The sequence below is a fragment of the Vigna angularis genome, chromosome 1, assembly GCF_016808095.1.
Source record: "Vigna angularis cultivar LongXiaoDou No.4 chromosome 1, ASM1680809v1, whole genome shotgun sequence".
Taxonomy (NCBI): domain Eukaryota; kingdom Viridiplantae; phylum Streptophyta; class Magnoliopsida; order Fabales; family Fabaceae; genus Vigna; species Vigna angularis.
In genome coordinates this window covers 35,414,201-35,486,289 of record NC_068970.1, presented here as the reverse complement: position 1 = coordinate 35,486,289, position 72,089 = coordinate 35,414,201, and the positions used below count along the sequence as shown (strand labels likewise).

General features: G+C 32.9%; 3 protein-coding genes, 1 long non-coding RNA gene and 6 other non-coding genes across 12 annotated transcripts in view; 1 reads left to right on the top strand and 9 right to left on the bottom strand.

The window, feature by feature from the left end:
- Window positions 1-3,161: 3,161 nt before the first annotated feature.
- Window positions 3,162-8,333, bottom strand: LOC108321426 (protein NRT1/ PTR FAMILY 4.6). Its single transcript, XM_017553171.2, has 5 exons — window positions 8,253-8,333; window positions 8,064-8,166; window positions 7,768-7,985; window positions 4,485-4,916; window positions 3,162-4,380 (listed from the first exon to the last, which is right to left on the bottom strand). Exons 1-5 carry the CDS (start codon window positions 8,253-8,255, stop codon window positions 3,442-3,444), a joined length of 1,695 nt encoding a protein of 564 aa, XP_017408660.1. The 5' UTR covers window positions 8,256-8,333; the 3' UTR covers window positions 3,162-3,441.
- Window positions 8,334-24,559: 16,226 nt separating this feature from the next.
- LOC128193460 (uncharacterized) lies at window positions 24,560-27,529 on the bottom strand. 3 transcript variants are annotated; one of them, XR_008244698.1, is made up of 6 exons: window positions 27,182-27,529; window positions 27,064-27,103; window positions 26,849-26,913; window positions 25,976-26,160; window positions 25,753-25,901; window positions 24,560-24,808 (listed from the first exon to the last, which is right to left on the bottom strand). It is a non-coding gene; the product is annotated as an uncharacterized LOC128193460 (long non-coding RNA). The 3 variants fall into 3 exon arrangements; XR_008244694.1 differs by having other exon boundaries at window positions 26,849-27,103; XR_008244693.1 differs by lacking the exon at window positions 27,064-27,103.
- A 13,031-nt stretch (window positions 27,530-40,560) lies between these two features.
- Window positions 40,561-41,043, top strand: LOC108321390 (uncharacterized). The gene has a single exon (XM_017553137.1). It carries the CDS (start codon window positions 40,561-40,563, stop codon window positions 41,041-41,043), a length of 483 nt encoding a protein of 160 aa, XP_017408626.1.
- Window positions 41,044-45,899: 4,856 nt separating this feature from the next.
- TRNAA-AGC (transfer RNA alanine (anticodon AGC)) lies at window positions 45,900-45,972 on the bottom strand. The gene has a single exon. It is a non-coding gene; the product is annotated as a tRNA-Ala (tRNA).
- A 1,284-nt stretch (window positions 45,973-47,256) lies between these two features.
- Window positions 47,257-47,329, bottom strand: TRNAA-AGC (transfer RNA alanine (anticodon AGC)). Its single transcript has one exon. It is a non-coding gene; the product is annotated as a tRNA-Ala (tRNA).
- A 1,285-nt stretch (window positions 47,330-48,614) lies between these two features.
- Window positions 48,615-48,687, bottom strand: TRNAA-AGC (transfer RNA alanine (anticodon AGC)). The gene has a single exon. It is a non-coding gene; the product is annotated as a tRNA-Ala (tRNA).
- A 1,285-nt stretch (window positions 48,688-49,972) lies between these two features.
- On the bottom strand, window positions 49,973-50,045 carry TRNAA-AGC (transfer RNA alanine (anticodon AGC)). Its single transcript has one exon. It is a non-coding gene; the product is annotated as a tRNA-Ala (tRNA).
- Window positions 50,046-51,330: 1,285 nt separating this feature from the next.
- On the bottom strand, window positions 51,331-51,403 carry TRNAA-AGC (transfer RNA alanine (anticodon AGC)). The gene has a single exon. It is a non-coding gene; the product is annotated as a tRNA-Ala (tRNA).
- Window positions 51,404-52,609: 1,206 nt separating this feature from the next.
- TRNAA-AGC (transfer RNA alanine (anticodon AGC)) lies at window positions 52,610-52,682 on the bottom strand. The gene has a single exon. It is a non-coding gene; the product is annotated as a tRNA-Ala (tRNA).
- Window positions 52,683-67,383: 14,701 nt separating this feature from the next.
- LOC108321476 (protein NRT1/ PTR FAMILY 4.6) overlaps window positions 67,384-72,089 on the bottom strand; it is a 4,890-nt gene continuing 184 nt past the window's right edge. Inside the window, exons 2-5 of the mRNA XM_017553245.1 lie at window positions 71,893-72,001; window positions 71,485-71,702; window positions 69,152-69,583; window positions 67,384-68,654 (exon numbers count right to left, since the gene is read on the bottom strand). Of these exons, the coding sequence (XP_017408734.1) occupies window positions 67,674-68,654; window positions 69,152-69,583; window positions 71,485-71,702; window positions 71,893-72,001 (1,740 nt within the window). The 3' untranslated portion in view covers window positions 67,384-67,673. The remainder of the gene's footprint in view (window positions 68,655-69,151; window positions 69,584-71,484; window positions 71,703-71,892; window positions 72,002-72,089) is intronic.

The following is a 72,089-nucleotide window of genomic DNA, read 5'->3' as shown; positions in this document are numbered from 1 at the left end:
TGCGCGCCATACAGGTAGTGTCTCCAAATCTTCAAAGCAAATACCACAACTGCCAACTCCAAGTCATGAGTGGGATAATTCTTCTCATGAACCTTGAGTTGTCTTGATGCATATGCCACTACCTTCTTCTCCTGCATCAGTACACACCCTAATCCCTGATGAGAGGCATCACAAAAAACCTCAAAAGGTTTACCTGTGTCAGGGATAACCAAAACTGGTGCACTAGTCAACCTATTCTTTAGCTCTTGGAAGCTAGTCTCACAACGATCTGTCCAAACAAAAGGTTGATCCTTCCTAGTCAGTTGTGTCAACGGCGCCACAATCCGGGAAAAGTTCTCAATAAAATGACGATAGTAGCCCGCTAGACCCACAAAGCTCTTGACTTCTGTAACGGTCTTAGGTCTCTCCCACTAAAGTACTGCTTGCACCTTAGCGGGATCAACAACAATTCCTCCAGCTGAAATCACATGTCCAAGGAAAGGAACCTCTTCCATCCAAAACTCACACTTGGACAGCTTGGCATACAATCTTCTTTCTCTCAGCACTTCAAGCACTGTCCTAAGGTGATCTTCATGTTCCTCCCGAGTTTTAGAATAGACAAGTATGTCATCTATAAACACCACCACAAACTTGTCCAAGAATGGTCTGAAAATTCGATTCATATAGTCCATGAATATGGCTGGAGCATTAGTCACACCAAAAGGCATAACCACATACTCATAGTGGCCAAACCTGGACCTGAATGCCGTCTTCTGCACATCATCGGCTTTCACTAAAATTTGATGGTAACCCGACCTCAAATCAATCTTGGAGAATACCGTAGCTCTGTGCAATTGATCCATCAGATCATCGATCCTCGGCAATGGATACTTGTTCTTGATCGTCAACTTATTCAGCTGTCGATAGTCAACGCACAACCTTAAGCTACCATCCTTCTTCTTTACTAGCAACACTGGCGCACCCCACGGCGAAGCACTCGGCCGGATAAACTGTTTCTCTAACAGTTCTTCAATCTGCTTCTTCAACTCAGCCAGCTCAGCTGGTGCCATCCGATAAGGGGCTATGGATACTGGTCCTGCTCCTGAAACCAGATCAATAGAGAACTCCACTTCTCGCGGAGGAGGTAAACCAGGAACTTCTTCAGGGAAAACATCCATGAATTCTTTCACAACCAGAAGGTCTACACTCCGGTCCCCAAGCGATAAAGAGTTTAAATTAGAAGTCTCGTCCATATGAAACATGATTAGGAAGAAACTGACACCCTCGAAGATGTCCTTCCTCAATACACCGAGCGATAATGATAAGTCTTCATCTTCTTTGGGAAATATTAACTTCTTACCACCGCAATCTAAAAGAATACGATTGGCTGCTAACCAATCCATTCCCAGAATTACCTCTAGCCCCTGCAGAGGTAAGCAAATAAGGTTCACTCTGAACCTGCGCCCTTCTACCTCAATAGGACATCTGGAGCACACATTAGATGTCTTGACTAACCCAGCTGCTGGTGTAGACACCACCAGATCACACGGAAGCTCTCTGACAACTAAACCAAGCCTCTCCACACAAGCCTTAGACACAAAAGAATGTGTCGCCCCCGAATCAAACAACGTCACACATGAAGCTCCAAATAACAAACAACTGCTGACAATTAAATTACCTGCACTGGTTGCCTCAGCCCTAGTCAATGCATAGACTATCCCGGTTGCCTGAGGTTTGTGTCCACCCCTCTGAATAGATCTGTCAGCCTGGCGTGGCTGTGGTCCTACCCTCCTAGTAGTAGGACAGTCTCTGGCATAGTGTCCCTCTTGCCTGCAGATATTACACCTCCTATACCCTTCTAACTGAGGGCAAGACATCTGGAGGTGTGGTCCACCACACTTGAAGCATCTAACGGAACTGGCAAAACTGGATTGCCCCGATGACTGAGAGGAAGAACCCCTGGACCCGAAGTAAGAGGGTCTAGAGAAAGAGGTATTTCTAGAACTGGAGCCTCCCCGGGATATCACAGGTCCGCCAACCCTAAGTGGCTGGTTTTGTTGTCTCTGAGGTCCCTCTGGTTCTCCCTTAGTCTTTTCCATATCACGGGCCATCTCTACCAAAACGGAGAATTCTCTAATGCATAATCCTTTTACTAGTAACTTTATATCCTTCCTCAAGCCATTCTCAAACTTGCGACACTGCCATTCTTCATCTATTGACATGGTGTTGAAGCGAAGCAGGTGTTTAAAACGATCTGCATACTCCGATACCGATCTGTTGCCCTGAGTCAACTCAAGAAACTGTACCTCCTTAGCAAACCTGACACTATTTGGAAAGTATTCAGTGTAGAATTTAATTCTGAACAACTCCCAAGTGATAGGAGTCTCGTTCCTCTCGAAGATCATCTTCACACTGTTCCACCAATGTCCAACTTCTCCTGTCAGCAAGTACTGGGTGTAGGCTAGCTTCTTCTCATCCGGACACCCTTTGGCTTCGTAAATTCGCTCCATATCTTGGAACCAATGATCGGCCTCATCCGGACTGCATTTGCCAGTAAACCTGTCGGGATGGTGTTGAAGAAAACTCTCCAAACTCCACTCCTTGACTGGAATGGTAATAGGGGCAGAAACATCAGGAATAGGTCTTCCATTAACCATCATTTCCCTTAGGAACTTCTGAGTGTCTTCAGCTGACACTCTTGCAGCTTCTAAGTTTTGAAGAGCGATGGTGTTTTGATGCACCAAAGCAGCATTCTGAAGTTGCATAGCCTCAAGTACAGCCTCCAGTCTTACGGTGTTCTCAGAAGGCTCAGGCTGAGAAGGAGGAGGTGGTGGTGGTCTAGGTGCCATTTTCTGCTTATACAGAGAAAACACCATTAGTCCAACCCAAGGAAACAAGGACAATCATCCAACACAAGGCTAAGAGTACACAGCACAAGCACGGCACACATATACCCTACAGGATCCTCTAAGAACAAAAACTGCTCTGATACCATTAATGTAACATCCCAATTATATACGTCATGCATATATAATAAAGACGTCATCATGCATAATATGGAAAAGTAGTCAAGAGTTAATCAAGGATTACAATCATCCTTAGAATAGTGCGAAATTTCCGACTAGAGTATTAGAATTTCTCCCTGGAATTTATGGGACAATTAAAAATTTAAACACTCAAAAGTTCTTCCAAATAATACGAGTCCTCGGAAAAAAACTAGCACATCTAAGCTGCAGCACTGCCGTCTTCATCAAATTTTACAATGAGAATATTAAAATTTAAAGATGAAAATCCATACAAGTTATCTAAATATCTTTATTAATACATAATAATGCATCTCTCCTTCCTATTCGATTTCTACTGGTTTGGATGCTAGTGCTAATTAATTAAAGCTACAGAACTGGTTTGAGAAGATTTTGATCCATGGCCTTGAACAATTTGAAACGATCCCCTTAGTTTTCTTCATTCTTTTGCGGTTCCTATCCCTCTATATTTGTATCTGAAGGCCCAAAACAGGTAATGTAAGAAGTTCAACACGCTTAGCACACACAGAAGCCAATAAAAGCTGTCTAGATGATAGTGGTTAAGGTTGGCACCAGATAACCATGGTCTGTGTGAGATGTTACCAGTGACACTGTTTACTATTGACACGATTGCTGAACTTAAGTAGTATCCCACAGCCAAAGAGGCAAAACTGAGTGATGTGGCCAAAGATCTCATCCTAATCGACGTCTCTGTGAAGAAAAATTCCAGCAACCCAGCAAAGGTGAAAAGATCAGCGGAACCAAGGAACAAGTATTGAAGAGCAACCCACATGAATGAGATGGGTAGTGGTTTGGTTGCATCATCCACAAGACCTGAGTTTATGGCCACCCTTTTCCTCTTTACTTCAACAACCGCTGCCACTGCCATGGAAAATATTGAGAGGACTAATCCAAATCCAATTCTTTGGAGGTGAGTGATTCCCATCTCAGTTTTGGTCAATTTTCTTGCAAACGGGGCGATTACTAGGTCGTAAATTGGTGCCAGGATCATGATGAAGACCACAGGGAAAACTGACAAGGAGGCTGGTGGCACCTTTAAGGAACCAAGTCTGGTGTTCATAGTTGCCGCTTGTTCAACAGAGAAAGTGTTTAGTTGAGCCAGACAACAGTTTAGCATAATGGTGCAAAAAAATATGGGTAGTGCTTTCAACACTATCTTCACGTCTTCCACTTGTTCCACAGTGCATTTGATTGATGAATACTTTGGGTTGCTTTCAACTGCTCTGTTGAGAAATTTTAGGCTATTTGTTAGGGCTTCGCTCTCCTTGTTTTCGTTACGTGGACTTGAAGTTGTACTCACTACTACACTGCCAGAGTTTCTGCTGGAGCAACCATTAAGTGTAGCAGCAACCAGTACCTGCTTCGTGAAAACCAGGAAGCATATCCATGATTATTAGGGGAAAAAAAGAAAAACATTCAGGTGTCTTAAACAGCTTCTCTTCAATAAGAACATTATAGTACCTTGAAAAAGGTGGCAAGTGGACTTCCAGAAGGGACCTTGTTCCTATAAGTAGAAGAGCCTGCCAAGAACACAGGGATAGATACAAAAATGCTTATGGTAGGGATTCCAAAACCCCATTCCCAACCTTTGTTGTCTGCAAGCCACACCACAAATGTACAAGCAAGAAGGCCACCAAAAGACAAGCAGAAGACAAAGTAGTTGAAGAAGGTTGATCGTTGCTTCCTTCCAGATGGGGTGCTCTCATCAAATTGCTCAGCACCATGTGGTGGCAGTGAACCCTTGATCCCTCCAATTCCAAGAGCCACCAAATAAAGCCCAGCAAACAGCATCGCTGCTTTTTCACCACTCACTTCACGGCATGGGGTGCCTGCCTCACATGCTGCTGGCCTCAGTGAAGCCACGTGAGCTTGCACAGTAAGCAGAATCAATCCCTGCACACACAAATTGCATCACTAAGAATGATATACATATATACATGTGAACTACTATAATCTAATAATGTATAACAAAACTTCAATCTTTATCCACCACATAACAACCTATTTTTCTATCTTTATCGACTTAATTGAAATTTTATACCAAGAGGAAAAATTTATTTACCTCTTCTCCTGAAATCTTGTTAAATTAAATAACTCTTCATTTTTGTTTTAAAAATACACAATAATATAAATTAGCACTATTTTTTCTCATTTTAGTTAAAAAATGTATTGATTACCACTTAATAAAATAAAATGCAATAAAAATTTCTAATAAAATTAAAGATTTTTATGGGAAAAATGAAATAATTAACTTGTTATATATTAACAATATTAAAACAAATTATGTTGTCATTCCAGGTTAAATTGTCTTATAAAATTATAAAAAATATCTTTTAAAGGAGCTATAATTATCATTCCGCAAAATTTATTAAAAAAATGTGTGTGAATTTTTTCTATAATATGAAATATAGGAAAGTGTAAATTAAAATTGACAATATTCATTCAAAAGAGTTTGTAGATAGACTTAAGGTAATTGAAAAACATTTTAGCTTTGGCACCAAGCAATTTTTAACTACACTAGATTTCACCAAATTTGTCTACCTTAGCTACTACTACTATATATATAGCTAGCAGTAGATCTCTTAGAAGCCTCCACGCTTGCCTTCATCAATTTAGGTATATCCATTGCAAAATTAATTTAAATGTTTTTATTTATCTTCTTAGGTTTCAGTCTCATTATTTTGAAGACCCTTTTAACACTTTTAGTTTAATAGCAGAGTATAACATTCATACTTATTAACATTCTATTTAGTTATTGAAGTTTTCAGAATATAAAAAGAATAAAGATTTAACTAAGTTTAAAGTTTCTAAATTTACGTATTTTTAATTAGTTCCTATTAAATTTGTTCTATATAAATTATACTCAGATTTTTTTCAATTGAATTATTTTCATTTAACCTTTTTCATTAATTAAGTGACGTGAGTATTTTCCTATATCATATTGTCGTCTTGTCTCTATATATTTAAAAATGTAAATTTTATGATCAATATAAAATAAAATTATAGTTGATATTTAATATTGTTTCATATTAACTTAAAAACCCTTACATTTCTTAATACATATAAATAAGAAAGTAAGATGTCATGCAAAAAAAAAAAAAACAACCTACGAATACCCAATTAAAAAATATAAAAAAGTTAATAAAGACATTAAAACTATAAAATTTTGTGAGAAATTGAAATTTAATTAAAGAGAGAATAAATTTTATTTTCATGACTTACAGTCTTATTTAAAATACAATTTTTTTAAAAATTTTGTCCCAATAAACTAGTGTAATGAAAATATCTTGTAAAATTCATGAGGAGATTTTACAAAACTTAGATGTTAAATTTTTAACCCTTGGCATAAATCTTCCTATGGAAATGCCCTAAGAGTCATCTCATTTTTTATAAGTTCAAATTAATGTATTAAAATTATTTAATGGATAAATATTTACAATAATTGAAAACATACCGAATTTATATTAGGCAAATTAAAAACACACGAGTATAACATTATTATCATTACTATCATTATTATTATTATTAAACAAGAAACAAGGCAATTAATGTGTAAATATGAAAATATTATAAGTATTTTTTTATATATTTACATAAAATTTTTATTTTTAATATCCTCAAAAGATACATTAAAAATACTAATAAATATTTATTAACTATTAAAAAAATTATCATAAAAAATTATTATAGTAATTTTTGTTATATTTATAACAAGTATACGACATTAGATAATAATAAAAAATTAATATTTGAACACTATCTATTACACTAAAACAAATATACGATATACTATTTCATGAACAAATATATTATTTATTTTCATTTGAACACTATTTATTACACTAAAATAAATATGCTATTTAGTATAGCAGAATAAAATTCATGAACATAATAAATGAATTAATATTTCATCTGTTTCTTTTATATATCGTTTAATTTATTTTTAAAAAATATAGAAATATCATCATTTTTATTTTATTTTTCATTTTTGTATCATTTTCGTTTTCACATCACACTAAATAAAGTAAAATATTATTTGAAACAGTAAAAATATAAATGATAAAAAGTTATTAATGACATTCCTCAAATATGTAAGGATGTAATAAATAAAAATGTGAATAAAATAACTTGTACAGTACTTGAATATATAAATAAAAATGAAGATAAACTTTTAATTTAGAAATGATTAATTATTAAATATTGCAATAATTAATAATATCACTAAAGTTATTATCATTCCTCAAATGTTTACTAACAATTAGTATATGAAAACAAAGCTCATAAATATAGTAAATGAATATATAATAATAATAATTAATGAAGGCATGAATTCAAATAATCATTAATAACACCATTAAAATCCATTGACATTCCTCAAATATGTAAGGATGTAATAAAAAGATAACGTGTACACTACGTGAATATATAAATAAAAATGAATGAAGATAAACGTTTAATTTAGAAATGACATAAACAAACTCACATGCTTTCCATCCTGCATGTTTTCATCCCAAATAAAACGAGTAAACAGAAAATCTTTTAAATATTTTATTAAGAAAATGTATTATATTTAGAAAATAACTCACAATAAATATTATATTTACTTGGTAAGACACAGAAGAAGGGAAAAGGATGTTGGTGGTGGGGATGCGAACATTCCAACAAAAAGAAAGCAAGTAAAAAGGGAAAGATGGTGAAATGGAATAGAAGGAAAAGTAGGTATAGGGTAGAACAGGGTGCATACCAGGAATTCAAAAACTGAACTAATGAGAAAGGTTTGATAAGTGGTGAGAAAAGCATCAGAGCAGAAACCACCAAGGAGGGCAAGGAGGAAGGCCGTTCCAATGAAATTTGTGACACTGTTTGCAGAATTTGTAGGAGACATGTGCATGTACTTAATCATGTACAACACCAAATTGCTTGCATTCGCCACAAACGCAAGACTCTCCAGTACCTCCACCACTGCACAAACACACACTTTCATATTAGGGTTCTGTGATATCATGAACTGTAATGATTAGAAAAGTCTCAGAGACATACCCAAAACGAAGGAGGCCGCAAGCATGCCACCGTGACGGCCTCTAAGAGCAGGTTTGTTCCTCCAGTTCACATACCCTTCCCATCTGGTTGCTTGTTCTACTTCCTGTTCATGAATTGGAAAGAAACTGTAAATTAAACTAATGGAGAAAAAAGAGAGAGACAGAAGAGTGAAAGAGAAAGCAGACCCACCATAATTCTCTTTCTTCCTTTCAGCTTTGTGAGAAGAAGTGATCGAATCAGAGGTCTGCAGTGGCACACACTTATAGCTCCAATGACAACACACTTATTGCTGCAATTGCAGCACACTTGTACTATATTCTAAAAATGGACAGATATACCAATTTATCTTTATTTTTAAAAAGTTAAACGCGCTAAATGAATTAAAGTTACATTAAATGAATTAAAGTTTACATTAACATTGTAGTACAAGTGGACTGAATCTAATGAAAAATGCTAAGATTAATTATTGCGAAAGTTATTTTTATTAAAATTTGGATATAGTCCAAAAACATAATTCTCATCCACTTGTTTCAGTAAATGTTGCACTAGTATTATTTTTTAAAATTTTCTCGAAAGAATGCTCACGAGGTGAATCCTAGGTTTGCAACAGGACAACGACAGGACGCACAACACAGACAAAAATAATAAATAGAGTAAACTTATGTAATTTAATTTATTCAATCACAACATATAACATTCATAACAAAACTAACAACGACCACATCATAATTAATACATCCATGCATATAAATAACGACCACATGACTCTGATTGTCCGGACTGTATGAATCCTGTGTAGCTACGTCGTTTGTGCACCCGGGTGATGTAATAACTGGATACCCTCAACAGCTGCCACCCGAGGTTGATCTGTTCCGTCCAAGTTAACCTTATGGACTAGGACCTCCTGCCATTCCCACACGTGACTTACTCCTCTCTACATGAGAACGAGTAATCATGGAATATCAGGATGAACGCCTGCTAAGCTTTGCCCACATTCATACTTTACCAATCAATAACCATTTTCTGAGATATTCCTCCTTGGAATACTCGTTCATAATCAACTATTTCATACACATCACATCTCAATTTTTCCTCATACTTAATCATCCATACATTCAAATGAAATAAGATCATACGCTCTTATCATAGCCCAAGTACGACTGGAATAACGCTTTTTAGAAACTAACCAGACTAAGCGCTACTTATCTACTTTAATAAAAAAACTCCTAAGAGTTCAAACCGGACGCCACGAAGCCTAGGCCGAGTACTAAGACTCTAGGTCGAACACCTTTTAAAGACCAACACTGACTTATACTAAATAATAATACTGATGAGAAACTATGAATTAACGAACACTATCTAGTTTGAATAAAGACTCTGATTCTAAGCACAATAATACTATATTACAGAAAATAAGACCCAGCGCTTGTTTTAAGACCGAACCCTGTAGAAACCAAACACTTTTGAACGAGCGTTGGTCCAAGACCAAGTGCTTATCAGGAACGAGCGCTACTGAAACTGAAAGATTGGTCCAAGACCGATCGCTAATAAACTCACAGAAAACGAATGAATATATATATATATATATACAATTGAGCCACCACTTATTTTGAATGAAAAGAACGATAACGTCTACGACCTTAGTAGTATATGACACGTTAACTAAACTGTTCAGGAAGTCTAAAGGAGAACTACACTTAGGCTGATTACTCATATTTACATTATAATATTATAACACACTCGTTATTACCGTAATTCCTTGTATAAGAGAACCTAATATAGACGGACGCTCGACCAGATTACCACCTTTACTCAGAATACTACAGTTGACAATCAATCCCTATCTCAACTCAATTCACCACATGCATCATTCATCCATCCACACGTCCAAACAAGCAGTACACACATATCTCATATTCATCAAATAATCAAACAACGTATCATGCAAACATGTCAACGTTCAAACAAGAATTTAAATCAAATTATATAAGCTTCTCTTACCTCTAAGTGTGATCGAACGTTCACAATTTGAACAAAATAGCTCACCACCAATCTCTTAGAAGACTACGATCATGATTTACGAAACTAACCAAATGAAAGACCAGAAAGGCGTTCAGAAATGTGTTAAGGAACTCATGTAACCAAAAACTGAGTTTGCATGTACAGAAAAACCACTCGGGTGAGAGAGATGAACTTACCAGTCCAGAATCCAAAACTGATCGGTTCAAACGAACGCCCTCGACGCTGGGAGTGTTCAGACGGTGCTTAAGAGGTGATCGGAAGAAGAAATGGTTAAGACCTCTTAGAGAGAAGGAGGAGATTTTAGAGAGAAGAAGGAGAAAATGGTTTCAGTAGGGTGGGGAAGAAGAAAGGCATGCAGAGAAGTGGCACGACATTTGAAATTTTGCCTTAAATATTGTCGTCGTTCAAAACGAACGACCACTCCCTTGCAACCACCTGTTTTCCCTTAACTGAGACGCTCACTCACTTCTTGGCGCATGAATCCCACTACTTCGGGTTTTGGGTGTGTTTTAATGGGGTCTAATAGTCTCAGTATAAATTTTTTATTTCAATTTTGTTTTTACTTTGATATACCAATTCATCTTTATTTTTAAAAAGTTAAACGCGCTAAATGAATTAAAGTTACATTAAATGAATTAAAGTTTACATTAACATTATAGTACAAGTGGACTGAATCTAATGAAAAATGCTTATATTAATTATTGCGAAAGTTATTTTTATTAAAATTTGGATATAGTCCAAAAACATAATTCTCATCCACTTGTTTAAGTAAATGTTGCACTAGTATTATTTTTTAAAATTTTCTCGTAAGAATGCTCTAGAGGTGAATCCTAGGTTTGTTTGGATTGCAGTGAGAATGAAAATGGTAAGAAAGGAGGAAGAAAAAGAGAATAAAAACTGAAATAGATTAAATTAACAAAAAGTAAATAAGTAGAAATTGTGTAGTAGATTTAATTAGTGTCTAAAACAATCATTTTTTATTTTATTTTATAAATATTATATTAATTTTTAATTTTTTATAATAAATTAAAAATTAAATGACAAAAACGGAAATAAATTTTTATATTACTAGTTTTCATTTATTATTTTAATATTATTTTTATTATTTTAACAAGTGAAAACACATGTATTGTTACTGTTCACTTTTTTTCATGATAAAAATAATAATAAAATTATTATTATTAAAATTATAAATGTAAATTTAATTTAAATAATTTTTACAATTTTATTGTAGGTAGTTTTTATTTTTTTAATAATTTTTACAATTTTATTATAACTATTTTTTTATTATATATAATTATTTTAATTTAAAAAATGATTAAGTTTTAAGAAATAATCAAATCAAAATGATTAAAATTTCTTAGTAAAAATAATTAAATATATAAATTAAAAAATAATAACTTAGTAAAAACTATAATTAAAAAACAAAGTATGCACGCGAAATTCTTTTATGGTATAAATTTATATTTAAATTATTATTATAATAATAATAAATATTTTTTAAAATTTTATTTATTTTTAATTTATATTTGTTTTATATTTTTATCTTAAAAAATGCTGATGGCTTTTTTGGCATTTTGTGAAGAAAGCATTTTTTTTAACATTAAAAATTTTATACTTATTTGTCAAATCCAAAATAAATGTTAGTGCCATTTCCATGTTCATTTATCTTTCTTCGCCTAATTACAAACATGGCATTAATATAGGTTTTAAATGTTTCTAAGGTGAAACACCAACATTACAGGTAATTAATTAAGTAATTGTATAATATGGTTGTTCAATTAATTTAGACAATTAAGTAATTGTATTGTATGATTGTCCAATCAATTCATATATGGTCAAAAGTTAGTTAGTCCAACTCTTTCATGAATCATTTTCATAACTGCACATCTTGAAAGCGGACCAAATAAACGATCAATTGATAAGAAGATTAATTTTAATGTTTATTAACTTAAGGTAAAGTGTGACTACACCAGTTGGGTCACAATTAGGTCATTGGTAATGAAATGTTCACTTTAAAATTTATAAATATAGATTTAAAGTAGAGAAGTAGGTGATTACATTTACTACATCATTAATATATGAACTTCAAATGTCATTAATATTCTGTAAGTGTCTTCCTAACAATATCATACAAATGGATACAAGATATTTGAAACAAAGAATATCATTTGAATCCTTTAAATTAATAATATTGGTAATGAAAGGTTCACAATTAGGTCACAATTAGGTCACAATTAGGTCATTGATAATGAAAGGTTCACTTTAAAATTTATAAATATAGATTTAAAGTAAAGAAGTAGGTGATTAGATTTACTACATCATTAATATATATGAACTTCAAATGTCATTAATATTCTGTAAGTGTCTTCCTAACAATATCATACAAATAGATACAAGATATTTGAAACAAAGAATATCATTTGAATCCTTTAAATTAATAATATTGGTAATGAAAGGTTCACAATTAGGTCACAATTAGGTCACAATTAGGTCACAATTAGGTCACAATTAGGTCATTGGTAATGAAAGGTTCACTTTAAAATTTATAAATATAGATTTAAAGTAGAGAAATAGGTGATTACATTTACTACATCATTAATATATGAACTTCAAATGTCATTAAGATTCTGTAAATGTCTTCCTAACAATATCATACAAATGGATACAAGATATTTGAAACAAAGAATATCATTTGAATCCTTTAAATTAATAATATTGATCATATTTTTGATATCTTAAAAAAATGGATGATATTCTTCTTTCAATCCATGTATTATTTTATTTCCATTTCTATCTAATTAGTAATTAAAGAATAAATAAGCATGACTTATTTAATAAGAAAATTATATTTTCTAATAAAGACTGAAAAATTAAAAATTAATTTTGTGTAAACAAAATTTTTCATGGAATTCTAGTGAACACATACTCTATTTTTTATGATTATAAAAAATAATAAAATTATTACTATTATTATTATTATTATTATGAATTTAAATATAAATAATTTTTATAATTTTATTATAAATATTTTTTATTTATTTTATGTATTTTATGATTAAAAAATGATTAAGTTTATAAAAATGGTTAAATTAAAAACGGTTAAATAAGAAATAATAAAATTAGTAATTTTTTAATTTAAAAAAATTGTTTAAAGGATAAATTTAGAAAAGAAATGTGAGCATCAAAAACGAAAATCCCCTTTTATATATAGAAAAGGATATATATATATATATATATATATATATATGAAATTAAATATAAATAATTTTTATAACTTTATTATAAATAGTTTTTATTTATTTTACAGGTAGTTTTATAATAAAAATTGGTTAAGTTTAAAAAACTGTAAAATTAAAAGAATTTAATAAAATAATTATTTCAATTTTTTTAAAAAATTAAAGAATAAATTTTGGAAACGAATATGAATCAAAAGAGAAACTCTCTCTCTCTCTTGATAAAGTATATCCATACCTTAGATAAAAAAGTTTTTTTTTCTGTCTACATTTTTTTTCAAAATTTACCATTTAAATAAAGTCTTTTTTTTAAAATTAAAATAATTATTTTATCAATTTTACCATTTCTTTAAATTTAAACGTTTTCTTTAACTGAATATTTTTAATTATGAAACTACCTCTAAAATAAATAAAAAACATTTACATTAAAGTTATAAAAAGTATTTATATTTAATTTCATAAATATTTATATCTATATATAAAAAATTCATCTTTTGGTATCAATATTTATTTTCCAGATGTAACATCCCATAATCTCACACTTGATAATTCATAATTGATATATTGTAGCATTACATTTAAGGTAACATCCCATAATCTCACACTTGATAATTCATAGTTGATATATATATATATATATATATATATATATATATATATATATATATATATATATATATATATATATATATATATGTTTCAAACTCAGATTTTAACTACAAACTCATAAATATAACTCGAATTCTTCTAATTTATTCTTCTATCTCTTTCTTTATTGCCACTGAATCAGACGACATTCCTTCATCTGCTTCCGTATAACAAATTATACGATCATCGCACAAACACAAACACAAACAAGTAGAGTGAGCTAACATGCAACAAATCATTTATAAAACATGCATAATTACTTTGATACACTCAACAAACATCATATAATAATTATGTCACACACACCATCATACAACAATCGCACCATAGATACTCATCCCATCATATCACAATCCCTAATAGACACTCATCCCACAATACCCAATAAACACTCATCCCACAATACTCAATAGACACTCATTCCACAATACCCAATAGACACTCATTCCATAATACCCAATAGACACTCATTCGAATGATACGTTGATGAGCGGTCACGGGAGGTTATACACTTGTGATGACTGATGAGTCAATATTTTCTTCACTTCACTTAGTTTATTGTACTAGAATTAATTAGGGAATTGTGCTTAATTGTCCAATATTTCTCCATTTTTACTAATTGTGCTTAATTTGATTAGAAATTCTTATTTTGATTAATTTGAATTATCTAAGCTAATTATTTGTATTAGTAATTACAGGGAATTTTTTTGGAGATACAATTTGGGACATTTGAAGGTTTAATGAAAAAAATGGCAATTGAATCGAGAGGTGGAGATTTATTTTGATGTACAACACATTTTATTTTGGGAATGGATTTTCCTTTACAAAGAAATTTGGCAGCAACCCAAAATTACACATGTGTTTGGACGTGAAAATGGTCTTAGATGTGAAAGGGTAGTCATTCATTTTAAAGCATAATTGTCGGTGCAACTACAAATTCCACACGGCAGACTAAATTCGGTAAATTCAATTTGGTTATCAGCATATGTTTTGGACAACGCAATGGGGCCACCAATGTAAAAGTTCACGTACACAATAGAGAAAGTGTTGAACTTTATTGGTTTAGTATTATTAGTGGAAAGGTGTCACGGCCCATTCAGAATTTATTTTGGCAAAGAACAAAATACACTTTGGCATAATGGGAAGCAGCCCACGGTTTTGCATGATCTGCGGTATGAGTGAATTTGGCTTAAAGAATGTAAGTGGACCTGCACGGGGACAAGAACTCGGCTGGAGAAGAAGAAGATAGCCAGAATAGGTGCTGGGACAGGACCACGATGGAGATCGTCCAGCTGATCCAGCAGCCACCAGCAGCTTCAGCACACGTCCAAGCCCTCGGTTCCCCATTGCAGCAGCGGGCCTCAAGAAGCACACTGCCATGGTTGGAATCCAGTTGAAGATAGAAGCAGCCACACATTTTGATGGAGAACAGCATGAGTTACGTTCCAGCTAGGAAGTGATGGCAGCAGAAGGCACGGTCCTGCAAGCTTGAAGCAAATTGCACCAGCAAGGAAAGCACACGGTGATTGATTGATGTTGGAGGATTGGCGCAGAGTTACGTTCCAACTGAGATGGAGCAAGTTAGGGAGGAGATCAGAGAAAACTCACACCCCATGGAGCAGAGAACACGGCCTACACCAACAGATTGCTGCATCCAAAATCTAGCAGCTTGGGAGATTCACGTCCAGCACTTCCAATATGGAGCATTCACGTTCAAAGGAGAAGAGTGTCACGGCTGGAGAAATGGCAGCAGAGAGTTACATTCTAGCTTGGAGAATGAAGAAGGAAGTGGTGGCACAGTGATGGCTGGATGAGTGAAAGGAAAACATTTGAATCCAGCAAAGAGAAGCAGTTGTGATGAAGGGGTAGAATGGTTTGGAATGTGACTGAAGAAGAAGACAAGGATTGAGGCTCCACCTGATTTTTGGTACGTAAGGAGACAAAACCTTATGGAGGAAAGAATGTTTTATTTATTGGAGAACGTTGGTATATGGGTACAAGAGAGAAGGGTCCCTTGCTTTGTTGGACACATCCATAACAGCACTAACACTTGGAGGATGTTGGCTATAAAGAGGAGAGCCGTGGGTGTAGAAGAGGGGAGCTGGGTAGTGTAGAGAGTTCAGAAGGGGAGACGGTTTAGGAGGCCTGGAAGAGGCTCTCGGTTCTTCTCTTCCAGGGGCTCTGGGATTTTCATTTTTCTGTACTAAAATGATGTAGAACTTTATTTCTGAAAGTGTGTAATCTGTTGGAGCATTTGATCAGTTTGAATTTTATCCAGTCATTTTATTTTAATGTTAAATCTTTGATAAATTCCATTTTCATTTAAGTGTTTTTATTTTATCTGTTGTATTTTACCGTTTAGTATTTTCTGCACCGTTAAATTCTGTCATTGTGTTTTACTGGTCATGTTATTTTCAAGAGTCGTTTTTACGGTTTATTTTTACTGGAGCTTTTGGTAAATTTTAATTACACTGTTGTTTTGTCTTCCGCATATTTATTGTTCTGTGTTTTAATTTCCAACATTGTGTAATTTTTCATTGTCTATTTTTCCCATCTTTTACCGTTCAGTTTTTACCGTCGTTAAAATTTATTTCAACATTTTTAACTTTGCTTTATTTAATTACCAGTTGCAATTTAATTTTCCACACCAAAATCAAAACATCCACAAACCCCCCCCCCCCCCCCTTCGTGTTTGAAATCTGAGACTGAACCAACAATATTGGTCCTTGAGAGACGACCTAGGAGTCAAATCCTAGCTATACTGCATTATTTAATTGCAATCAAATTTGTATGACCGCGACAGTCGTACCAAATTTTGGCGCCGTTGCCGGGGGATCAATAACGGTTTGGTTTCAGATTTTCGTTATGTAAATTTTTGTTCTGCTAATATGTGTGTTTTTGTGTATTTTGTCTTGTATATTTTTGTAGGCGACAACGACACCTTCAGCAAATTTTGGCGACGTTGTCACGTCAGTTCAGGTTTTTTGTTTTAGATTTTTGATGTGTTTTTCGATTATGTTGTGTTAATATATGTTTGGTCTTTTATATTTTTATTGTGCTGTGTTCTGTATTTAGTTGTTATAAAAAAAAATTGTTATGTCTTGTTTGTGCCTGTAGCATGTTTAATTGTGTTGCGTTTTATTTTTTGTTGTGATGTGATGTTCTATTTTCTGTATGCATGTCGTATGTATTTTGTCTGTTAATTAAAAAAAAAATTAATTAAAAAAAATTATTATTTTTATGTGTTGTTTTTGTTGTGTTCCTGTAGCATGTATAAATGTGTTGTGATTTATCTGTTTCGTAATTTTTAGTATTTACTTTTTATTTGTTTTTATTTTTATTTTTTGATGTCTACCTATTTTGATTATGTGAATAGTGCTTATTCTGTCAATGCCACTAATTATGAGTCTCCTTCTGCGTGGTACTCTGATTTTAATTCTGCTGAATTTTATGATGAAAATTATATGGATCATCCTCAATTTCCTGAGCGCGCTCCTTGTGAGCCGGTCCCACCTACAAAGGATGATATTCATTGTGTTCTTAGCACTGGACTGATATATCTGCTCCCTAAGTTTCATGGTTTTGTCGGAGAATGCCCACATAGACATTTGGAGGAGTTCCACAACATGTGCTCTTCAATGAAACCTCCACATGTCCCTCATGATCACATTTTCTTGAGGGCATTTCCGCATTCATTACAAGGAGCAGCTAAGGATTGGCTGTATTGTCTTCCTCCAGGACTCATTACCAGATGGGAAGATCTTGAGCAAAAATTTCTGAGCAAATTTTCCCCTGTGCAAGATGGATACAGCAACGGTCCTGAATGGAATGACCCTACCTTGGGATGGTACAATGCTCCACAGCATCAATATCAAGAACCACCATTCCAGAATCCTTTCATGCCTACACCAGTCCCGCAATACGAGAGTCAGCAATATAGTGCTCCTGCTCAAACAACTCCTCAGCCTTCAACTTCTGAACCTACATTGAAGGAGTTATTGGAACAGATGACCATGCAGAATCTCAAGTTCAAGCAAGAGAGCATGAAGATCCAGCAGGAAACTCAAGCTGCCATGCAGGATCTGAGTGATCAGATCGGGCAGATGGCCACTCTTGCACCTAAGGAGACTGCTGATGAACATTTTGAGGCCTAGGCAAGAATAAGTAGTAATTCTGACCCAGGTAGACCAATTTCATCTTCCACTACTTTTCGAATCTTCAAGGAAGTGGAGGTAAGCATACCTCAGTATGATTATGCTATTCATGATTATGTTGTTAATAATTATGCTGTTGATATGTATGCGGATGACTATATTGTTGCTGAGTCTGATTTTAATTTTTCCTCTGTGCATGATGAGAACTGCTTTCTACTATCACATTCGAATGTTTATTCTCCATGCACTAAACATGAATCTGAGTCTGTGGTTGATAATGCATGTAATTTTAAAATTGATTCATGTTCTGAGGATGTATCTGAGGTTCAGCTTATTACACTGGATTTGGGTGTTATACCCCTCCATGAAATTTTTGTAGTGCCACATTGCACTGACCATGTTGCAAGAGGTACGTATAAACTTGATGACCAACATGCACCCACAGTGGAAAACATAGGAGCTAACACTGACAGATCAAAGTTCGGAAGGCACCTGCTGGACCCGCTCATCAACAATTGCTGCTTAGATCCGGCAGTGGAGGATATTTCCCTGCTTGATCAGATTTGGAGGATGAAGCAGTTCTTCCTCAAAATTTCCATCTTGGATCCTGAAGAAGACATCTCCCTACAAATCCAAAATTGGCAACTGCCACCATGACCAGGGAAGTTTTCTTTTTCTTTCTTCCCCGTTTTCATATTTTTAGTGCACTTGTCCTTTATCTGTTTATTGTTTTAATTGATGATCTTATGCTTAGAAAACATTTAGGACAGTGTAGTTTAAGTGTGGTCTCGGGAAGATTCTGCATTTTGTTTTTCTTTTAAGTTTGTTTTTCCTTTTCTTCTTAGTTTTCGAATTGTTATCTTTAAAAAAAAAAATTTTAAAAAATGTGTGTTCTATTTCAGGTGTGTTATTTTGTTAATGTATGTTTTGTAAATATGTGTTTTGTCTGCTGTTTTTGACATTTGCGTTTTGTGTGCTTTGACATTTTATGTTCGGTATTAGGTCTTTTGTTAATTTGTGTTCTGTTTTTTTTATTTATTTAATTTTTGTGTAAAAAAAATAGTCATAAGAGTAGAATTAGCAAGTAATGCAGAGAGGTGTAGTTTGAGCTGATATAAATTTGAGTGCTTTTATTGAAAATAACCAAATACGCTGGAACATTCTGTCTTACACTGCTGATAATAAAAATAAAATACATAAAAACATAAATAAAGTTGTTCGGGGGTTCGATCATTTCTGATCGTTAATATTACATACCAAATAAATAAATAAAAAAAACACATAAAAAAATAAAATTAAAAACATAAAAAAATTAAGTGTCCATATTACAGTCCTTATTTAAAATTCTGGCCACACTCGGCCAACAAAAACATAAAAAAAAACATAAAATCATTAAAATTGAAAGTGGTTACTCGGTGGCGGTCTTAAGGTAAGCTCCGTCGAGGGAGCTCTGATACGGAATGCAGGGGGCGTAGGTGGCGGGATTTGTCGTTCATCGCTGTCGTCGTCGATGATGATTGGAATGGGGAACAGATCCAGCAGCCTCGGTGCCCTCATTACTACCCAGTCATATTCTTTCAACGGAAAAATTTGTATGTTAATAATAGAAGAGGAAAGGAAAAAAATTCAATAAAAATAGAGATATGATCAGAGTTCTTACCGTACATATATCGCGGCAGCAAAAAAAAGATGGTGCCAGTGGGGTCTATCTCCGCTTGCAGGCACCTGACCCGATTTCCGTGGTTGTTGAACCAGCAGTGCACGTTATATTCGCTGGCATCTCCGAAAGCCCTTAGTCGAGACGCAATCTCGACGACTTGAGCTCTGCTTAGATGTGTGACCCCATAGTTGTATATGTTGGTCATCATCTTGATCTGATCATCGGTAGGACGCCACCACTGACTCGTGTATCTCTCTATTTCCATCTCACTCATCCTTCCTCTCGAAATATTCTAAAACATAAAAAAAAAAAAAAGAACAAAAATGAAAAAAAAAATAAAAAAAAGCATAAAAAAATAAAAAATAAAAATATTAGATTCTTAGTTCAGTGTTTTCTTTATTTGTTTTTGTTTCCTTTTAGATTTATTTTGTCCTGTCAGTCTTTGATGTTTCTGTGTCTGGTCTCAGATCTGTTTCACGGTCCTTGCAAAAGGGTCCTAAACGGATCTATGTCCAGTTGTCCTTGTCCATGTTGTTCATGTAAATTATGTTTCTGTGTTTATTTAGTTTTAAGTGGGGTACGTGGCGTTGTTCTACCCGATTGTCTCTGCCATACCTTCAATCGAAGGGAGATTAACGTCTAGTTTCCAGCCGATATACCCCTTAAGTTTTAAGACAGTTGTGTTTTAAGTTTAAAAAAAAAATGAAAAAAAATTGAAAAGGGAGAGCAGGCAAGAGGAAAGCTGAGAAAGCGCAAGAAAATAAAGCAAAGAGACGGTAGGAAAAGTAAAGAAAGAAAGAAAGAAAGGGAGATCCAAAGTTCTGAGGACTTACCTGAAGAAGAAAGGCTTGTAGAGGCTCCTCGGAGATCTCAGACGCTTCGGAGGCACGCGGGGACTGAGCTTCCTCGCAGATCCAGACGCTCGGGAGAGAGTGGAGAGAATAGAGAGAGAGAGAGGGTTAGGGAGAGAGTGGGCAAGTCAGAAATGCCGCTCGGGCGCCGAAGAATGGCCTATTTATAGACAATTTTTTGGCACTGTAGCAACAGTTTCGGTCGTTGCCACCGAAATTGTTGTTACAGTGCCGGTCATCTCCTTTTTCAGAAAAAAAATAAAAAATAAAATAAAATAAAATATAAAAAAAAATAAAAAAAAATAAAAATAATAATTAGCATCTACTGATGGATGTCGTTGACAACATCTACTGATGGATGTTACTAAAAAAGTTCTTCCCGTTTTCCTACTTTTTATTGCACTTGTCTATATTATTTGACTGCTTTGAAATTGATAATCTGATGATTGTAACACACTGAGGACATTGTGTAATTTAAGTGTGGGGGAGAAATTCTGATTTTTCTATTAGTTTGTATTTTGTGTGTTAAATTTTTTTGTTTTTGAGTGTTAATAAATTTTACATTTTTCTCTTGATTTCTGGATGATGTCTAAGTTGTAGATTTTTCCTTCACTTCATTGATACTCAGTTTGAAATTCTTGCTTTTCTCTGCTTGGAAAGATGATTATGCGTTTAAGAGGTTGTTTTGATTATGACAAACACCCTGTGTGAGATTTGATCCACTTTATTTTCTTTCTTGTGTGATATGTATCTTGATTGCTTGCACATATGCCTTGGCTTGATTCTTTTTTATATACTTGATTTATATGCATTTTTGGAAGTGATAAAGGCAATTTTATTTTTGAGCCTCTTTAGCCAAATAAGCCTACCCTGTTATTATCCTTTGATAACCCCTTTGAGCCTATACTTTCCCCATTTGTTTGTTTTAAAGCTCATACATTGACCCTAAGTGAAAAACAATGATTACCTTAACCTTAGGAAAGTCTGGAGCTATAAAAGTGTTTTGTGAATAAGTGTGGTCTCCTTGGGGATTTTGATAAATTGGCTAGTTGGTTCATCATTTTGTTTTGAAAATATGAATTCTATCCTGTTGTGTGATAAAGAGAGGAAAGAAAAGAGACAGGATGAATGAAAAAAAAGGATGAATGAAAAAAAAAAACAATTTTGAGAACAATGGAGTCGAGAAGAGGATTGAATTAGAGGTTTGGGTGAGATTTGACTGTATTTACACTTATTCCCCATTGCTCCTCTATTTTCTTCTGGTTTACACCTACTTATCCATATTTTATCCTCCCCTGTCCTTGGCCCCATTACAACCCAGAAAAGACCTTTTGATCTGAACATGCATATGTTTTAAGTGTTGATATTAGAAGCTTGCCAAGTCTACTTGTGTTTGCTTTCTTGAGTGCATTGAGTGACATTGATTTACCTTAAACACTTGAGAGAAACACTGTAGTGCATCTGTGAGGTTTTGTTATTTTTGAATCACCTCTTGAGCTGATTGATTATTTTGCCATACTGTGAATTGCTTGGATGATTTTTGTAAGTATCTGCTTTATTTGATTTTGTGTTGGATATTGTCTACATCTTTTATCTGTCCAGATTTCTTGAGAACAATGTAAATTCTCTTTGTTTTCTTGTGAGTCTTTATTTTCTGCATGTTGAGTTTGTGTCACTCCTTTGATGTCTTATTCCCTGATTTGCGTCATGATTTTGCCCACGAGTGCAAAAGACTAAGTGTGGTCTATTTTGATGAGTCAATATTTTCTTCACTTCACTTAGTTTATTGTACTAGAATTAATTAGGGAATTGTGCTTAATTGTCCAATATTTCTCCATTTTTACTAATTTTGCTTAATTTGATTAGAAATTCTTATTTTGATTAATTTGAATTATCTAAGCTAATTATTTGTATTAGTAATTACAGGGAATTTTTTTGGAGATACAATTTGGGACATTTGAAGGTTTAATGAAAAAAATGGCAATTGAATCGAGAGGTGGAGATTTATTTTGATGTACAACACATTTTATTTTGGGAATGGATTTTCCTTTATAAAGAAATTTGGCAGCAACCCAAAATTACACATGTGTTTGGACGTGAAAATGGTCTTAGATGTGAAAGGGGTAGTCATTCATTTTAAAGCATAATTGTCGGTGCAACTACAAACTCCACACGACAGACTAAATTCGGTAAATTCAATTTGGCTATCAGCATATGTTTTGGACAACGCAATGGGGGCCACCAATGTAAAAGTTCACGTACACAATAGAGAAAGTGTTGAACTTTATTGGTTTAGTATTATTAATGGAAAGGTGTCACGGCCCATTCAGAATTTATTTTGGCAAAGAACAAAATACACTTTGGCATAATGGGAAGCAGCCCACGGTTTTGCATGATTTGCGGTATGAGTGAATTTGGCTTAAAGAATGTAAGTGGACCTGCACGGGGACAAGAACTCGGCTGGAGAAGAAGAAGATAGCCAGAATAGGTGCTGGGACAGGACCACGATGGAGATCGTCCAGCTGATCCAGCAGCCACCAGCAGCTTCAGCACACGTCCAAGCCCTCGGTTCCCCATTGCAGCAGCGGGCCTCAAGAAGCACACTGCCATGGTTGGAATCCAGTTGAAGATAGAAGCAGCCACACATTTTGATGGAGAACAGCATGAGTTACGTTCCAGCTAGGAAGTGATGGCAGCAGAAGGCACGGTCCTGCAAGCTTGAAGCAAACTGCACCAGCAAGGAAAGCACACGGTGATTGATTGATGTTGGAGGATTGGCGCAGAGTTACGTTCCAGCTGAGATGGAGCAAGTTAGGGAGGAGATCAGAGAAAACTCACACCCCATGGAGCAGAGAGCACGGCCTACACCAACAGATTGTTGCATCCAAAATCTAGCAGCTTGGGAGATTCACGTCCAGCACTTCCAATATGGAGCATTCACGTTCAAAGGAGAAGAGTGTCACGGCTGGAGAAATGGCAGCAGAGAGTTACATTCTAGCTTGGAGAATGAAGAAGGAAGTGGTGGCACGGTGATGGCTGGATGAGTGAAAGGAAAACATTTGAATCCAGCAAAGAGAAGCAGTTGTGATGAAGGGGTAGAATGGTTTGGAATGTGACTGAAGAAGAAGACAAGGATTGAGGCTCCACCTGATTTTTGGTACGTAAGGAGACAAAACCTTATGGAGGAAAGAATGTTTTATTTATTGGAGAACGTTGGTATATGGGTACAAGAGAGAAGGGTCCCTTGCTTTGTTGGACACATCCATAACAGCACTAAGACTTGATCGGTTTGAATTTTATCCAGTCATTTTATTTTAATGTTAAATCTTTGATAAATGCCATTTTCTGCACCGTTAAATTCTGTCATTGTGTTTTACTGGTCATGTTATTTTCAAGAGTCGTTTTTACGGTTTATTTTTACTGGAGCTTTTGGTAAATTTTAATTACAGTGTTGTTTTGTCTTCCGCATACACTACAAGAAAAATTGGAATTATATACTGCTAAAATCCGTATGTAACATTCAAAATCTGTATATAATGATTAATTATATACGAAATACATACGGATAAAAATCCGTATATAATATACTCGTAGGTAAGTTATATACAAATTTATCCGTAAGTAAATTACATACGGATAAATCCATATATAATATCCGTATATAAGTACATATATAATTACATATGTAATTACATACGGATAAATCCGTATGTAACATATGGATAGAAAAAAAAAATAATTCCTTTATTTGTAAAGATCAGGGAGCCTTAAAACAAAAAACTTATAAATACAATATAATATTATATAAGTATATTGTCATTAGTTTCAACTTTCAATAAAATGAGTGAATAGTTATGATTGACAATAGAACTACGAGCCTTAAAACAAACAAAGAAACTTATAAATACAATATAATATTATATAAGGTTATTGTCATTAGTTTCAACTTTCAATAAAATGAGTGAATAACTATGATTGACAATAGGAGGGGCAACGTCTTCTTGTAAAACCAGAATATTGAACCTATTACTATGAAGGCACAATTGCAAGTATCGTAGCAGTTTTTGTAGCCACATCTAAACTGGGTTGTTTCTGTCTACTTTAAAAACACTTCTTCGGAAGTCCATGTCCTTAAATCTCTCCTAACAAGCATGGTCCTTCTCAGCATTTCCACCTGCAAAAAAGCACCCCAATAACATTAATCTTTTTCTCTCCACATTAATTAAATAAAATATATAATTAAAAAAGTATATTATCTTCAAATTTAAAACCTAAAGAACAAACTTTTTTTGTCAAAATACTAGAAATAGTGATAAGGATAAAAAAGAAGATAGAAAAGAAGTTAAATTGAAAATAAGTTTATTGACTTTTCTTGAAATTAGTGAATGACTAAGCATTGAAGACGATGTGTATTTATCTCTTTAAGGGTTATTTATGATGATGGGTTCTTAGCAGAAGCTAGAACTTTATCTTTGTCTAGCAGCAAAATTATTTTAGATTCATAATACTAACTAACCAAAAGATGCCATAATTGTAACATAAGAAATCAATATAGCATGGCACAACATAAACTAAACATCATATTGATTTAGGTAAATCCCGAGACTCAAATCCCCAGGAGAAATCCCCATACTCAAATCAAGATTATGGCAAGTGCATGCTTAAATTTAAAGTCAACTTTCATGAATCAATGTTCTCCAAAATTGCTCTCCACTTTTTCTTCATCATACTTGACAGAAGACTTAGTATAAAATCGACACAGAAAATACAAAATGAAGAACCCTTTTGGATTAAACTCCTTATTAATCCACACCATTTCATTCATATAAGGACAATACATTCAGTATCCTAATAAATGACTATTGCAGACCTTTATGTTTGGATAACCTTGTCAGTTGGCACACAAATTCATGAAACCTTATCATGGTAGGATAAAAAATAAGTAATTGTAGCTCTACTTGATTTTTATATAAAAACTTTTAGATAATAGTGTTTGATAACTAGCACAGATTTCATATATAAAACCAGATTAACTAAGATGAGAAACTAAGAATATAATGAACTAAATTTAAAGTTTAAATTTGAATAAGGTATAATGCTTGAAATAGAAGTTCTCACGTCTTGCTAATAAATGGTCTTATACTTTGTTCTCCTTGACCACCTTTGTGAAGAGCTAAAGCACTTATGTGAGTTGCGTTTCTCCTCAATATTTCACTGATTTGTCGATGAAGAACAAGCACAAACTCTTCCTTTGTAAAAATTCTCATCTGCAACTCAATCAAATCATGAATTAAACTGACAGAAAAATCAAATAAAATTGATAGCCTACCATGTTCAATACCTGCTTCAAATCCTCCTCATAATCTCCCAAACTAAAGTTTATATCAGCATTTACTCCATGATAGCAGCCTTATCGTATGCTCTATGAATAGAACAATATCATCAATGCCTGAAGGTGGTGGGCCACATTCCCCCATGTAAGCTTTTCAACATTCATCAAGTCAAGAACCTTTTTAGGCATAGGTTCTGCAGAAAAAATTGTTAAAAATAAAATAGTTAAGGACCTCAACATTTCATTGCTATCACCTACCCAAATAATCATAAGAAGCTTGTTAAAATAAAATTCAAGGAAAGAACAATTGATAAGAAACAGAGTAAATTGTACAAACAACTATTGAGGTTGTTCAAACACAATGTTCTAGCTTTTTTATGATCACAATAATGGTCCTTATAATATTCACACAACACAATGAATAACAAGAAATGGTGGTGTAATTCATTTCAAAGACTGGGCTAAGCATGTTTGACTGATTAAATGACAAAGGCTTGATGCAGAAAGTCTAGAATATGTATACTCCTTGATAAGCAATTTGTAAACCACAAATTCCACCAAGGCTTGTGGTATGCCCCAACCTTTGATTTCAGTAGCCACTTCCATTAACTGTGCCAATGATTTACCAAAACAACAGCATCTAGCCAAACCTAGTTTCTCTGATTACATATATCAGAAGACTAAGATGAACCCAGAAGTCAATTTTGTTCAAAAGATCTAAAGATGAAAGCAATACATATTAGTGTTAAATATTTAACAAGTGAAATAATCTTATGAAAAAACAAAGAAAAAATCCAAATGTTCACTCAAAAAGAACGTATGCAAGTTTTTTTCCAACACAAACGACAAAAGTTTTTGAAAGTCAAGATTGAAGAACTATACCATGTTGACTATAGATGTGCTTTCCATTTAACCATTCCCATAGCCATTCCTAAACCCTGGAAAACCTAAAAAGCCAGAAATTTGAATCAATTACAACCATCAAAACACATTAAAGACATGACCACGAAAAAACCAAAAGCGAGTGAGCAAATTGAAAACCAAATATTATTGGAGCGCAAAACCAAAGAAAGAAAAAAGGGTTAGATAGATGAAACCCTAGATTTTGGGGGTGGAAGTGGGAAGAAAGATTTGCACCTTGCGAAAGAAAACCCTAGATTAGATAAATTTAGGATAAGAAGGTTAGGGCTTGAAGGAAGAAGATTAGGAACTTACTGAAGAGTCACCGCCGATAGTGAATGACGACGACAGTGAGTGATAGCCACACTAACGAAATGCCGGTGTGAGAGTTGAAGTGGAAGGGTTCTGAGTTATGGGAGGAAGAGGGAGAAACGCGATTTTGACAGTGGGAGAGTGCAAATGAGAGGTTGTGTGAGGAAGAGGAAAAAAAAATGCAAGTGATTTCAAGAGAGGGGAAAATGGAAGTGGAAGGGTTCTGTGAGTTGTTGTGGGAGGAAGAGGGAGAAACGCGATTTTGACGGTGGGAGACTGCAAGTGAGAGGTTCTGTGAGGAAGAGAACGCGAGCGATTTCCAGAAAGAGGGGAAAATGCGAGTGATTTCGAGAGTGTTAGGTTAAAGAAAAAATTAATTTTAATTTTTAATCATTAGATACAAATCTTATATACGGAAAATAAGAGGCAAAGATATTTTCTATTACATACGGATTTTTTTTATCTAACTCAATTTTTAATATCCGTATATAATATCTGTATATAATAAGTTTTTTATATACAAATTTAAATTCGTATATAATAATATGTAGATAAATAACTATTTTCTTGTAGTGATATTTACTGTTCTGTGTTTTAATTTCCAACACTGTGTAATTTTTCATTGTCTATTTTTCCCATCTTTTACCGTTCAGTTTTTACCGTCGTTAAAATTTATTTCAACGTTTTTAACTTTGCTTTATTTAATTACCAGTTGCAATTGAATTTTCCAAACCAAAATCAAAACATCCACAAACCCCCCCCCCCTTCGCGTTTGAAATCTGAGACTGAACCAACAATATTGGTCCTTGAGAGACGACCTAGGAGTCAAATCCTAGCTATACTGCATTATTTAATTGCAATCAAATTCCGCGACAGTCGTAGCAATGACTTCTACTTCTTCTTACAAATACACTTCCAAAATACTTCATACCACCCACGTAGACCAGCACATAGACCAAAACCGGCACATAGACCAGGACCTCCTGTCCCTCTCACCACATAATTCATCATTCTCTACTTGAGACTGAATGATTATTAGAGTATCAGGATAACCTCCAACAACAGGACCCTCAACATCAACATATACACTAATATCATATCATTATAGAATCTCTCCACGAGACTCATACCATGCTCATATTCCTCAAGTCATATTATACCATTACAAAATCTCTCGATAATACTCATATCATGTTCAGATGCATAAATTCAAATCCAATATAATAAAATACAATCATCACAGAAATCATACAAAATGAATATATCACAAAATAAATTAACAATACTAAAATATCACTATAAATGGTCACCGGAGAAGAATCAAATGTTTGACGAATCAACCGGTTAGACATCTTCTTATCCTTCTAAAAAGATGAATCCATTACTGATTCAAAACAACAACATATAATATTATGTTTTTCATTAACAATATTCAATACAGAAATTCCTATTTGGATTTTTTTTTTAGAATTTTATTCACCTAAAGTTATTTTGTCTTCTTCTTCAGATCGAAAGTCCCTTGTCCACTTTCCCATTCCCTTTATTTATTATTTATTTTATTTTATTTTATTAATTCATTTATTTATTTTACAAAAATGTATTTTTTTGGAGAAATGTATTTTACTAGGTTTGAACCCCATGTCTCAAGTGTTACAAAATGTTTATCATATGTGCTACTGTAAATTTTTGTTTAACTTATCATGTTTTATTTATATAAGCTTATTAATTATATTTTCCATTCACAAATAAATTTATTACTACTAGTAATAAAATTGTTACTATTAAGGTAAATATTTTTCATGGGTCTTACACCAGACTTACCCTTTAAATATTTTTTCTAAAATTAATATAATTATTTATCAATTTTACCATTTTTTTTAATTTAACGTTTTATTTACGTTGACCTTTTCTAAACCTAACCATTTTATAATTATAAACTATTTAGAAAATAAATAAAAATTGTTTACAATAAATTTATGAAAATGATTTAATTTTAGTTTCATTATTTATACTATTATATTAAAGAAATATTTCTTTATGTCCATATTTTCTTTTCTATTTTATCTTTTATATAAACCTTTTCTTAAATTAAATTAATTCTTTTACTATTTTATCTTAAAGTGATATTTTTTTAATGGTTTAAACCCTCATTTGGTCATCGTATTTGTGTGTCAATCTCAAGTGGGTTATCGCTTTTTTTTCGGTCTCAATCGGGTCCATAAACTTGTAAAAATGAGCCAATTAAGCCCTCTCCGTTAAGTTTTCATTGACGCCGTTTAATTGTGATGACGTGGTCCGCACATTATATGCTGATGTATAAATATTATATTAGGTGGAATTTGCTATTTAAATAAAAAGTGTTTAACATGGCACAAATGTAATTATTTCCTCCCTTCTCCTTTTTCTCTTCACGCTTGAGAGATAAGCTCTATAATTCCTCTGTCAACGGTCGTCACTAGCGCCATCGGTCGCTGCCAAGCTCGCCGCCGGTCACAACTGTATCGTTTTGGAAGAAGTTATACCAGGGACGCGGAGGAGACCGAAGGAAGAAAAGGAAGGGTTGGTGAGGCGCGCGTGGGGGAACGATGCATTCGGCGAGGGCGACAGGGACCTCGGCGCATAAGCCATCGAGCTCCTTCTTCTTAGTGCTGAGGAAAGCCCAAAAGCGGAAGGGTTGGCTATTGTTGAGTCAATGAAAGGTGTTGATCAAAGTAATTTGAAACGAAACGGTAGTGGTTTTGGTTCATCATCCAGAGCAAATCTCAGGCCCCCAAATCGATTGAATATTGTTGTGCCTGTTAGTCAATTGGGTGTTGCTGAGAATCAGAAACCCAATGGTATACCACCCTCAAACCCTAATACGAATATTTCACCTTCTTCAGCCTATCCTCAGTTTTTTGCCTCCCAATCCCATTCCAATTTAGTTTCTCAACGTTTGGGTTCTCCCAATTTGAGTTCTGTTTCATCCCATTCTAGGTCTCTGTCTCAGCCTTCTGAATTTGTTTAGTGTATACATGAATTTGGACAACATTGATACTCTGAATTTTTCTGGCCAGATTACACATTTGTCAACACCCAATTAATTCTTTTAATTTGTTAGTTTGAGCAGTGAATGGGCTTCATTTGTGGCTGATAGAATTTTTGAGATGGGTGTTGTAAGTTTTGGTATTAATGCGTTCTTTCTAATGCTTATGCTGCTGCTGGGAGATGGGAGGAGGCGGCGAGAGCGAGAAAAATGCTGAGGGATCAGGGAATAAAGAAAGAAACTGGTTTGAGTTGGGTGGAGGAGGGTAACAGGGTTCATACATTTGCTGGTGGGGATAGGTCTCATGGGAAGACCAAGGAAATTTATGAGAAGTTGGAGGAGCTGGGAGAGAAAATTGCGAAAGCTGGGTATGTTGCAGACACGTCTTTCGTGTTAAAAGAAGTGGACGGAGATGAAAAGAGTCAAACTATAAGGTATCATAGTGAAAGGTTGGCCATAGCGTTTGAACTTATTACTTTTCCTCAGGAGTGACCTATCAGAGTGATGAAGAACTTGCGTGTTTGTGGTGATTGCCACACTGCCATCAAGTTTGTGGTGACTGGCGGCGAGCTTGGCGGCGAGCTTGGCGGCGACAAGTTTGGTCCCTTTAAATATAGTACTCCACGTGGAATGGTTGATTATACAACAGAAAACTCATTCAATTTAATACACATTTCATTTTAATACACATTGCCACCTCAACTAAAAAAAAATATAGTTCAGCATCTGCAGACGGCGTCAATGAAAACTTAACGGAGAGAGCTTAATTGACTCATTTTTACAAGTTTATGGACCTGATTGAGACCGAAAAAAAAGCGATGACCAACTTGAGATTGACACACAAATACGAGGACCAAATGAGGGTTTAAACCTTTTTTAAAAATTTAATCATTTTTTACTTAGGTTTAAACCTTCGGATAGTCCTCGTATTTGTTGGGAATCTCAAATGGGTCCTCTTGAGAAAATTTTAAAAAAGGGACCCACTTGAGATTCTCCAACAAATACGACGATCCGAGAGTTTAAACCTTTTGTTTAATTATTTTTTTTAAAATTTAACTGTTTTAAAAAAATAATAAAATTATTATTTGTAAATATTTAGAAAACGATATTTTAGAAGTAGCTTAAAAATAGTGAGATGCGATTAGAAGTGATAGTAGTTTAAAAATAGTGTAGCAACTTAGATCACCAAAATCTAATGAGAAATGGGTAAAATTTGGTATGTGAGGTTTTAGAGTGTTGGTTTGATCTAGTGCACTTAATTCCTCACCAAAAGAGCAAAATGGTAATCAATTGGGGTTATAAACATGTTTTTGAATCAATTCTAATGTCAATAATACTAATTTGGTCATTTGGATGTGTTTTAGGTGCAACCCAATTCGAAAATCATGTTATTGTAAACAACTGACAGGAATAATCGATTATCAGACCTGATAATCGATTATTTCTGTCATAATTATATCTTTGTTGAAAAATTCTCTGGAATAATAATTATCAGACCTGATAATCGATTATTGTAGTATGTATTATGAGATAATCAATTACTTCAGTAGGTATTGTTATATTTGCTTAAAACTCTCTAAAATAATTGATTATCAGGCTTGATAATCGATTATCTCATAAGAAAATGGATATTTATGGTTTGTGAACATGTTTATGTGTATGTTTACGGTTGATGAATATGATGGTATCATATCGATGATTGATGAGATTTCATGGACCTCATGGTGAGACTTCATGTTTTAATAGTTGTCAGGTAGCTCCTAGGGTGGAGTTTAGTAGTGTGATGTATTGATGTAGGGGGTGGAGTTTAGTAGTGTGATGTATTGATGTAGGGACTCAGTCTTAGAAGTTATCCCGATGCTCCAATAATCATTCCATCTTCACTAGAGAAGGGGATTATGTAATAAGGAGTAGCAGAAGTTCTTTGGCCATAGGTAATAGATGAACTAATCTTGTGTGGTAGCTTGGGGAGACAAGTTGTTCCACCACTACAAGTGTACAACTTGTCATAGTCTAACATCAATACACATATCCAGATGGTCAAGTCTAATGTTATAATTTGTTTGATTTCTTGTTTGAATTGGGGATGTAGTTATTGTGTTTGTTTTAAACTAAATTGTATAAATGTTCTTTTGGTACGTTAGCTTACTCTTTCTTCTCTATGTTCATTTGTCTGTTTTATTTCTTCTCTTTTGCAATGATCACCTTAATGATGTGAACTTAGGGAGATATTTGTGATGAGGAGATGCTACGAGAATATGGAGTTGAGACATAAAATACAATGTTGTGTTTTAGTTTCATCTATTTTTGGAAGACCTATTACATTTTTGGTTCAGTGTAATGTCTTATAGTTTTGTATATCTTTTGCTATTATAAGCTATTTATGGATATGTAATGTCAGACCCATAAAAACCCTAACTTAGTGGAGTACATGTGTAAGCGAAAGGGGTGTCTGAAATTCAGAAAGTGGAAGACAGATGTGTGATGCAAATTGGACGATCGGTTTTGATGGTAGGAGTAAAACTTAAACTTTCAAATTTTCGTGCCACTTCTCTGTATGCACCCTTCATCTTCAACCTTCTGAATCTCCTCCTTCTCTCTACCATCTCCACCTTCTCTCTAAGAAATTCTCATCTTTTCTTCTTCCGATCACCCCTCAAGCACCGTTTGAACTCTACCGGCGTCAAGGGCTTTCGTTTAAACCGATCAAGTTGTGGTTTCAAGCCAGTGAGTTACTTTCTCCTTAGCACGTTCGTTTCATTTCACATGCAAACCTAGATTTCTGGTTGCATGAGTGGACCATCTTATTCTGAGTATTTCTGGTCTTCTGTTTGGTTTAGTTTCTTAAAGCGTGACTGTAGAACGCTAAGGTCTTTGGTAGTGGCGAGCTATAACTTGCATCATTGAGCGTTTGACTACATTAGAGGTAAGGGAAACTTATATAATTTGATTAAGATTCTTGTTCTGAATGGTTGTATGTTTGTATGATGCTTTGTTTGATTATTTGATGAATATGAAATATTCATGTTACTGCATGTTTGGATGTGTAGGTGGATGATTGATAAATGGTGTGAAGTGAGTGGGAATAGGGTTTGATCTTCAAACTGCGGTATTCTGAGTAAATTCTGTAATTGTGGTCGAGCGTCATTTGTGATCGTTCGATTCTTCATAGAAGTGTAGGGTCCTAACTGAATTCTCATGCTTTAGGGATATTGTCTTAGAGTCACTCTGTAATACTCTGCAAAATTATGTGAACTGTAACCGAGAGTCAGTATTGACCGTTCTGTTTTCCTTTGAGTGTTCGTCTAAAAATAAGTTCTTATTCTGTAGAGAATTTAACTAATGACGATCATTTTATATTATTAGATATATGTAAATGAGCGTTTGGTTTAAGTATAGTTCTTCTTTAAGTTTCCTAAACAGTTTAGTTAATGTATTCTATAATAGTTAAAGTCGTAGATGTTATTGTTATTTTTCATTAAAAATAAGTGTGGCATAATTGTATATATATATATATATATTCCTTCATTTTTATTTAAGTTAAGTAGTGCTTGGTCTTGGACCAAACGTTCGGTCTCAGTAGCGCTCGTTCTTGATAAGTGCTTGGTCTTGGACCAACGCTCGTTCAATAGTGTTCGGTTTCTACAATGCTCGGTCTTAAACCAAGCGCTAGGTCTCATCTCAGTAATCTATCATTATCGTTGTTAAAATAAGAGCGTTCGGCCAAACTCAATAGCTTTCGTTTTCTTCATAGTACTTCGGTTTGTTAATAGTATTCGGTGTCAAACAATATCAGTCTCTAAATGGTGTTCGGCCTAGAGTCTTAGTACTCAGCCTAGGCTTGGTGGCGTTCGGTTTGAACTCTTAAGGGTCAGTGCATTGAAGCATATCCATTTGTAAATAACGCTCTGTCATGTTAGTTTCTAAGGAGTGTTATTCCATTCGGACTTGTGCTATGATGAGGAAGTGTGATCTTATTTCAGTTGAATATATTGATGATGAAGTATAAGGGAATTTGAAATGTGATACGAATGAAATAGTTTGGTTATGAAAGAGTATTCCACGAAGGAATATCTCAGAAAGTGGTTATTGAATGGTAAAATATGAATGTGGGCAAAGCTTAGCGGGCGTTTATCCTGATATTCCGTGATTACTCATTCTCACGTAGAGAGGAGTAAGTCATGTGTGGGAATGACAGGTGGTCCTAGTCCATAAGGTTAACTTGGACGGAACAAATTAACCTCGGGTGGCAGCTGTGGAGGGCATCCCAGTTACTACATCATCCGGGTACACAAACGTCGTAGTTACATAGAATTCATACAGTCTAGATAGTGAGAGTCAAGTGGTCGGTCTTTGCATGCCATGATGTATGAATTATGATTTGGTTGTTGTTTGATTTAATCATGAAAATTGTATGTTTTATTGAATTAATTAAATTACATAAGCTTACCCTATTTTTTTTGTCTTGTCTGTGTTGTGCGTTCGGTTGTTTGTCCTGTTGCAATGATCATCCGTGTGGATGTGAATAGAAGGAGAAGAGTTGCTAGAAGAAGCACTGGAAGAGGTGGAAGTGAAGACTGAACCTTAGGACGTTCGGTCAGTTGTTGGCCTCTTCTTTTGTAGATAGCGTTCGGTATAAGTTTATTTTGTAAACCGTTCGTTCTAGTTGTAGCCATTGTACAATTTTAACTCCTTGCTAGTTTGTAAGGCTGTTCGGCCATAACTATACGTACTATATTTTGTAAGACTAATCTGTAATATTATTAATTTGTGATTATTCTCTTATATGGTTGTATATTGTATTTTTGGGATGTTACATGTAATAACTTATAAGTTTTCTTTGAGTTGACTATTTTGTAATATTAAAGGTATCACAAATTCTATGGTAATTGATGCTATAAAAATTGAAATCTTACATCATATATAATAAAAAATTCCAAAAATTAAATAAAATTCACTTACAATAATTAAATTAAATGTTTTACTTTTTTACCCTTTAATTAACACTTTCTTTTAAATTTAACCTTTTTTTTTATTTTACCACATTTTTTAATGTTAACTATTTTTACCTTAATATGACTATCTATAATAAAAAAATTCTATAAATTAAATAAAATCGACTTACAATAAAAATATAAATTTTTTTATATATTTTTTATAATAATAATAATAATAATAATAATTTTATTATTATTAAAAAAGTGAACATACATTCATAGTATATATTTGCACTAGTATATATATTTATATATCTATAGATATGTATAAAAATGATTTCTTTTATAGGTGTCCACATGTTTTTCGATTTTACAGTGGTATTGTTTTTCAAATTTTATCATTTTTTAAAAATTAATTAAATAAAAATTATCTTCAAAATAAATATAACTACTTATAACTAAATTATAAAAATGATTTATTTTTATTTTTATAATTATAATTTAATTATTTTCTATCAGAAACAAAGTGAACAAAACATATGTGTTTATTAACTTTTGTTATCATAAAAGATTGAATTGAACACATGCAATTAACGTACGTGTTTTCGTACATCATAAGAATCCTAGAATAGAGGACAAGAATCTTACTTGATCAAAATATTAATCATTTTTTACCTTTTGAATTATTCACTTTGAAGATTTGTTTCCATAAGGAAAAAAATTGTGACTCTTTTGTTTAAGACAAATATATGTTTGTTTGTGGTTATAAGAATATGTTTAGATCATTGATTTGAGTTTTTATGGTATAAGTAGAGAGAGTATCATGTGTGTTATAAAGTCTATGGAGCTTTTTAGTTTAGATAAAAACTCAAGTTCAGGTTAAAGAAGTTAACTATTTTGTTATTCTTTTATGAAATTAGCTAATTTAAGTTGTGTAAATGACTTTTGGGATTAGATATAATGCTCTTTGGAATTGAGATACGAGGATGTTTTTATTGGTTTGTTGATTTTTGTTAATGATTAATTAAACGATTATGTATGCTTATCATTTGTTGTTAAATTTTAATTTATGGGATGTTTGAGCTTTTGTGGGAATATAGATTTTTGAAATATATCAACTAAGTCAATTAATTTTATTTGAGGTAAATTTCGAACTAAATTAGCTGTTTTGACAATAAGGAATGGGAAAAAGTATCCAAAATAGACCAAAGCAATCATCTTATATATCTAGAAGGTTTTTGCAATTATATATAAAGAACTTTAGATTATCAGATAAGTGTATTTATTAGTTTGAAATTATTTTCTTAACATTACCTATTTTAGAACTAGATTGTACCTCCTATGACTTGTAAAAGAGAGAAAAAAAACTAGTTGAAGCCAATAATACCAAGTTGAACATTTATGAGTCTTGAAGTTATAAACGATACACCCATCACTAGGTGAGACACTACTCGTTGGCCAAGAGAAAATTTGAATTCTTGAGAGATCTCCAAAAGATACACTGAGCCTAGAAGATTTAGTCAAGCTTGTGGATTTGACTCCTAAGAATTTGGGTTATTGTCATTACCAAAAACATATTATAAAAGTCTAGAGAGCTTAGGATTGTTGGATCACTAGGTAATGTTTGAATTCATTGGACGAATTTTGTTGAATATTTTCTTTAGGACTTGGTTGCTCAACAAATTAGTTTCTTACTTAGCGAAAATAAATTTATTAATTTGAAAAATTAATTATATTTTTATTAATTGAATATTTATCATAATCTTACAAGATAATGCTTATAAGGAAGTATTCACTGTATACATAAATTAGAAATATTATATATATACTGTTATATAAAAAAATTATTCTTTTAAAATATATATATATATATATATATATATATATATATATATATATATATATATATATATATATATATATATTTAGAATTTTTCAAAATTCTATCATACCACACATGCTCAATCACAATATAAGAAATTCAACAAAACTAAAAATTAGTACAAATCCAAGAAAGCAATAATTCTAGGTTTATGATATCACAATAGTCAATAATTAACATAAAATATGAACATTGTAAAAGTTAAAATTTAGCTTTGCGCACCTTGATTGACATAAGATGTTCTATCTATACATAAAAACATCAAAAGACAATTAGATCATATTATTATAATCATCGATCACATGATTCTAAAGACACGTGCAATTAGAAAAAAACCCACATGCAAGAAGAAATCATATTGGACTTAGAAAAATAACAAAAGATCAACTTATTCAGACGAAGAAATTGATCGACTAGATTTGAAGAACTCGTTATAAGGATTAATCCTACGCTCTTAGATCTTCAAACAGATAAATAAGAAATGAGAACAAGAAGAGAGAAGACAGAACACTAGAAAAATAGTTTCGAAAAAAAATATTGTGTTTTTAACTAATGAAACTCGTTTATGAAATTTCTAGTTATATTTAAACATTTTAATATTATAATAATCGAATCTTATTATTTTAAATATATCATCCATTCTAAAATACTCTTTTTTTAAATCTTTCCCACTATCTATTAAATAAACATGTAAAGAGAAAAATAAGATAATTTAATATATGAAAGAGTTAGTAAAATAAAAATAATTTTTTATTTTCTTTCTTAATAAGCTTAAACCTTTATTATACCAAATATTTTCTAAAATATGTAAAATAAATTAACTTTTAATGTAAAAATATATGGTTCTTCGGTAGATTATTTGTTATCCACTTCCTTTTTCTCAACTAATTTTCAAATCTTATTAAATAGAACATCAATACGTTTAGAGCGATCATGAAATACTAAGTTTTACTATAAGGAATAAAAGTCACGTCAATATCATTTTTGTATTAACGAAAGACTTTATATTTTATAAATGTAAAAACAAACAACCAATGATGGACAACTTATTGAAAAAATTAAATGGCACTAACTCAATTAAAAAAATATAAATATCTTTGGTATTTAATAAACAAAAATATTTAAAAAACTTAATTAAAAATATCTAAATTTATCAGAATTGAAACTTAATTAAATCAATTATAAAAAAAACGTTTTCTAAATTGTTTTAAAAAAAATTATTCAATCTTACTAACTAATATGTTATTTTTTTTGACATACTAAAATGTTAAATATATTTCCATGAAATATTATTATTATGGTTATAAAATTGTTATTTTATTATTTTGATTTGTTTGTTTGTGTTGAATGCTTCTTTTGGTGAGCATAAGTTAGATGAGTAAGAGGAGATGGTAGAAGATAAAATGTAAACTTTCGTTTCTTTATTTTGTTGGATATTTTAATTATTTGTAATTAACAGTGGATTTTGATCAATAATTTTTGAAAATTAGAATGTGTAATAGCCACTGAAATTTATTCTTCATACACAATAAGGTAGTATGAACAATCTTCCTTTAATTATAAATCCGTACAACACATTGTTAAATTATATTAATATTTAAGAATGGTTCATGTAATTTAAAGTATAACTTTGATATACATATTCTAATGTGATAATTATTAGAATATAATGTATTAAAGTTATAGGGAGTATTTTAGAATTATTAAAATAAATCCCTCTCTTTTCACTTCAATAAAGGACATTTTGGTATTTTATTAAAATTGATTAACTATAATAAAAGATGGAAAAAGTTTGACTACGGTTGACAGATTAAGTTTATGAAAGGAAAGAAAAAAAGGTTACGTTCTCTGAAAAGAAAAGAAACTGTGACATCCCTCAGATTTTCTATATCATCAAGAAAACATTAAAGAGGAGTAAGAGAAGGGAGAACATTGACAGGAAGAAACTATACAATGGATCCAAGTAAGTTCTTTTCCACTGTGTATGAGAGAATAGTGAGTATCATGAAAATTCAAGATCCTGTGTGTGTTTTTCATTCAATTGAAAATTAAAGAATTACTTACAATTGGTATCAGAGCCAGGTTCTGAATTTTATGATTCTCCATGAATAGTAATTTTTTCAATTTTTAAAACCTTAATTTTTGAATTATGAAATTTAAGGATTTTATTTTTCAGATGTTTAATTATTTTTTATTGGCATGAAAGAAAATTAGATTCACTGTAACGTGAATCTCGAAGCTGCAAGTTTTTAATTTTTGATTGTCACATTAAAATAACCCTACTGTTGCATGATGACCGCAATATGCCAAATTAATTCTGCATGATAGAAAAGCCAATTCCCTTGCGTAAAGTGAATTTTGAATGATAGAAAATATTCACGTGAATTCCATTCACCCTAGAACCTGGAAGCCACAATTTTGTTTATTTTTTTATTCATTGTTGCATTAATTTCATAACTCTAGATGCGGGTTTTTATATTTTGGCATAACGCAACTTTACTGTTGCAGCACTTGTTCCCACAGTTATTATATTCTAAACATGGTTACTGTTACTGGATTGAATGAAAATTAAATGTGAATCAAAAGTTTCATAATTTCGAATGCTTTTAATTTGAAAAAAAAAAGTGCATTTACTCACATGCATAGTATAATTTTTGTTTAATTTTTGTTTATTAATCTTGGGATGTGGGGTAGGATACAACTCATTCCTTTGTTAAACCCTAAACATGTTAGTGGTTTACGGGGGGTGTTTAACCAGTGTTTTCCCCGGGTTTATAAACAAGGAAACATTGATACCTTAAATAAGTTGATATCCATGATAGAACCAGGAGTGGTTTGAGATAGTGGTGCCATCATTAATTGGATGAGTGATTCGCGCTTACTCTTCTCCTCACCTCTCCACCACGTTACATTTAAATTACAATTATTCATAATATAAAGGATGTTAAATTATGAATATATAGAGTAATTAGTCATTGATATAAGGATGTTATGGATTACCCAAAGGTGAACCATTGTTTATAATTGATGACATTAAAGTGAGACATTTCATGTACTTAGTAAATATATTTGTATATCCAAAGATAACATACATATAGACTTAAGCATGATTGATTGTTTATTAAAGTGTATATGGAATTTGTCAGTTTAAGTATCACCCAAAGGTGAACTTAAATGAATGACTTAAATGATTACCTATCAGTTTAAGTGTCACCCAAAGGTGAACTTGAATGTATGACTAGTGTAGTAATTTGTTTGAATCCATTAATTTTATCAAAGCATTAATGTATGAGCTTGTGTATTATTTCCAACTTACATGAATTTATCAGGTTTGAGCAACAATGTGGTCAAGTTTAATGGGCTCAATTATGCTGATTGGTCAGAACAAATCCAGTTCCAACTGGGTGTGTTAGACTTGGGCATGGCAATTATGATGGATGAAATGCCCGCAGTCATTACAGAAACTAGTACAAGTGATGAGAAGTCTCTTTATGAGGCTTGACATAGGTCTAACAGGCTGTCACTAAACTTGATGCGCATGTCTATGGCAGAGAATGTAAAGCCTTCTATGCCTAAAACAGAAAACGCAAAGGAATTCATGAAACTGATCAAGGAGTACTCACAATCAGACATAACTGACAAGTCTATTGTAGGAACTCTTATGAGTGAGCTGACTACCAAAAAGTTTGACTGGTCACATCCCATACATGACCATGTAACTGGAATGGCTAATATAGCAGCAAGATTAAAGTCAATGGGAATGAAGGTGAATGAGTCTTTTCTGGTACATTTTATCATGAACTCTCTTCCTCCTGAATTTGGCCAGTTCCAAGTGAACTATAACACTCTTAAGGATAAATGGAACTTTCAAAGAATCAAAACCATGTTGGTACAAGAGGAAGGGAGATTGAAGAAAATGAAAGATCATTTTATCCATCTCACAACTCATGAAGGTGCTAGCTTTAGTAAAGCTAAATCAGGAAAGAAGAACAAGAAGGACAAAATCTTGATTCGAAAATGAAAGTGAATAAGGGCAATATCCAAAAGGACCAGAAATGTTTCTTTTGCAAGAAAGTAGGTCACTTCAAGAAAGATTGTCCGAAAAGAAAATCTTGATTCGAAAAGAAAGGTACATTTTATGTTTCTGTAAGTTTTGAAGCAAATATAATTGAAGTGCCTAATAATACCTGGTGGTTGGATTCTGAGCTACCACTCATGTTTCTAATATTATGCAGGGATTCCTTTCAATCCAGCCCATACAAGGAACTAAAAAGTATTTGTAAATGGGGAACAGAATGAAGGCACGGATAGAAGGAATTGAGACTTACAGATTGATTCTAGACACTAGTTATTGTCTGAATCGTGAAAAGTGTCTCTATGTTCCTGGTTGTGCTAGAAATTTAATTGTTGCAAAGTTGGATTATTTAGGTTTTAACTTTAAGATTGAAAATGGTATTTTTCATTTGTATAAAGTTTCGTACTATTATGGTTCTGGTACATTATTGGATGGTTTATATCGTTTAAATCTTGATGTTAATTTTTCTGAATCCCTGTTTAATGTTGAACATGTTGTTGATAGAAATTGTGGTGCAGGAAAAGAATGTTCTGCTTTCTTATGGCATATAAGATTAGGTCACATATCCAAAGAAATGATGTTGAGGTTAGTGAAAAATGAAATTTTACCTCAATTGGATTTTGATGACTGGGATATATGTATTGATTGTATTAAGGGTAAACAAACAAAACACATATCAAAATATCCCGCCACAAGAAGTAGTCAACTTCTTGCGTTAATACACACTGATATTTGTGGTCGTTTTAACATTAAATCCTGGAGTGGTGAAAAATATTTTATCTCCTTTATTGATGATTTCTCACGTTATTGTTATATATATCTATTACATGAAAAATCTCAATCAGTGAATGTCCTTGAGGTGTTCATAAATGAGGTGAAAAGGCAATTAGATAGAAAAGTAAAATTGGTGAGATTTGATAGAGGTGGTGAGTATTATGGTAAAACTGATGAGAATGGACAATGTCCAGGTCCATTTACAAAGTTTCTTGAAAGTCGGGGTATTTGTGCACATTATATAATGCCCGGTACACCACAACAAAATGGTGTAGCAGAAAGGCGGAATCGTACTCTTATGGTTATGGTTAGGAGTATGTTATGTCATAGTAATATTCCTTTATCTTTGTGGATGTATTCATTAAAGACTGTTGTATATCTGGTTAATAAGGTTCCTAGCAAAGCAGTTTCTAAAACTCCTTATGAACTATGGACTGGAAGGAAACCCAGTTTGAGACATCTTCATGTTTGGGGTTGTTCGACAGAGGTAAGGTTATATAATCCACATGAAAAGAAGCTTGATGCAAGAACCATTAGTGGTTACTTCATCGGTTATCCTGAAAAATCAAAGGGATATAGATTTTATTGCCCTAACCATAGTACAGGAATAGTTTAGTCTGGAAATGCTCGGTTCATTGAAAATGGTCAATTTAGTGGGAGTGAGGAATCACAAATAGTGGATATTCAAGAGCATACTGATAGTGTTTCTACATCTAATGTCTCTTCTGAAGTTGTTATCCCTCTTGTTGTATCACAGTCACACAACAAGCAGAGACAACAAGTTAATGTTTCAATCCCACAAAATGAACATATAAATGTTGAGCCAATTGACAATGAGTAAGTCACAAATGAGCAAGTCATAAATGAGCAATTGATAGAGGAACCACAAGAAGCAGCATTAAGAAGGTCTGTAAGGGAGAAAAGACTTGCTATTTCGAATGATTATGTGGTTTACTCTGTTGAACATGAATGTGACTTAAGCATTGATGAGGATCCAGTCTCTTTCAGACAAGCCATGAAAAGTAATAATTCAGAGAATTGGTTGAATGCTGTGAAAGAAGAATTGAAATCAATGGATGACAATAAAGTATGGAATCTAGTTGAATTGCCTAAGGGTTCAAAAAGAGTCGGTTGTAAATGGGTCTTTAAAACTAAACATGACTCAAAAGGCAATATTGAAAGGTATAAAGCTAGATTAGTCACCAAAGATTTCACTCAAAAGGATGACATTGACTACAAAGAGACCTTCTCTCCTGTTTCTAAGAAGGACTCTGAGAATTGTTTTGGCTTTGGTGGCTCATTATGATTTAGAGCTTCACCAAATGGATGTAAAAACTGCTTTTCTGAATGATGACTTAGAAGAGGAAGTTTATATGGATCAACTAGAAGGTTTCATAGTAATAGGAAAAGAAAATTTGGTGTGTAAATTGAAGAAATCAACATATGAACTGAAACAAGCTTCCCGATAATGGTATCTAAAATTTAATGATACCATAACTTCATATGGTTTTGTAGAGAACACCGTTGACCGGTGTATATATATGAAGATCAGTGGGAGTAAGTTTGTTATATTGGTTCTATATGTTGACGACATTCTTCTTGCTACTAATGATGTTGGTATGTTACATGATGTAAAGAAGTTTCTCTCTAGCAACTTTGAAATGAAAGATATGAATGAGGCATCTTATGTGATAGGAATAGAAATATTCTGTGATAGATCACAAGGATTGTTAAGTTTGTCTCAAAAAGGCTATATTAACAAAGTGTTAGAGAGATTCAGAATGGAAAAATGTTCTCCTAGAATAGTTCCAATTCAAAAAGGAGACAAGTTTAGTCAAATGCAATGTCCCAAGAATGATTTGGAACGAAAGGCCATGGAGTCTATTCCTTATGCGTCAGTGGTTGGGAGTTTGATGTATGCTCAAACTTGTACTCGGCCAGATATAAGTTTTGTTGTTGAAATGTTAGGCCGATATCAAAGTAATCCCGGAATGAATCACTAGAAAGCTGCAAAGAAAGTTCTTAGGTATTTACAAGGTACCAAAGAATACATACTCACCTACAAAAGGTCAAATCATCTTGAGATGGTTGGCTACTCGGATTCAAACTATGCTGGATGTGTGGATTCAAGAAAATCCACATTTGGTTATGTTTATCTATTAGCTGGAGGAGCAATTTCTTGGAAAAGTGCAAAACAATCAGTCATTGCTACTTCCACCATGGAAGCTGAATTCGTGGCATGCTTTGAGGCCACTGTTCATGCTTTGTGGTTGCGGAACTTTGTATTGAGGCTTGGCATTATTGATAGTATTGCCAGGCCGATAAGGATTTATTGTGATAATTCCGCAGCCGTCTTCTTCTCTAAAAATGACAAGTACTCAAAGGGTGCTAAACACATGGATTTGAAATACTTGTCGGTCAAAGAAGAAGTGCAGAAACATAGAGTGTTGATTGAGCATATTGGTACGGATTTGATGATAGCAGATCTGTTAACTAAAGGACTACCGCTCAAAACTTTTATTGGCCATGTTGAAAGTATGGACATTATGGATAAGTCAATATTAACATAATGATGTTATTTATCTATATGGATATGTATAGTTATATGCTTGTACTGTCATGACACTTGTGAATTCAATTAAAGTTATGTTTCTCTTTATTCTATTGTTATCCACATTAAGTTATATACATGTATTATTGATTGTGGTAACATGTTATATCTCTTTTAGAGACATGAAAGTTAAAAGATTGATTAAAGTTATGTTGAGTTGGTTTGATTATGTGATACATGGAAGGAATCTTGTCGTTCATGACTTTTGCCCGCCATGATCCGATCATTTCAATTCATATAAGGATAATGACTTGATAATTCTAATGAATGGTGTGCACTTAAAGTTTAGTTTTAGATCTTCAAGTCATTACATGAACCAAGTGGGAGAATGTTAAATTATATTAATATTTAAGATTGGTTCATGTAATTTAAAGTATAACTTTGATGTACAAATTCTAATGTGATGATTATTAGAATATAATGTATTAAAGTTATAGGGATTATTTTAGAGTTATTAAAATAAATCCCTCTCTTTTCACTTCAATAAAGGGCATTTTGGTATTTTATTAAAGTTGATTAAATATCATAGGAAAAAGTTTGACTACGGTTGACAGGTTAAGTTTCTGAAAGGAGAGAAAGAAAAGTTACATTCTCTGAAAAGAAAAGAAACTGTGACATCCCTCAGATTTTCTATATCATCAAGAAGCATTAAAGAGGAGTAAGAGAAGGGAGAACATTGACAGTTATACAATGGATCCAGGTAAGTTCTTTTTCACTGTGTATGAGAGAATATTGAGTATCATGAAAATTCAAGATCTTGTGTGTGTTTTTCATTCAATTGAAAATTAAAGAATTACTTACACACATCTCATTGCCCGTGAATAAAAGATATAGATCTGCATTGTTTTTATTATAATTAATATTTTATTTATTCTGAAACCTTTATTTATTTAATAATGAATTTCGGCTAATAAGTACTTTATGTGAATAATTTTTCTAGTTATAGAAGTATTTAAATTTAATTTTTATACTCATTATTAATATAATCAAATATTTTGAGAATAAATGGGACAACATTGACTATGAATAGTGACTTTATAGTCTTAACATTACTGAATATTTTTGTGTTTTGAAAAAATTATATTTAAAACAACTTTTTTACATAGTATAATAGAAAAAAAAAATATCGTTTTTGAGCTCTTTTATTTTCTTGATTTATCTTTTCCATGTTTTTTTTTGGAAGAATAGTTATTTTGTTCACTCAGGTTCCACGATTTTTAAATTTACTTCAAGTCTTAATTAAGCACTACTCATATGTTTCTATCTGTCATTTTTATTAAAAATTAAAATTCAATATATTTATAAAATTGCTAATAATTAAAATCAGTTTTTTTATCATCACAATATAAATTATGTTTTGGTTTGGACAAACTAAAATACTAAAAGTTTCGAAACCATAAAAAAAAACTACTAGAAATGGAGATGCGGGGTATTGATCCCCGTACCTCTCGCATGCTAAGCGAGCGCTCTACCATCTGAGCTACATCCCCATACAATTTTAAAGTCTCCTTCATCAACCCATTCAAAGTAGTTACAACTTGAATTACTCTGCAAAAGAAATTACAAATCACGAATACAAACTTCATCACAATAAGTAAAACATTTTCTCACTTACTGCCCAATTTCTACATCTATAAAATAGTCTCCCTTTGTTCTTCAATGTAGTTGCCTTCAACAGCAGCAATCTTTCCCCACAACCACAATTTTTTGAAGCTAAGTGAGAGGAGGATCCACATGTTTGGGACATTCCAGAACCAATACTCCTTCGCGTGCAACCATTTCCTCCTCTGTCCGCTTCCATTTCCCTTCAACAGTAATTTCGAAAATAAATCAAGTTCGACTACTCCCAACAAAATCCCTATATCCCAAATCCATCCATTCACACGAAACGAAAGAGGAAAATGAACTTATGTGACCAACTACACCAATGTTGAAGAAGATGAAATCCAACCTTTTGCGATTCACCTTCAACCTTCTTTCTAGCTGAAATGATGTGCTTGTCTTTGCTCTTCAACCTTCAGACCACACAGTGAACCAAACTTTACCAATTAACCCAATACTTAGTAAGTATATAAACCCTTATCTTCATCATCTGATTTAATCACTTATCAATTTCAATTTAAAATGTAAACACATGTGGCGAATGTTAGAAAGGATACATGTCATCCCATGTGCCTATACGTTAGCCACCTCACCTGAATTTTAACGCCGTTTATTTTGGAGGACCAAAATTATGGTTTCCTTAAGGAGAGGGATCAAATCGTATAAAGTTTGAAATAGGGACGAAAAATAAAATTGCTTGATAGTTGAGGGACTAATAACAAATTTAACCCATATAATCAAATATTTTGAGAGTAAATGGCGACAACATTAACTATTAACAGTGACTTTATAGTCTTAACATTACTGAATATTTTTGTGTTTTGAAAAAATTATATTTAAAATAACTTTTTTACATAGTATAATAGAAAAAAAATACCGTTTTTTAGCTCTTTTATTTTCTTGATTTATCTTTTCCATGTTTTTTTTGGAAGAACAGTTATTTTGTTTACTCAGGTTCCACGATTTTTAAATTTACTTCAAGTCTTAATTAAGCAGTACTCCTATGTTTCTATATGTCATTTTCATTAAAAATTGAAATTCAATATATTTATAAAATTGCTAATAATTAAAATCAGTTTTTTTTATCATAACAATATAAATTATGTTTTGGTTTGGACAAACTAAAATACTAAAAGTTTCAAAAGCATAAAAAAAGAAAAAACTACTAGAAATGGAGATGCGGGGTATCGATCCTCGTACCTCTCGCATGCTAAGCGAGCGCTCTACCATCTGAGCTACATCCCCATACAATTTTAGAGTCTCCTTCATCAACCCATTCAAAGTAGTTACAACTTGAATTACTCTGCAAAAGAAATTACAAATCACGAATACAAACTTCATCACAATAAGTAAAACATTTTCTCACTTACTGCCCAATTTCTACATCTATAAAATAGTCTCCCTTTGTTCTTCAATGTAGTTGCCTTCAACAGCAGCAATCTTTCCCCACAACCACAATTTTTTGAAGCTAAGTGAGAGGAGGATCCACATGTTTGGGACATTCCAGAACCAATACTCCTTCGCGTGCAACCATTTCCTCCTCTGTCCGCTTCCATTTCCCTTCAACAGTAATTTCGAAAATAAATCAAGTTCGACTACTCCCAACAAAAACCCTATATCCCAAATCCATCCATTCACACGAAACAAAAGAGGAAAATGAACTTATGTGACCAACTACACCAATGTTGAAGAAGATGAAATCCAACCTTTTGCGATTCACCTTCAACCTTCTTTCTAGCTGAAATGATGTGCTCGTCTTTGCTCTTCAACCTTCAGACCACACAGTGAACCAAACTTTACCAATTAACCCAATACTTAGTAAGTATATAAACCCTTATCTCCGTCATCTGATTTAATCACTTATCAATTTCAATTTAAAATGTAAACACATGTGGCGAATGTTAGAAAGGATACATGTCATCCCATGTGCCTATATGTTAGCCACCTCACCTGAATTTTAACGCCGTTTATTTTGGAGGACCAAAATTATGGTTTCCTTAAGGAGAGGGATCAAATCGTATAAAGTTTGAAATAGGGACGAAAAATAAAATTGCTTTATAGTTGAGGGACTAATAACAAATTTAACCCATATAATCAAATATTTTGAGAGTAAATGGCGACAACATTAACTATTAACAGTGACTTTATAGTCTTAACATTACTGAATATTTTTGTGTTTTGAAAAAATTATATTTAAAACAACTTTTTTACATAGTATAATAGAAAAAAAAATACCGTTTTTTAGCTCTTTTATTTTCTTGATTTATCTTTTCCATGTTTTTTTTGGAAGAACAGTTATTTTGTTTACTCAGGTTCCACGATTTTTAAATTTACTTCAAGTCTTAATTAAGCACTACTCCTATGTTTCTATATGTCATTTTCATTAAAAATTGAAATTCAATATATTTATAAAATTGCTAATAATTAAAATCAGTTTTTTTTATCATAACAATATAAATTATGTTTTGGTTTGGACAAACTAAAATACTAAAAGTTTCAAAAGCATAAAAAAAGAAAAAACTACTAGAAATGGAGATGCGGGGTATCGATCCCCGTACCTCTCGCATGCTAAGCGAGCGCTATACCATCTGAGCTACATCCCCATACAATTTTAGAGTCTCCTTCATCAACCCATTCAAAGTAGTTACAACTTGAATTACTCTGCAAAAGAAATTACAAATCACGAATACAAACTTCATCACAATAAGTAAAACATTTTCTCACTTACTGCCCAATTTCTACATCTATAAAATAGTCTCCCTTTGTTCTTCAATGTAGTTGCCTTCAACAGCAGCAATCTTTCCCCACAACCACAATTTTTTGAAGCTAAGTGAGAGGAGGATCCACATGTTTGGGACATTCCAGAACCAATACTCCTTCGCGTGCAACCATTTCCTCCTCTGTCCGCTTCCATTTCCCTTCAACAGTAATTTCGAAAATAAATCAAGTTCGACTACTCCCAACAAAATCCCTATATCCCAAATCCATCCATTCACACGAAACGAAAGAGGAAAATGAACTTATGTGACCAACTACACCAATGTTGAAGAAGATGAAATCCAACCTTTTGCGATTCACCTTCAACCTTCTTTCTAGCTGAAATGATGTGCTTGTCTTTGCTCTTCAACCTTCAGACCACACAGTGAACCAAACTTTACCAATTAACCCAATACTTAGTAAGTATATAAACCCTTATCTCCGTCATCTGATTTAATCACTTATCAATTTCAATTTAAAATGTAAACACATGTGGCGAATGTTAGAAAGGATACATGTCATCCCATGTGCCTATACGTTAGCCACCTCACCTGAATTTTAACGCCGTTTATTTTGGAGGACCAAAATTATGGTTTCCTTAAGGAGAGGGATCAAATCGTATAAAGTTTGAAATAGGGACGAAAAATAAAATTGCTTGATAGTTGAGGGACTAATAACAAATTTAACCCATATAATCAAATATTTTGAGAGTAAATGGCGACAACATTAACTATTAACAGTGACTTTATAGTCTTAACATTACTGAATATTTTTGTGTTTTGAAAAAATTATATTTAAAACAACTTTTTTACATAGTATAATAGAAAAAAAAATACCGTTTTTTAGCTCTTTTATTTTCTTGATTTATCTTTTCCATGTTTTTTTTGGAAGAACAGTTATTTTGTTTACTCAGGTTCCACGATTTTTAAATTTACTTCAAGTCTTAATTAAGCACTACTCCTATGTTTCTATATGTCATTTTCATTAAAAATTGAAATTCAATATATTTATAAAATTGATAATAATTAAAATCAGTTTTTTTTATCATAACAATATAAATTATGTTTTGGTTTGGACAAACTAGAATACTAAAGGTTTCAAAAGCATAAAAAAAGAAAAAACTACTAGAAATGGAGATGCGGGGTATCGATCCCCGTACCTCTCGCATGCTAAGCGAGCGCTCTACCATCTGAGCTACATCCCCATACAATTTTAGAGTCTCCTTCATCAACCCATTCAAAGTAGTTACAACTTGAATTACTCTGCAAAAGAAATTACAAATCACGAATACAAACTTCATCACAATAAGTAAAACATTTTCTCACTTACTGTCCAATTTCTACATCTATAAAATAGTCTCCCTTTGTTCTTCAATGTAGTTGCCTTCAACAGCAGCAATCTTTCCCCACAACCACAATTTTTTGAAGCTAAGTGAGAGGAGGATCCACATGTTTGGGACATTCCAGAACCAATACTCCTTCGCGTGCAACCATTTCCTCCTCTGTCCGCTTCCATTTCCCTTCAACAGTAATTTCGAAAATAAATCAAGTTCGACTACTCCCAACAAAAACCCTATATCCCAAATCCATCCATTCACACGAAACAAAAGAGGAAAATGAACTTATGTGACCAACTACACCAATGTTGAAGAAGATGAAATCCAACCTTTTGCGATTCACCTTCAACCTTCTTTCTAGCTGAAATGATGTGCTCGTCTTTGCTCTTCAACCTTCAGACCACACAGTGAACCAAACTTTACCAATTAACCCAATACTTAGTAAGTATATAAACCCTTATCTCCGTCATCTGATTTAATCACTTATCAATTTCAATTTAAAATGTAAACACATGTGGCGAATGTTAGAAAGGATACATGTCATCCCATGTGCCTATATGTTAGCCACCTCACCTGAATTTTAACGCCGTTTATTTTGGAGGACCAAAATTATGGTTTCCTTAAGGAGAGGGATCAAATCGTATAAAGTTTGAAATAGGGACGAAAAATAAAATTGCTTTATAGTTGAGGGACTAATAACAAATTTAACCCATATAATCAAATATTTTGAGAGTAAATGGCGACAACATTAACTATTAACAGTGACTTTATAGTCTTAACATTACTGAATATTTTTGTGTTTTGAAAAAATTATATTTAAAACAACTTTTTTACATAGTATAATAGAAAAAAAAATACCGTTTTTTAGCTCTTTTATTTTCTTGATTTATCTTTTCCATGTTTTTTTTGGAAGAACAGTTATTTTGTTTACTCAGGTTCCACGATTTTTAAATTTACTTCAAGTCTTAATTAAGCACTACTCCTATGTTTCTATATGTCATTTTCATTAAAAATTGAAATTCAATATATTTATAAAATTGCTAATAATTAAAATCAGTTTTTTTTATCATAACAATATAAATTATGTTTTGGTTTGGACAAACTAAAATACTAAAAGTTTCAAAAGCATAAAAAAAGAAAAAACTACTAGAAATGGAGATGCGGGGTATCGATCCCCGTACCTCTCGCATGCTAAGCGAGCGCTATACCATCTGAGCTACATCCCCATACAATTTTAGAGTCTCCTTCATCAACCCATTCAAAGTAGTTACAACTTGAATTACTCTGCAAAAGAAATTACAAATCACGAATACAAACTTCATCACAATAAGTAAAACATTTTCTCACTTACTGCCCAATTTCTACATCTATAAAATAGTCTCCCTTTGTTCTTCAATGTAGTTGCCTTCAACAGCAGCAATCTTTCCCCACAACCACAATTTTTTGAAGCTAAGTGAGAGGAGGATCCACATGTTTGGGACATTCCAGAACCAATACTCCTTCGCGTGCAACCATTTCCTCCTCTGTCCGCTTCCATTTCCCTTCAACAGTAATTTCGAAAATAAATCAAGTTCGACTACTCCCAACAAAAACCCTATATCCCAAATCCATCCATTCATACGAAACGAAAGAGGAAAATGAACTTATGTGACCAACTACACCAATGTTGAAGAAGATGAAATCCAACCTTTTGCGATTCACCTTCAACCTTCTTTTTAGCTGAAATGATGTGCTCGTCTTTGCTCTTCAACCTTCAGACCACACAGTGAACCAAACTTTACCAATTAACCCAATACTTTGTAAGTATATAAACCCTTATCTCCGTCATCTGATTTAATCACTTATCAATTTCAATTTAAAATGTAAACACATGTGGCGAATGTTAGAAAGGTTACATGTCATCCCATGTGCCTATACGTTAGCCACCTCACCTGAATTTTAACGCCGTTTATTTTGGAGGACCAAAATTATGGTTTCCTTAAGGAGAGGGATCAAATCGTATAAAGTTTGAAATAGGGACGAAAAATAAAATTGCTTGATAGTTGAGGGACTAATAACAAATTTAACCCATATAATCAAATATTTTGAGAGTAAATGGCGACAACATTAACTATTAACAGTGACTTTATAGTCTTAACATTACTGAATATTTTTGTGTTTTTAGCTCTTTTATTTTCTTGATTTATCTTTTCCATGTTTTTTTTGGAAGAACAATTATTTTGTTTACTGAGGTTCCACGATTTTTAAATTTACTTCAAGTCTTAATTAAGCACTACTCCTATGTTTCTATATGTCATTTTCATTAAAAATTGAAATTCAATATATTTATAAAATTGCTAATAATTAAAATCAGTTTTTTTTTATATTTTGGTTTGGACAAACTAAAATACTAAAAGTTTCAAAAGCATAAAAAAAGAAAAAACTACTAGAAATGGAGATGCGGGGTATCGATCCCCATACCTCTCGCATGCTAAGCGAGCGCTCTACCATCTGAGCTACATCCCCATACAACAGAATGAAAAATATTGTTCCAATTTATTTGTTTTGTTTGGACATGGCCAAAAAGTAAAGTTGCAGATTCATTACTATATACTGTCCACACCTCATATTTCATTAATTGGTGATTAAAGCTATCACCACTTATGGCTCAATAATGATAGTATGTTTTGACACCAAGTTTTTGCTACAAATATTTTATTAGGACTTTATGTTCATTGTTAAGTAGTATTTCGTAGGATTGGAAAAAAATAATTTATCTCTACTAAATTATAGTTAATTATATTATGCTTAAAAGAATTAATCTATTTTCATTAGAAATTAAATAAACTATTTCCAAGTTCAGTTTTGAAAAACTGAATTTTAATAGATTTTCAGTTCAATTTATTATTTGAGAAGTGTATTGATGATTTTTCCATTATTTCCTCATCTTCAATTGTTTTTCTAAAATGTGAACCAAAGAAACGTTAAAGCTTTTAATTATAAAATATGAAAAGTTAATATTTTTTCCCATATGTGTTCAAGTTATTATTATCTATACATTCTATATAAATTAAAAATTGTATTATGTTTAAAAACATATAAAGAGATATAACATTTTATTGTTCATATTTTTTATATTTTATTTAATTCTAATAATTATAATTTTGAATTATTACCTATCATGATGATCTAATTTTTATCTAGTCTTCGATTTTTTCCTTTTTATTTTTTTAATAATTATTGGTTCCAAATCATTTAGGTTTTTAATATGACCATATAAATTGTTCAATATTGATTATTTAATCATTATCTATTATTTATTATTTAATCTCATAATGTTTATTTTTATTTTATTAACAAATAAAAATTGACATGAAATTATTCTTCACAATAAATATTTTGAATATCTCGTATTATATAGTATTATAGTTAAAAATAAGGGAGTTATATATTTAAAAAATTATATTTTATGATTAAACTAAATTATATATCTAATTTGTCTTTATAATTTATGATATAAAAGAAAATGAAAGGTTGTGAGACAAATATATTTTAAAGGTAAAAGGTTAAATATATTTTATATTTTGTAAGAATAACTTATCATTAAAAAGAATAAAAACAAAGAGGAAAAACAAAAACAAATAAAATTTATTAGAATTATATGTTAATTTTAATTATTTGTTTATAGAAAATATTATAAAGTTATTTAATAAGGTTTGAAATAAATTTAAAGTATTTTCGTGGTTTAAGAGTAAACTTTTAAATAAAACAAACTTCCAATAATTAGATCTATTTTTGAAATTATATTAACTTTTAATAAATGATTTTTGTTAAATATGATTTTTTTTAAAATATAACACGTAAAAATTATATTATGCACATAACATTTGATAGAAATAATATTTTATATGATATGTATAAAGTCTAAAAATATATAATTTATTTCAAAAATAAAGAACAATATTTAACTAAAAATAAAATATATGCTTTTATGTTATAAGAGTGTTGTGATAATCATATGATATAAATTTTAGGTTTGTTAGGGTATAACATTGATTGAGTTTGGATGATTCAAGTGTTCTGATGTATGTGTTTGAGTATGTTTACAAGGGTATGTGATGCTTGAATGCATGCATGATGTTTTGGGAGAGTTACTTCGTGAATTAGGATTCTTGCATATGTGTTTGCAAACTAGGATGTGTTTCGTTTTGGTAATAATCGATTATCATTAGTGATAATCGATTATCTGTGCGTCGATATTGAGTCTGGTTGCGGAAATAATTGATTATCACTCATGACCAATATCAAAATTACCGACAGATTTGTAACCATCGGTAAACCATCAAAAATTGTTCATGACCGACGGATATTGGTTGTTTTTACGGATTGTATCCGTCAATATTTTTGTTTTTTTAGTGGTATTGCAATACTCATTTAATTAGTGAGTGGAAAAACTCGTCTAATGTGTATTAAGAAACTCGTCTAATTTGTGTATAGACAAACTTGTCTAATGTATACTTCTAGACTTGTCTAATTAGTGTATAGACATACTTGTCTATTGTTTATTGTTAAAATCATTTAATTAGTGTATGGACATAGTCATCCAATCAATGTATTTGCCAACTCATTTAATTGTATTACAAGATTTGTTTAACGATTGAATAGAAAAAGTTGTCTAATGTGTATTAAGTAACATTATTGGAATGGAACATAATGTAACAAAGTATGGACTAAAATACCAAACCTTAAGGGGAACCCATGCAAGCCTTTTAGTTGTAGTAGTAGATCTCTCAAATAACATCATATGTGTTGCAAGGGAACTATTAAAAAAAATTACTTTAGCATACATTTATATAACAAAGAAAGTTGAAACATTGAGGTTCTTACCAATCTATTACATGTCTAAGAGGGCTGGGAGGAAACTTGTGCAATGAACAAAACCAGATAGTAGTGTTCTCCGATATGGAGAACACAAGTAGCTGCCAATGACGCCTGAAATTGGTAATAACTTAATAGTCGTATACCAAAATTAATAAATGAAACTTTAAAGTTAGCAAACTTCACTTACCCAAGTATATAAGAGAGAAAATATATCTCTTCCCCATTGCAAAACAGTTGGTGATGTATGTTTGGATATCATCAAATTTATTTCTTTCATGAGTCATAGAAGAGTCAATGAACCCATATACATGAATAGGGCTACCATCCCTTACAAATACCCCATTCCGATTATTGAGAGTTTCATTCGAAAATTTTTTAAGTACTAACTCTGATTCTCACTTGATTCTTTTTTCTTAAGGAATTTTGAGTCATACCATGTACAAAATAAAAATTACAATGTTTTATAATCACACCTTAAAATATTTAAAGTGATGCGATATAATCAATCATTCAAGTTATATAGATTAATTAAAATGAACAAAAGAAAATAAGGTAAATGGCGAGAAACTCCACAAAATTTAAGGCAGTAAAATAGGATGCCAGCAATGAATATAACAACTCCACATAATCATTTCTTCAACCCTACCATGTTAACTACGAGTAGAAGCAGGCCTTAATCCACATATTTAAGAAATACCTATGAGTTGTGCACCTCTAATTTAAACCTGCACCCGCACCTATTGCTTTCTTGTATCATCTCAGTCTTAAAAAGAAAAATGAAACCAAAAAATCAAACCTTTAGGCAAAAAATCAAACCTTAGCTTGTTTCCAGGAAAACTGTAAATTATTACGAGGTGTTTTCTGTTGGATTTCACATAATGTCTTGTCCCAGAAACAGGAGATGGATGGATTTCATAAAAAATCAAACCACATTTTCGATTTGGAAACCCTAAGGGTCTGTTTTTTTGAGTGGATTTGAGGGGATTTGAGAGGATTTGAAGATAATTTTTTTTGTCGTTTTTTTGAGTGAATTTGGAGGTAAATGAGAGTGAATTTGGAAATAAAATTTGTGAGAATTAGTATAGAATTGTATTAACGTGACAAATTAAAAAAATTTATTTTCAAATTCATTTTCATTTACCTCTAAATTTACAAAAAAAAACGACAAAAAAAAATTATCTTCAAATCCTCTCAAATCACCTCAAATTCATTCCCTAAAATTCACTTATAAGAACAACGCCTAAAAGCTGCGATCCCAGATAACTGCCATACCCACTTACGAAACGCGGCCATTTCCGATTCCACGAGCAAATCCCAAAAGCAGCACAACAATCACTTTTGCTTTCCACTGATATGAAAATAAACTTTTAACATATATTATTTTAGGTTTTTAACATATGAAGTTATAATATTACAGTTAATGGCAACGTTAAATTGATATTCATTATTTCTAAACCGACTTCAATTAATATAATTTCAATTTATAATGAATCTTAAATAAAAATATGTTAGAGGAACAACAATTAAAATTTTCTCGTCAATATTTTACTTCCTTAAACCTATAAAAAATTAATATATAATACAAGATACCCTCATAAAAAATTTCAAAATTTTCTATCTATTCAAGATATCTCAAATAAAGATGTAAAGTATGAAAAAATTCATAAAAAATAATACAAAAATAAAAAAAAAATACTTTGAACATACTAAAAATATAAATATGTGTACCCCTACAAAATAATCCTCTTTATGTATAAGTATTTATATACAAGTATAGATGAAAACATCATGTCTAAAAATTTGACTAATTTTTCGGTAACAACTAATATTAAATAAGTAAATTTTATTAATTTTAATTTTGAGAGGAAATATTTCCCAAGATACTTTCACACAATGTTACATGGAGCACTCTTATAACAAAAACTTTAAAAGTTATATTAAAACGAAATGTAAATTAGCTAAAGAATGTTTCCTCATAATTTCTTAGCAGTTTTGCTAGGATTCCGAAAGATTCAAATTCAAAAGTATTTATATTATTACTATTATTATTAATAATAATAATATTATTATTATTATAATATACTGATATAATGTATATAATACTTAATATAATGAACTTATTTTCACTAGATGGTAATAATACTATTCTAAATAGTATAATTAATTAAATTACTTTTTTAAATATTTATGTACTGTAAATAGTACTGACGTCCAGAAATAATAATAATAATAATACTAATAATAATTATTATTATTATATTACTCAAAATGTCAATATTACAAGATCTCCTATAATCTAAATCTCCAATCAAAAAATAATAATTTTTAATGGTGAGGCTACACATACTTACCCTAAGAACATTGCCTACATATCAAAGGATACAATGGTAATAAAAATTTACTGAAAAAGTAAAAAAAACAGATACACCTCTAGTGCAAATTTTACACAGGAAACTAGAAATAGTCAATTCTTAGCTCTTTCCACTCATTTTTGTATGCTTGTAGTCTTGATTTCATCCAATTGATGTTCTTGCTCTCCAAGAATGCTTTACGGTTGTTCTTTCCCCATAAATCAATGCTCTAACATTGTATTTCATGCTTTGGAAAATAAATGAGACTCATTTATATACATAAACATGGTACAGGTAGTTTTAATCGATTATGTAATTAACGTAATAGACTAAAATAGATAGTGATCTTTTCGTGACATACATATTAATAGATTTAACAATAAGTTAAAATCTTAGTTCCTACAATACATACATTTTAACAAAGTCAACAATTAGTTAATTACATCAGGAACATTGAAACATCATAAAAAATAATTTAACCATATTTGGAGCATCATCAAAAATATTTTCCTACTCAAGTTAGCTCTCCCTATCAACAATCTCCCCCTTTTTTTTATGGCCAACCTCCGTGTTCCTACATTCTGCATTTGAACTTTCTCCCCTTTTATGCAATAGCAAAAAATAGAATAGAAAACCTAACATACAAGAAAGAGGCATACAACAATTAAAACAAGGGTTAACTACATAAGCAACTAGTAGTTAAGCATGTTAGCCTTAACAAGCTCAAAACATAGAAAATAAAGTTCATTAGAAATAATAACAACCCATATTAGAAACAAATGTTTGAAAGGAGTTAGTAATGATTAGTCAGAATCTTCATCCTCTTCTTTCCGCTTCAGCCTCAGATCCATCTTCCTCAATGATCTGGTCCTTAAGTTACTACTGAAGAGCAGGAATCTCCTTATTGAAGGCATCAAAATTTGACATATAGGTAGAGTGAGGTGAGATCAATGTTTTTAGTTGCTTCAAGGCACAATCTTCAAAATCATTTTTAGGCTTGAAAGTAGGGGCATAGTGGGACATATCTACATTCACAAGGTCCACATCCTCACCTTTAGCAACTCTTGAGGTTCATCCTTGAAGGCCCACCCATCATCATTCTTTCTCAGACCCATGTGATGAAATTTGATAGAAACACTATTGGGTTTATTGAGGAGGAAGTTCATTAGGGAGATACAATATCAATGAGACTTGAGTCTAACATACGGGATTTACAACACTCTCTACCCAAAACCTTAAGGCAATGGGTTAATGGATCTTCAACCTTATATGGCGCTTTACCTTTTTATTTCTATCTAATGTGGGACTTAGACTCACACTTGGAATACTAACAATCTCCTCCTTCAAGGGTGAATCCCTTCCACATTGGTACACTCTCCCTATAGTGGAAGCATTCAAGTACACCTTTCCGTACCATTGTTGACCTTAATAAGACACACTTTCCTGGAACCCTTTGCCAGGAAGACTTTCGATACAAGGACCATTGTACTCATATGAGCCTAACCTAACTCTGATACCACTTGTTGGGTTTATAGGATGATGAGGTTCACTAGGGAGATACAACATCAATGAGACCTGAGTACAACCACATAAGGGATTAACATCACTTTTTACCCTAAATCTTAAGACAATGGGTTAATGGATCTTCAACCTTATATGGTGATCTACCCTTTCATATCAATGCGGAACTTAGACTCACACTTGAAATTCTAACAAACACTACATAAGGTAAATTGGCCATTGTTAGCCTCGTGGCTTTGATTATATTATCACTCATTACATCGACCCAATTAGTTTGTATTTGACCATTTAAAGTGTGAATCAAATAAATGGTCCAAACCCTAGTGAGGTAGCCAATATTGGAAGAGAAAACTGTTATTGCGGAAATATTGAATGTCTAGGTATTTTTGGGTAACAATGTTATGATTTCGCCAATAATAGATGAAGTTCGTATGTCCCTCTTCGTTGTTTATCCAGCCATTAAGGACAACAATCTTTGTTATATTGGCAACACGTTTGAATATCTTGGATTTAAAGGAAGAGGATGCCATGGTAGTGATGATTGATGTAGAGGAAGTTAGGGTCTTGTGTGAAAAGGTGATGCAAAAATGGTTAGGGTTTATAAGTTTTGACATATTTAACTTCAAGTTATTAATATGGTGAGTCTGCTTTTACTTTTTCTTTAGGATTTCAAATTTGAAACAAATATGAGTAGAATAGGGATGTACATAATCAGTTAACTAAATTATGTGATTGATTAAAATAGAGAGGAATTGATGTAGTTGTTGGTATTAGGTGTATTAATCGATTAGATAAGTTGTCTAACTAATTAAAATAGAGAGACATTTTGGAAATCGATATGAATGTTCTTGGCAGAATTAATCGATTACATAATTAGTTATTATTGACAGAGAAATGTAATTTTTGCCTTATTAAGAAGAACATGAAACATCTAAGATGCCTAATTCATTTCTAATAGTGTAGAATCTATCCACAAGGAGTGGTTTAGTGAAAACATCTGCTAATTGATAAACGTTTTCAATGTATTCAATTTTACACTCTCCTTTTGATACATGATACCTTATGAAATGGTGCTTGATTTTAATATTTTTAGTTCATACTTAATTTTAGGTAATCCTTTCACAATATTCTTTGAGACTATTTTATTTAACTATGACATATGAATGTGAGCTAATATCTTATGCCATAATCATGGTTCATAATTTTTAGGTAGCAAACATACAATAGAGTCAAAAGATGTGTTTTCAAAATCAACCATGTAAATGTTTTGATAATGTTTACCAATGAAAATTAACTCATTAGAGGATGCACAATAAATCCAGCAGTGGTTAACTTTAAAGGTTACTTTTATGCCTTTATCACATAGTTGGCTAATGCTTAGAAGATTGAGTTTGAGACCATCTACTAGCAACATATTATCAATTTCAATAGTTGATGGAGTTCTTACCTTTCTAGTGCCAAATATTTTACCTTTGTTATTATCACTATTGATAGAGGGAACAATATAAGTGCTAAACCCAATCCCTGAAGTGTTTGTATTTGATGATGACAATAGAGTGATAGTAACAACACATAGATGCTGTCATGACACAACAGAAATGTGTTTTTTGTGTTTGATACATATGTGGATATGTAAATGCTTATTGTTGATTAATGCATATGTTGACATACTGTTGGTTCTACATACTACTGATCATGATGTGTTTATATCTTTGTATCCAGACTGTATGTTTCTGTGTGATGAAAATCACAAGCACAAAAGAAAATTTGCATGACATAATCGATTACAGTATTGGTGTAATAAATTAAGTTCATCAGAAAACTTATATTTTGAATTGTGGAAAAATAGCTAGTTTTGAATCAATTACATTAAGTGTTAAATCGATTAAAACTTGTGTCTTTGCATACATCATTTTTAAATGTGTTGTGATGAATTTTTGAAGAGAAAAAGTTTTCAAAATCTGGTTAAGTGCTTAGCTTAATCGATTACACATTTTATGTAATCAATTAAGTCTGTTATCTTTTGAAAGCTGTTTTCAGCTAAGTCATAACAACTATAACAGTCATATTTTTAAATGTTTGACTAGCATTAAAAGCAAATCGATTACATTAATTGTGTATTCAATTAGAGTTGTGTTAATTGTAATTCTATTACATCTGATTTTAATGTAACCAATTACATTACTAATGTAATTGATTATTTTGTGTCTGTCATGATGAAAACTATAAATTGACGCATTACTTGCCATTCTAAAACTAATGATCATTTGTACATTTTCATATCTGATATCTTTGATCTGAGAAAGTTTAATAGATTGCTTAAATGCTCCAAGAATAAAGACTTCAAGAATTTGAAGAAACTTGAAGGATTTTTTAGAGGAACTTTGTGGACGTGACTGACTGATCTTATCCACACTATTGAGGTGTATCTGCTTTGATAAGAAAAGTATTATGCAGTCGTTGATTGTGTTGTTTCCCTGTTTGTGCGTGACAGGAAGAAGAGTGAGGAGCTCTTGGACTTTGAGAGGTGTTTCTCAAAGGGGTTCAACAGCAAGAACGTGTGGTTTTGTGTGTGCAGGTGTTTTCTTTCTATATTTGATTTTGAGTCAGAGAGCTGTTTACATTGAGAGAGTATGTTTTCTGTAAAACCTTTGGTATAAATCTCAAATCATTATTGTGAAATATCCTTCAATCTAAGGTTGATTAAAATGGTGACTGGATGTAGGCATTGAGGCCGAACCAAGATAAAAACCTTGTGTTTGTTCTTCTTTCCCTATCTCTTTTATTTGGAATTGCATACGCGCTTTACTTACATTGCAAGAAAGTTTCAAGATCATTCTAACTTTGCAAAAAGATTTAAAAAGCATTCATTTTTAGTAATCACCAATTCACGCTTCCTCTTGGTGTTAAGAAACAAGGCTCTTTATTTCTAACAGATTACATTAATAACATAATCAATTAATTTGCGTCAGTACTGTTATATCTATAAATAGACACATGGATCTTTGCATTAAACAACTTTTTGAATGATAACTTTCATATCTGATAAATCTTGTTGAGTTCTTAATTGTAGGAGCGTCTATTCTCCAAGAATCAAGAAGAATTTCATTTGGAAATAAATCAAATCAAGGATTCTTGAAAAGTTGTTGTACTTTCAAAGTCTGATCAATCTACACTGTGAGGTGTTCTTCTAGAAGGTCAGAATCGTTGACAATCATTTGTGATTGTAGGTAGTTCCTTATTGCTGAGGCTAGGAAGAGAACTTGTGGAGTTCTAGTTACTTTAAATGTGGTATCTCAAAGGGGTTGACAGAAAGATGATTGTTTTTTCTGGGTGTATATTATAGTAGATTTGGAGTTAGAGAGGAAAGTACATTGAGAGGGGTATCTCTGTATTTCTTATTGTGGAACTCGCTCTATATAGTGGAATCTTTTCAATCTCAGGTTGATTGAAAAAAGATTGGATGTAGGCTTGGCCAAATTAGTATATATCTTTGTGTGAATTTCTCTATCCCTTTTGCATTGTTATTCATTCTTTATCACTTGCATTCCAAGAAAGGTTCAAAGATTTTGAAAAGAGTTTTAAAAGAACAAGTTTTATAAAGCAAAGTCAATTAACCCCCCTATTGGTTAAGAAACTTGGCCTACTATTTTCTACAACCCTTCTTATAGAACATCAAACGTTGTAGTCTCCCACTCTTGTTTCTTATGCGTTTGGCATCCCTACTCGCTGGTGACACATACGCTGGTCAATAGGCTAAAATTGGTCGTGAAGCTGCACTAAAGTGTACAACTCGTCAGGTTGCTCACTTGCGCTCATCGGGTCGGTCCACTAAAATGTGAAACTCCATTTCTATTTACTAGTCCAATATCTATAAACACACTTAAATATAATAAGCTTAGGTGCGACAATTAAATAGAAAACTAGACCTTGAGCAGTTAAATAGAAACTTCTCAAGACATGTTCATTTGGCACTCAGTCACTGTTAACAATATTTTTTTATCTCCAGAAACAAAACAAAAACCTTGTTGATGGATCGACAAGTGTACCGAATCGCACAAGTAATATAAAATGGTAAGACCAAGTATTGTATCCCTGAAGACTCTCGGCACTAAACAGTTGTGTGATAACTTAATTAATTAAGACTTAAATAAAACGAGATTGTTGGTGTCAAATGCAAAGACATAAAACTAAATATGAATGCAAATTGATCAATAGTAGAGTAACACAAAGATGGACGGATGTTGTTTAATATGAGATGAATATGAATTAATGTTAACATCACTCACTAAATTACATAGAACCCGATCCCTCGGCGCAATAAGCCTGCCTTAATTCCTAGTTCATGCAATTCCTAGCGTTCCTAGAAAATTAAGTCTAAAGGTCAAGAGCTTAAGATGACCAAGTACTCATACCCTCATCCCTGAGAAATATTACCCTTGGAAGAATTCAACAAGAACCTGAATTGTAAGGAACCTCCTGACACTCACGCAATTCATAAATCATGCTACTAAATGAGTTAAATAGAGCAAGCATTGAAACAGATGAATTCCCTAACAATTAATGAATAAAGCAGATAAATTAAGAATTAATTCAAATAGATGAGAGTTCACAAGGTTACATCATTCCCCAACAACAAATAGAGTTTAGTTCCCCATAGACATGGAGAAACTAGATGAACAATGGAAAAACATGAGAAAGTAAAACCCTAAAAGTAAAAGACGAAGCTCCTGCCTCTAGATATGCCTTCAGAGGGTAGAAAAGTGTGTTGTTGTGTTGTTCCAGCCAGAGATACAAAACCTAGAGCGCTTGGGTCCTTTAAATAAAGTTGGAAAAGAGTAGAAACAGGGCCCGGTCCAAAAGAGTCGAAACAGAGCAAAAACTAGGTCGGATCTGCGACGCACGACGCTCGGGCGCTCTATTTAGGGCGCCCGGGCGGTGGATGTCGATTTTCGTTGGGCTTGAGCCTTCAATTGGACGCCCGAGCTTCGGAGGCCGACGCTCGGGCGGCCTAGGAGGGCGCTAGGGCGGCGGACGTCGATTTTTCTCTACTCAAGCTTCCTGTAGGGCGCCCAAGCTTCGTGCGGTTTCCCCTTTTTTCCAGGTCTTTTTGAGCTGTATCTCCTTAGCACTTTATCTCTACTTCCTATATTAACTCATTTTCTATCAAAACAAAGGGAATTAGTCATAAAATCATCAAATTCAACCTCAACTCTCTTATTCACACAACTTAATGAAAAAGCATGAGTCCAAGCAAGTTTCTAAGTCAAAAAAGGTGCATTTAGTATCAAAATTACATCACAGATAACAGTATTTTAAGCCGTTATCAGTCACCACCATCTCAAGACAACTTTGGTGACAATAATGATGCTTAAAGTATGCTTTTCCAAATTCAAATGCAATTATGCATATCAAATTCCATAAATAGAAGCAAAGGTACATAATAATTTTAAAAAATCAATAATAATCAGAATCCTAATTTGAATGTAAAGCATGTTCAAAATCATAATCTCAATCTCAAAAGAAAGGAACAATGAGCTCAACTAACTTACTTCAAATTGAAACTTCTTTTGGTAGACTAAAACAAGATCATAATACTTTGTTAATGATTGATGCAAGATAATATATAATTTTGCAATATATCTTCTTTAGAATCTTCCTAGTTCTTTATAAAGAAATACCAAAATACTTTCCATACTTACCATAAAAAACAAGGATGATTTAGAATGATTCTTCTTCCAAAGCATCAAAACATCAAGTCCATACAAACTAACTTGTAGGATAAAAATGCATTTGTGTGATTTTCAATATGTTAGTTCCAATTGTCATCATAGGCATTAATATGTCCAAATGCATTTGTACCAAGAGGCCATTCCAAAGCGGCTTTAATAATTCTATGGTGGTCTGAAATGATGAGACAACATGCACAATTCACCCTAAACAACCAAGACAAAGGGCGCAACCTAAAACCACAATTTCCACCTATGAATGATAACAAAATAAGTGTGAACACTATCAACAAATTTGTGATGCAAACAATTATTCAATTAACATCCTAAACATTGTTCAACTGAAAATTAAAAAAGAACATACGAAACATGTTATGCCTATTCATGTTAATGTCATTGAAAACAACACAATAGCTTCAATTTCGACAAAATGCACACAACATTGGGGATTCAATTTAGACAGATTGCACAAGGGTTTCAATTTGGACAGATTGCAACAACCACAGACACAAAGAGCAAACCATAAATACATTGATACACAAACAGATTCATATACAAACAAAGAAAGACTCAGAACTTACCTGGATGGTCCGTGAGGCAGTTAACAATTTAGGGCTTCTGGATAACCACGAACTCTCCTTCGACGAAGATATAGTAAGCACGAACCTTCAACAGCAAGCTCCCAAACACACACGAATAATCCTTGACCAAGAACCCCCCACAAAGAAGCCTCAAACTATCGAGCAACACCCTTGGAACCATAATCGTCATGTCACAACACTAGCCTCCCATCGGTAGCGTATAATGATTAAGATAGTCTAGCAATGCATATTAGGTGAGTTTATTAATATCACTAGTGTAGAATTGGCTTTTAACGTCACCCCATAGACGTCAGACCACAAAATAACTAAAGTAAATTATTGATCGATGACATTTTCGTAAATAAGTTGGGCATATAGACGTCGGTTAGGAGGGGCCCCGACGTCTATAATATTATAGACATCGAGGCCCCCCTACCCGACGTCTATATGCCTGACAGGTAGGTGAAAAGTAATTTTTTTCCACCATATAGACGTTTGATTTCGCTAGTCCGACGTCTATATACGATTATAAATGTCGGTCCCCCTGTCACAGACGTCTATATGACTAACAGGGTAGGTGAAAAGTTAACCTATACGTCGGACCTGGGTCCTTGCCTAGTTCTCATGTCACCGTATTCGTTTTCTTTGCCGATTGGAATGGAACTAGGCAATGATCCAAATTCGGTTTTCGGTTGAAATGTCATAAGAGGTCCAAAAGACGCAACCTTTTCTATGACGAAACTAGCAAAGGAAGAAGGTGTGACTACGCTACCCAAAGACACAAGCTGTAGTAGACGTCGGTTAATGCCATGTCCAACGTCTATAGTGCCCTTAGACGTCGATTAAAGGCATTAACCGATGTTTATAGTGCCCTTAGACGTCGGTTTTGGTTTAATTTGACGTCTTTTATAGACGTCGGACACTATAGAGTCCGACGTCCCATTAACGTCACCCGTAAAGACGTCGGATCGGGATCTAACGTTAAAAGCCAAAAATAACAGACGTCTAAAGTCCTTTCTACACTAGTGTATATTGATTAGACGAGTCTAACAATACACATCAGACGAGTCCTTCCATACAATGATTAAGAGAATATAGGAAAAAATTACACGAGATTGTCCATACAATAATTAGATAAGTATAACAAAAAATATTATACAAGTTATTTCATTTGTTGATTAGACGAGTATAACAAAAATTATTACACAAGTCTGGGAATACATTGATTAGATAAATAAAGCAAAAGAATTGGACGAGATTTTCAATGTATTGATTAAGCAAGTCAAGTAATAGACATTAGATAAGTCATTCATATATTTATTAGGCGACTATAGCAATATACATTAGACAAGTCTTTCAACACAAATTAGATGAGTCTATTAATAAATATGAGACAAGTTTGTTCTTTTACTACTTAGATGAATCTTGCAATACACATTAGATGAGTTTATTCATATATTAAATAAATGAGTATAACAAAAAACATTACACAAGTCTAGCAATACATATTAGACGAGTATGTTCATATATTGATTATATGAGTATAGCAACAAACTATTAGATGAGTCATTCCATACATCGACTAAATGAGTCCACTAGTGCAGTAAAAGGAAACGACACCGGTTATTTTCGTCTATGCGCAACGGTTCCTAAACCGAGATATATACAGGCGAGGCAAAAAGGTCGGTTCTGAACCGAGGAAGTATGTGGGGTCTTTTGCCTCGGTTGGTTTCGAACCGAGGCGGTAGATGCCTTTTTTTATTTTATTTTTTTTTTTCAGAAAATGGGGACTTTTGTTTTTTCCAAATATTTTCTTTTTCTTTTTTATCTAGGATAGCGAAGGCTGCGACGAAACAGCCAAAGGCCACGACGAACGACTAAAGGTGGCGATGAACGGTCGAAGGCGACGATGAACGACTAAAAGCGGCGACGAACAACATACTTCACGCGAGAGAAGTAGAGACAACAAAGACAACCAACGATGGAAGCAATAGTGACGACCGGTGATGGAGGGAACGACGACTTTCAACTATGGAAGCAACGATGACGACCAACATTTAAGAAGTATAAAATTGATTTGAAGGATTAAAAAAAAAAAAGAGTGAAGAGGATGTATCTTAAACTCTTCTTCTAACGAAAAAACTAACAATTAATATTTGTCGGATAAAAGACACGTATCACTAAATAAATTGACAAGCTGAGTAAGGACACGTGCAAGTCATTTGCTCTCACCAAAACCTACTCTTAGTGAAAGCGCATTTGATACACACGATGAACCCTCTCTTACTTTTTTTAGTAACTTTTTTTCCCTTGCTATCTGACAGAGAGATTCTCTCTCTTTCACTCTATTACATTTCTATTGCTAGGAATCACGCGAAAAGATTTTTATGAATGGCCTTGTAAACTTAAGGCCTTATGTATATACCATTTGAAAACATTTTTCCTTTGTTTTCTTCATCCAGTTGAAGTTCCTGTCCCTCTATATTTGTATTTGATAGCCCAAAACAGGTAATGTAAGAAGTTCAACGCACTTAGCACACACATAAGCCAGTAAAACCTGTCTAGGTCATAGTGGTTAAGGTTGGCCCCAGATAGCCATGGTCTGTGTGAGGTATTGCCAGTGACACTATTTACTATTGATACAATCGCTGAACTTAGGTAGTATCCCACAGCCAAAGAGGCAAAAGAGAGTGATGTGGCCAACGATCTCATGCTAGAGGGTGCTTCTGTGAAGAAAAATTCTAACAATCCAGCCAAGGTGAAAAGATCAGCTGATCCAAGGAACAAGTACTGGAAAGCAATCCAAAAGAATGTGATAGGGAGTGGTTTGGTTGCATCATCTAAAAGGCCTGAGTGGGTTGCCACCCTTTTCCTTTTAACTTCAACAACAGCTGCCACTGCCATAGCCACTATAGAGAGTACTAATCCAATTCCAATTCTTTGGAGGTGAGAAATTCCCATCTCTGTTTTGGTCACTCTTCTTGCAAATGGTATGATGATGTGGTCATACACTGGTGCTAGGATCATGATGAAGAGCACTGGGAAGATTGGTAAAGAGGATGGTGGCACCTTCAGTGAACCTAGTTTGGTGTTCATTGTTGCAGCTTGTTCAACAGAGAATGTAGATAGTTGGGCCAGGCAGCAGTTTAGCATAATGGTGCAAGCAAATATGGGTAGTACTTTTAGCACTATCTTCACATCTTCAACTTGCTCCACAGTGCATTCCACTGATGAACACATTGGATTCTTTTCAAGAGCTCTATTGAGAAATTTCAGGGTATTTGTTGGGTCTTGTCTTTCCTTGTTTGCAATGCCAGCTTCTTTTCCTTCTTGTTTTCTACCCGAGATTAGATTAGAAGGGCTTGAATTCATATTCACCACTGCACTGCTAGAATTTCTATTGAAGCAGCCGCTTAGTGAAGCAGCAACTAGAACCTGCTTGGTCAAACACAGGAAGAATACATAATTCAGAGAGTGAAGATTAGTATGGAACATTAAATGAGGAAAACTAAATGGTATATATGAGACTCAAATTCGTTTTTCCTACATTTCTTAACAGTGGAAGTTTTTCTATGACTTATTTAATTTTTTTTTTCAATAAACACTTAAAAAATTATAATAATTTTTTTTATAAATTAAACTTAGATTATATAAATTGAAATCATTTTTTGAAGAACTAAAAAACTTCTAAAATATAAACATATAAATTAACTTTAACTAATAAGAAAAAATTAATTCATTTTTTTCTGATGTATATTTATTAGAGCAATTTAACTTGTCTTCAAGCTGTTTTCTTTTTTCTTCATAAATTAAAGAATTTTTAAAATCGTTTTTCTAAGTTGTTTGGTCCATCTTCTAAAAGAAAAAAAAAATAGGGCAACAGCTCCTTCTAATAACCAAGGATATTGATAAATATAAGTTATTATTATTACCTTGAAAATGGTTGTGAGTGGACTTCCAGAAGGTATCTTGCTCCTATAAGTAGCAGAGCCTGCCAAGAATACAGGGATAGACAGAACTATACTTATAGTAGCGATTCCAAAACCCCATTCCCACCCTTTGTTGTCTTCAACCCACACTACAAATGTAACTGCAATAAGGGCACCACAAGATAAGCAAAAGACAAAGTAGTTGAAGAAGGTTGATCTTTGCTTTCTTCCAGATGGGGTAGCCTCATCAAATTGCTCAGCACCATGTGCAGGTAATGACCCCTTAATTCCTCCAACTCCAAGAGCCACCAAATAAAGTCCAGCATATAACATTGCTGCTTTCCCACCACTAACTTCATGGCATGGAGTTCTTGGATCACATGCTGGAGGCTTCAGTGAACGCACACGAGCTTGTACAGTCAGTATAATCAATCCCTGCACGCACAATTTCCTATTCCCTTAGCCATGTACAGTGCTCAAGATAATTAACTATAAGGATCTTTCCTTTTACTGATAAGAAAATAGTTGTACATAAATTATACAGTACGAAAGAATCTGAGAAAAGGTGTACAGACACATAAGAAAAAAAATGGTATAGAAACAGTATGCTATAAATTTATTGCATGGACATATATATAACATATAAATAGTTACTGTTTGCACGTATGAACATGGAATTTTAAAAGTCAAACATATAAAAGACTAGTACAACGTGTACCATTTCTAAAATGTGAGCAAATAAGGAAGTGTCGACATCTGTTTGATGAAAATTAGCCACGTAAGTGGACCAAGGCCATGTGCTCAACCCCACTTCAGCCCCTGGACCGTATAGCCTAGAAAATGACTTCTTGTATTACTCTATCAACTACAAATCATGATACGTCACTTTGAGATTTTGGCATCTTAATAATAAGGTATATCTTCCATATACAGTCCTATAGCATGCGATATTTTGCAGCTCTCACAATGTAACTGTCAAAACGACATCTTTGGTTTCATGAAACTTCTCTGGCTATACCCGAGGTTGGCCATGTTAGATTGTTTGATCACAAATATCTTGAATCGGTTATTTCCTTTTTACCTACTTTCAGCCCCACAATGATCAGTCCAATATCATAAATAACGTGTTAATTAGTATACGTTGGCCTTTAATTGCACCTCCTACAGTTTTTTAAGTTCCAGAGGATTTGACTTTGAATTGCGTGTTAGATAAGCCTTGGTATGGGACGATAAACTAAGCAATAAATAACTAAGAGCATAATAATACCTATTCAATAGAAATATAAGTATGTATGTATGAAATAAGTGTCCTTGGTTATTAGCAGTGATGGCGTACAGAGAAGGGCATGTGTTTATGAGAAAGCCAAAACGACAACAGATGTTACTTTCCATGTTCAAACATGACCGAACGAAATCTCTATTTATCAAACATGTGGCAGTGGCACAAAAACATAGGGTCCTAGGCATTCTCAAAGAAATTATTTATACGTTGCATGAGAGATGCATATATAAATAGCTGGGTCCACCTCTATCTTTAAATTAAATTAATTTTCTTCTGACTTTCTTTTTTCTAATGACACCAACAATAGTAAACACATATGAGAAGAAAAAAAAGAGAAACAAAACTCCCCCACCAACATTATTGTTATTTTGTCTCATACACTCTTATGTGTCACAAGCCACTTTTTTGTTTTTCTCACTGCCACTGTTTGTCTTTCTTAGCCACCACTGGCAGTAGATTTCTTACACAATTTGGAGTTCAAGGTTAGCGTTGTACCAATGTGAGGAGATAAAAAGCTACCCATATGCTTTTCTTTTCTTTCTTTTTCGCTCTTTCCCTTTCCCAGTTGGTGCTGCCTTAAAATATGATTCTTGACTATGGCCAGTATCTAAGTGGGCGTTCGCTCATGCAATTCATGAGGTTTTCTGTGACCAAGTGCGCGAACGGATGCAGCAAAAAGAAAGCGAATCAAAGGGGAATAGATTAGACAGTTTTCTTTTTAATTAATTAATCGTTATTTTTTTCAAATAATTGACATCTTTCAATTCTATTATCGCGATTTGGTTGCATCTTGCAAGTTGTGTTTGCACTTTGCAACTTGCGAATTGACTCAGATTCTGGTTAAGACACACATCAGACGCTTGCTCTTTAAGGAACCCAATACTAATCACAACTCAATCTCTTCTGTCCCCTTCCCTCTTCTCACTCTTCCTATTCAACAACCATTCTACAGTGCGAAAGGGAAAAAAACAAATGCAAAATTAAGGTACATAACACCAGATTGTGCTGCTGCAAGAGAGAGAAATGGTACTCTGAGATGGTGGAAGATACATACCAGGAATTCAATCACTGCGCTGATCAGATATATCTGATAAGTTGTGAAAAAAGCATCAGACAGAAAACCTCCAAGGAGGGCAAGGAGGAAAGCAGTTCCCATGAAATTTGTGACATTGTTGGCAGATTTTGAAGGGGACATATGCATGTACTGAATCATGTACAGCACCAAATTGCTTGCATTGGCTAGATATGCCAGATTCTCCAATACCTCCACCACTGCAGAAACACAAACACGCACACTTACAAATTAGTGCCGACACACACACACACGAAGGATAACAAACAACCCACTTGGACTAGTTTTAGCACCAAACCAACCCAATTTATCACACTCACAACAAACACATGCACACATCATATAAACCATTTAATGATAGAGAGATGGGATCAATTTGGGACAACACACCCAAAACGAAGGAGGCTGCAAGCATGCCACCATGGCGGCCTCTGACAGCAGGCTTGTTCCTCCAATTCACATAACCTTCCCATCTGGTTATCTGGTTTTGTTCCATTTCCTATATACAAGAAAATCAGAAAAAAAAAAGTAAATTAAATTAAAATTATAGATGAAGAGCAGCATGTGATATAAATTAAGTGAGGAGA

Bases quoted from the DNA above. Each gene is read 5' to 3' on its own strand.
- LOC108321426 (XM_017553171.2), bottom strand. The intron at 7,986-8,063 runs GTATGTCTCTGA...GTGTTTGTGCAG, and splicing joins TGCGGCCTCCTTCGTTTTGG to TGGTGGAGGTACTGGAGAGT. The intron at 4,381-4,484 runs GTACTATAATGT...TTCACGAAGCAG, and splicing joins CACTTGCCACCTTTTTCAAG to GTACTGGTTGCTGCTACACT.
- LOC108321390 (XM_017553137.1), top strand. From the start codon at position 40,561: ATGTCTATGGCAGAGAATGTAAAGCCTTCTATGCCTAAAACAGAAAAC.